The sequence below is a fragment of the Muscardinus avellanarius genome (genome assembly GCF_963383645.1).
Source record: "Muscardinus avellanarius genome assembly, chromosome: 4".
Lineage (NCBI taxonomy): Eukaryota > Metazoa > Chordata > Mammalia > Rodentia > Gliridae > Muscardinus > Muscardinus avellanarius.
In genome coordinates this window covers 122,382,242-122,454,330 of record NC_137789.1, presented here as the reverse complement: position 1 = coordinate 122,454,330, position 72,089 = coordinate 122,382,242, and the positions used below count along the sequence as shown (strand labels likewise).

The window sequence follows — 72,089 nt, the reverse complement described above, 5'->3', positions numbered from 1 at the left end:
TGGTGAATGTTTGAGGGGAGGAGATATTTAACATTGACCTAGTCTTTCTGATAAAGCTATGTTTTCAAGTCCTTTTTCTGTAGAGATCTCTCTTTGCTTAAAGACAGAAAAACTAGAGATAAGGAGAAGGCAGTGATATGTATCACCCAAATAGCTTACTATTCATAAAGTATACATTCAAAAAAGGAGCTGGTATATAAAAGACACAATACAATTCTACTTCTCATTACTTGACAATATTAGTTATTCAGCCAAAGAATCAGATCTACCTGGCTTGATTCTTGTAAAGGTATTAAATCCATTGACTAAATTTTTCATACTTTTATTGGTGTATAGTGATTATTTTATGATTATATTATCTATCCATTTTTCTTATCAGACTTTCCACTCTATAATCCCACCATCAGTCCATTCTGCTTTGTTTGATGTTGTTTGGAATTCTCTAGTGACTTACAGTATTCATCCACACTTCAGGATTCACTTTCTTTTCCAAATCCAAGAATTTAGCAGCATTTAAAGTCCCACAAGTCAGGTAAACTGTTGTTAAAAACAGCCACATCATAGGAATGCCTGGCATAAAAAATTTAATATCCAGAGACTAATATTATTCATCAATGTTGATTAGTGAAATAAAGTTAGTACCCTAACATAAACTTAAACAACACCCGCAAGAAAGCTGATAAAAGACGAAAAACAATAAATACAGTGAATTAACTTGGAGCACGAGTCATCTAATTTGCACAGGGAAACTCTTGACCTAGTACAGTACTTAAAATGGATTGAATTTAATCTAGTATTAAAACTTCTATTGATTTTATTTTAATTGAGGCACTTCAATTATTTTGAGTCTTTGCTCATCCATGAGTTGCCTGAATTCCTAAGGATTCAGAGGACACATTTTCACGCTGTGGCAAAGTGAAAGTGTGGCCCAGCATCCCACAAAGCAAACAAGAACAATGAGCAGATGAAGCTTTAGCCAAACAAAGCAGCTTGTATTCAGTTTCTAGTGACGTGACTGTTTCTCTCATGGACGCCCACAGGCAAATCGCGCACACTTTCTTGCCAGAATTTAAAAGTGGTTTCCCAGGCCTCATAGCCTGCTCAGCGTCTGCATGCTCCCGCAGTCCATTGGCCTGAATTGTGAAGTCCTGCCTGGCCACAAGAGATTTCTGACTGTGACCTAGTTACTTAGCAGCTTTTATATTTTTATGAGGGCATCATGATTATATTATCTATCATTCCCTATCAGATTTTCTGCTCTAATAGGACCTTTTATAGTTCCACCATCCTGCTTTGTTTGATGTTCTTTGACATCTCCCATGAATTTGTCATTTGGTTTCTTTACTAGTCACATTAGGATAATAATGTAATCTATCTTGTAGGGTTATAATGAGGACTAAGTGCCGTACCTAAGACACTCACTGAGTTGTAAAATCTAACTAAATGTTTACACTATTCTTCTTATTTAAGAAAGAGCACGAGTCTTTCAGAGACTCTTTAACATAACAAAATTATGGCTGACATCTAAAAACAATTTACTGCTGATCTACTTGAAGATGATGTTGTATCTGGAAATGTCATATAATAAGAAGTGTTACATTGACAATAGCTAACATCTACTGAGTGCTTACCTTCTTGTAGACATTGAGCTCCATGCTTCAGATATGATAGTTAAACCTAGGAAACCTCCACAAGTGATCACCATCATTACCCTAATTTTTTTCCATAAGAAAAGCAAAGGCTTAGAGAGACTTAAGGTATGTCCCAGATTACAGAAGCGACAGACAACAGGTACGGGATGTGCCATCCAGCAGCCTCACTGTGGAGCTTTTGCATCTGTTGACACTTCCATCCTGCCTCCAGGCCGTGCTAAATCTCAGTCTTACCTCCTCAGGTGAGCTTCACTTGTTTCCGAGGAGGACTTCTGTTGATTAGGAACACCTGAGCTTTTCCCCCCGGGACATCAGGTGTGACCTCAGGCTGGAGAGTGAGGTGTGGTTGTGGCGACAGTTAGAAACTAGAGAGAGGAGAAACAGGAAGCTTGTGGAAAAATGAGGAAACCCGGGGCGGCCGTGACACACCCCGGGCATCTTCCTGACACATCAGATGCCGAGATGCACTTGCAGGTTGGGACACCCTGGTCTACACCATGCCAAGTCACCGGAGTGACTGAATCATTCCTGTTTCCACTGAATGTCTGTCATTTGGGAAGAGTTCGGTGACATTTTCAAAGGAGTGCGTCCAACAGGGAAGGAGAATGTACTTAGGATCCTTTTCCAACCCCGTAGAATAACAATGAGGGTCAAAGTGATGGGTGTGAAGTACTGGTGTCAGCCATGTGTGCAGGGCTGTGTGTGACTGGAGCTCGGTAGAGAAGATGAGGCAAGAAGACGAGAGAAGTCAGGAGCCAGGAGTGTGGCCAAGGAAACTGACTCACATGTCAAAGGCATCTGGCCTGCTCCCAACTTTGGCAGCAACTGCTGGGGCTGCTGACCCAGAAACCATTTAACCACTGCCTTAAACAAGGCAGATATAGAGGCCTGAAAAGATAATGAAGACAGTTCAGCTTTAATTCCATGTGACATCACATACTGAAGGTACATGTGCCTCAAATTTCTGTTCCTTTGTACAGCGGTAGAGCTGAAGCATTCACCTGGTCTCTTTCATCCCAGAGTGCAGGAGAGGGAAAATTGCTGGCCAGCATGATACAGGAGTTTCAGATCTGTTTGTTGGGATTCATCCTCAAGTCCTTTTGGAAACAAAGGTATTATGCCTGTTTGTTCAGATCCTAAGATCTATTTTGGCTGAGTGTAAACTAAACAACAGTGGACTAAAAGGAAGATGCTGAAACAGGGAAGAGCTATGCACGACTCTAAACTCATCCAGTCTTCGTCGGATGACTCAGCCATGTTTTGCTTTGATTGAGGGTATCGTTGTCAAGGTGTGTGGGCTTGCTTAGAATTGCGTGTGGCCTTTCACTTTAAAATGATCCTTTCTGCCATAACTTAAAACTTTAATGAACTCTTCAGAAAATTCTAGAAAGCACGTTGTCGTCATCATCATCATTATCATTAATGTTGATTTGTGGCCACAACTTCATATAGAAATAACAAGTATAGAGTTCAACTTCTCAGGTGTTTAGACTGTAGACTTAGCTTAAACCTCAGAAAGAATTTCTATGTGTGACTTCTCATATTCTTCCCCCAACTTTGAGGGTTGTCTTAAAATCTAAGGAATTCTTGTAGTTCTTTTGCTTGTACAGAAATGAACCAAATAAATAAGGCTAACCTTTTTGATAATGTTCCATCACTCTTATGTAATCATGCTGCTTTACAAAATAGTCAGCATATTACTAAATACTCTATATATTATACATAATGTTACGGTTTGGACTGCAATACTGGTACACATAGCAATACTATATATCATGTAGATAATATATATATGTATAATATTCATATTATGCATAGTCTAGGGCTCAATATTAATCTTGATATTGATTAAAATAAGTTGGAACTTCCCTGGCCTTGTACAATGCAAAATGGTAGCCTGTACTCTCTAGAATCTCAAGTATATTCTTTTATTCCCTCAAAAAACCAGATGTTTTTAAAGCTGCAAAGTGATCATGAACAAAATATATGGTAAGGGACAATCTTTGAGAAGAACTTTAGTATTTCGGCTCTCTTGATGCAAGAATCCTGCCACAGCCTGAACAAATTGTTTAATGACCACCACTCATTCAATCATTGAGATGTCTGAGCAAGGATCTCTGACTGTGAAAATGCTTATTATTTTCTTTCCAGTGTTCTAATTCAAGATATATTTGCTAGAACTCTGTTTTGTTTTCTGATTGATTATTCTTTCTCCCCAAAGACTGTTTTTTTTCCCCTTAACACATGACATAGTTTTACTTTGAATATAACTCCAAGTTTAAGAGTAGGCCATAAATAAAATAGAAATTAATGAGAATTTTGTAAAAATAAGGAATTTGAAGGCTTACAACTTTGAGATAATTTTTTCTTAGACTATAAGACTTTGCATAAACAGCAGCCTTTAATTTGTTCCTTGTTCACTAAATAATTAATCCATTTGCATCCTGAAATTCAAATAAGGCTGAATACAACCATACATTTGTGTAAGTATGTGTATAAAATTATTAGCATGCTTTACCTTATGAAAAATACTTTAAATTTACATGTTTTTATTTCTTTACCTTTGTAAAGAAGCTGGAAATATTCAGGTTTTCTATAACAAGCTTGTTTTTTTAAGATTACATGTTAGAGGTTTCTTTAGTGCTGATGACAATGATTCTTTGTTTCAGGGCCCTAAACTATACCCATCTTCAAAAATGGTACTGTTCTGATAAAAAGGCAGAAGAGAGAAATGACCCCCCAAAAAAGTTGATTTGATCTTTGGTAACAAAAATATTAAATGTTTCTGAAGAGGTGATAACAAACTAGTTGAACTTACACACATCCCAATGCAAAATGGTCAAAGGAAAAATCACTTACATTTAAAGAGAAGTTATTTCCAGAAGTTCTGGCGGTGGTTGTCCTTGATGACACCCATGTTCCTAAGGCAGGACTAAGACTGTATTAGGGCAAAAGCCAAAGCCTTCTGAGAACAAAGAGGAAGGAACACACCACTAAATAGAAAGAAAATTATACCATCTGCTTCTCCAAGCAGGTTGATCTGCCTCCCCGCTTGCTTAATGTACACCACTTATGTGTGGCATTCTCTACAGCTCATTTTGTATTTGAATTCCTGTGGGAGGTAGATTCAAATGGAGATTCTTTTTTAAAAAATACACAGAATGCTGGGTGTGGTGGCACACTCTTGTAATCCCTGCGCTTGGGAGGCGGAGACAGGAGGATGGCGCAGGTTCATAGTCAGCCTCGCTGGTTTAAGAGACCCTGTTTCCAAATAATAAAAAATATAAAATAGGTCTGGGAGTGTAGCCCGGAGGTAATAGGGCTTCCAGGAACCCCAGTACCACCAAAAAAACCCCAAAACAAACAAACAAACAAAAAAAAACCACAGAACACTTAGCCAGGAATTCAAGTTGGGTCTAGTTTTAAATGCAGTCTCACCTAGTTTTGGTGGATAGATAAAATTATAAAGTGGAATATGCAAAGAGGTAACATCTATGTTGAAATATTCTTCTTTGTTCTTCATGACTTCAATTATCTATTTAGTGAAATTACTGTTAAATTACCTCCAAATCTTGCCAGCAGCCCTGAAAATAAATACCTAGTTTTTAGTGTTGGAGCATCTCGATCTTATCTCCCCCGTCACCATCACCATCAGAACTTTTTGCCAAGGAAGAATATGAATGAATGAATGAATGAATGAATGAATGAATGAATGAATCTAGAAGTGCAGAAAATGTAGGTTAGTGACTGAAGACTAGTAATCATGTTATTATTACTAATAAAAATGAATTTTAATTATCTAGTACTTACTGTGAGTCAGGTGCTCCACTCTGATATGCTACCAGATTGACTATACATTTTTCTGGATCGCTCTGTTCTTAAGTGTTTCAAAGAAAATTGTTCTTAACAGCTAGTAAATTTAAGAGAGAGGAAGTTTATAGGAAAAAAAAAACCCAGTCTTGCTGCATGTGAACTAAATTAAAGCAGGCACATTATATATGCTCATAAGCTGCACAGCATACTAGTATGATGAAATATGGCACTGTGATAAAAGGTTTTGTTTTCCTGTTCAGTCTCAAAAATTATCCTCAAACCTGGTGACTGTTACGGCACAACCCGATTCTCTATACAGTCAAGTACAGAATTATTCAAGTTTTTCTATAAGTAAGCAGCTATTTTCGGGGAGAATTACCTTACTTTTTTCTCTATACCAGTAGCATATTCAGTAGATATATAATGTGAATTATATATGTACTATAAATTTTCTAACAGCCACATTTTTAAAAAAATATAAAGGAATTAATGAAGGAAACACTCCCATTGATATTGTATACATGTGTGAAATTATCAATGCCAATCTCAATATCATGTATGAGGAAGAGAAGGGCATGGGGAGGGAGCTGGGGAAAAGCTCACCGAGTGCTGTGTGCGTGTACATCCCTATCACTCTGAACTACATTGTCAGGTGAGACTATAGTACACTAATAAAAGGATATTAGAAATCCAAAATAGAACTAGGTTGAAATAAATTTAATAATATATTCTGTTTAGCTCAATATAAAACACTATTATTTCAGCGCATAATAAATATTATCATTAATGATATGCTTCCCATTCTTTTATCATTCTCCATCTTCTAAATCTTGTGTGTGTTAGACTTTGCTCAACTCAGTCTGTAGCTGCATCTTAAGCGTTTGCTGGTCAATATAGCTCTGTATATCAGTCTTGTACTTCTCTGCATTTTTCCTAAAATTTTCTTCAACCAGGTTATTTATTTTTCATATAGTACTCCTCACCCAAATATATAACTTTGGATCATATATTTAACACGACTTAAATACCTGCCTACTGATCTTCCTACACTCTGAGTCATCAAACATGTCTTTTCAAGTGCTCAGCTCTGCTCCTCAGCTGAGATTTGAGTCTTAATGGCCAACAGAGAGACATATTTACACAAACTCTTAGCTATAATACTTTATCAAAAGTACAATGTCCACTTCTGTTCTTAAAGTCTGTAGATCTATAACGATAGCTTGCCATATTGGTCCTATTCAAGAACAAATCCTAAGTTTTACTTATTTGTTTGCTTGTTTATTTATTTGTACTAGGGACTGAGCCCAGAGCCACTCTGCCATTGAGCTCTGTACTCCAGCCCTTTTTAGTTTTTATTTTGAGACAGAGTCTAGCTAAGTTGCCTAGGCTGGTCTTGAACGTGAGATCCTCCTGTCTCCGACTCTAGAGTTCATGAGTTTACAGGAGAATGCTACCATGCCTAGTTCATTTAACAGTTGTTTTTAATGATTTTATATTTCCCATAAAGTATTACTAGAAGGATTATGCTGTTATTTGTTTGACAATTTTTCAGATCTGCCTCCTCTGAGAGTATTGGTTGAAGTATAAGAGTGGCTCTATGTACATGCACTTCAAAGTTTTCTCTGTGAGTCCATGGATTTCAGCACAAATTCACCTATTGTCCCTAAGGGAAAAAAAAGTCCCTAAAAGAGGACTAAGTCCCTGATAATAAAACTGAAAAAAAATGCTGTTCCTGAGCTGGTTTTGTGCTTTTAAGTAGCCATATTTTAGCCTGAACCACACCTCTCTTAGATCCATCAAAATTATAATCAAAGACTTAAGTATGTGAGTGAGCGCCTGCAGAGAATCTATCTGCCGTTGTTATTACTCTGCAAGTTCTACTTGAGCAGGGACTCTGTCTACCTTACTGTTCCTCTTGTTCTGAATGCCAAGCTAGTTCATGATAGAAACTTCCAAGACTAGAACATAAAGATTAAGACCTGGATATCTAAAGTCAAGGTTCTCAAATCATAATGTGGATCATGTTGGCAATGACATATATTCACACAGTACTTGGTGCCCCCTTTAACCCCCAACTCCCACATTTCCTTCCCTCCCAATACTGAGTGTCCAGGTTAACAATGTTATATTCACATGTATACACACAGTCACAGGTAGCATTTCCATTAAAGAACCTCAGCTTTCTTCCTCCCCTACCCTTCCTCCCTGGCTCCACGGAGGATCTCTTCCAATATTGGAGTAGTCTGTAATGCTCCAATATATATATTTATATAAAAATAAAAAATAAACTCAAGGTTCAGTTTCCTAATCTATACAGAATAAGATAATTTTAGTACCATTTTATAAGGTTATAATGAAGACTAAATGAGATAGTTCATGTAATATCTTCATCCAGTTATTTCCTATGGAAAAGACTCAGTGAACTTAAAGATTAAGGAGGTGATAGTTTTTATCAAACCATATACTTGCCCTGTTTGTTTATTTTCCATATATGCCAAGCAATGTATTCATAGATTCTGTATTTGTTTTATCATAGGAAAAAAATGCATTATTTTTTGCAAAATAAAAAGAGTGGTTTTTTTTGACAGTTGCAATTTTTGTCTAAATTATAAACTTGTGTTTTGGTTTATGCTCTGCAGCTTCTTCTAAATTTCAGTTGCATGACTCAGCATATGTAAAAGCAGTCATTTCTGGGACAAACATAAGATTGGGTATCAGAACGTGCTGGTCTGATATACCATAAACACCAAAGAGGTGTTTCTTTATGATCCTTTTGATACCTAGCCAACCAGCTTTCCTCAGATCTTATTTAATAAGATCATATCTATAGCCACTTTTTGTGCCAAGAAAATCTTGAGATATGAGTTTTAGCCAAAGTATATTAACTCCATGTTATAAATATACCCCAGTTTCTACAGGACCCAATTGAGTGCTTCATAACAAATAGGACAATCCCAGCCTTCACTGTTTACTGATCGCGGACTCTGCACCTGGATGATGGTGAACACAGTTATGATATTAGACATAGCCACTGCCTTCAGCATACTGGGCTCTCGCCCAAGTTTATTTGGGGACTACACAGCTGTCACACTCTTTGCTCTTTTATCTGTCTGCACATAACCAGGCACTTCCTTTATTACTTCCTTTTTTTCTTCTGGGGTGTCTCCTCCTGCCTTTCAGCCTTCCGTGATCTTCCTATACTTTGAGGATTAAAAATATCTCATGCCAAACCTTTCACAGGACATTTCATGTCTATTAAATAGGACATCCTGTTACCTTTCACACACATATATTATTCTAGATCAGACATGCCTAGATCACACCTCAAAAGCACGTGGAAAAGCTATTGGCAACTAGAAAAACCAGCTAGTGGACTTGGTGGATCAAGATGGCTGCAGCAGCAGTGGACAGTGTTCGGGAGAGTCAGACAGATCCAATTCAATCCACCTTGAATTTTTGAAAAAAATCTCCCAGAAAGTAGACTGCTCCTGCCGCACATGCTCAGGAATTCTGGACATCATGCTATGTAAGAAAAATGTTCGGGGCGTATAGGAGGGAGCCCCACATGGCTGGATGGGCTTGCTGCACCTCACTTCCAGGGGGACCTCGGCACTCATGGCCACTGTGCTCCTCTCCACCGCGCTGGGGGCCACAGTTGCATTCGGAGCAACAGAGCCCGCTCTCTGTGGTGAAGCTGTGTGCCTCCACTCTTGGTGGAGAGATAAAATCCATTGCTGCTATGTATTTGGGATCCCAACTTCTGCAAAAGACACATTCTGTCTTCTTTCATTTAAAAAAATTGAAAAACATTTTTAATAAAATTGAAGAAAAAATGGAAACCTCTGTAGACATCCTGCCCATGGTGATGGGGTCCGGGGCCTGCTCCACAGCAAGGCTGGACTGGAGCCTGCTACATAGTGAGGCTGTAACCAGAGCCAGGAGGCCGGGACCCTGGTCAGCTCCACAGCGAGACCGGGATCAGAGCATGCGCCACAGCAAAGGGCCAGTGGGTCGCTGCAACTGTGGTCAGAAAGCACTTGAAGCTGCCGCTGCTTCTCACCTCATCTCTCAGCAGAGTCCCAGATCCAAGTGACCTCTATTAAAAAAAAAATTGGTTGTGAGTGGATCATCTCGTCAAAGTTACCTTCTGGCTTTCAGGATTTCAGTAAGTGGGAATCAGTGTGTAAAATAAAAGAAGGGCTTCCAAGGAAGAAAGAAACTGTAAGTGATCAGATGTGGAGAAGTAGAAACTCTAATACAGTATTGGTGGGATTGCAAATTAGTGAAACCACTTTGGGAAACAGTAAGGAAGATCCTCAGATGAATGAAAACAAACTTACCGTATGATCCAGCAATACCAGTTCTGCGTATCTACCCAAAAGAATGAAAACCAAACTACCAAACTAATGCATGAGTGTCTATGTTCATAGCTGCACGATTCACCATAGTCAAACTATGGAACCAGCCAAGATGTCCTTCAACAGATGAGTGGATTACAAAACTATGGGATAAGTACACAAGGGAATTTTACCCAGCCATAAAGGAGAGCAAAATTATGGCATTTACAGGGCAATGTCACACAAAAAATAAGAAATCATATGTTTTCCCTAATATGCGAAAGCTAGGGAGAAATGGGTAATAGGAGGAACTCTAGATGAAGAAGGAGATCTTACAGAGGAGCAATTAAAGTGACCTATCTGAGGGGATGGGAGGGGGGAAGAGAAACTCTTTACAGCACATGATGTACTCAAACAAACATATCAAAGTCAATCATTAACCAAAGCATGGTAAAGAGGGAAGGGGAGGGAATGGGGTGGGAATCGGGTAAGTGCAAATTGGGTGATGTATGCATGTATATCTCTACACGTTTCTTATTCCATTAAGATGTATGTCTACAATGCACCAATAAAAATTTATTTTAAAAAGAAAAAACAGCTAGTTATTTGCTATTTGACTTTGAGAATTATCCTGTGTAACTTAGTTTTTTCACGTGTTAAAATGAAAATACTGATGACATCTAGATCATAAACTATCACAGGGAATGAATGAGATAATGTATGTCCTCTTTGAAACTTGGTCCTTGGCAGGAACTCAATAAATTTTGATTCCCTATCTCCTTTCACATACTCCATAACTCTGCCCCTCCCACTCCCACAGCAGACAGTACAACACTGGATCAAATATTAGAGGTTATATAATTGATTTTGTTAACAGATGCAGAGTATCTGATTCACAAATATGCCTCTACTGACACAGCTGTACTATGAGAGGCAGGATAGCATCACGGTTAATCAAGAGTGCTGGTGCCTACAGCAGGGCAACTTTGGGGATTCATAAGTTTCAAGACATTTAAGACATTTACACTGAGACATTTACTCCTTACTTGGAAAATGGGGAAAGTATAGGGTCTATTTGGGGGGCTATGTAAGAATCAAGTAAGAAAATGCACAGAGAGCACTTGACAAAGTACCTGGCAAATGTTAGGAGCTTAAAGATACTAATTAGAGATTGTTTCTGGTAATATTATTAAGATAACATATATAAAAGACTCAAAGCAAAGACATAGATTTTATAATTAAGTATGAGTTTACATATGTCACTCAATATTTTAGTATATTTAATTCCTTTTGTAAATGAAAAATTCTATTTCTCCATACAGGATTATTGTCATGGTAAATAAAATGTAAATTTGTTTTTTTACACAGTATTTTTAAGTAACAATATTTAGTAACTTCTTTACATATAGCTGTCATTATGCTGACTTCTTTTAATACATTATCTCACAGCAATCCAACAAGAATGATATTAAAATTTTTTCCATTTGGGAAAATATAGATTAGAGTGCTTAAATAATTTGTCTATGGATATAAAGACAACAATAGAACCAAGAATCAAAATGAAACAATTTGGTGCTAGGATTCGTGTTCAAGTGTCATGCTATATAAATATGGTTTATATTTTTTATCTTTATGACAGTGTACAAGGTAGGCAGAAATGTATGTCTCTATTTCTTAGAAAAGGACATTGCTAGAACCAAAAGCAAATAACTTTCAGGGTCACACAGCTTGTTGGGAGCCATTAAGGCCTTCCCCTAGATTGGTGTCTCTGACTCAGCTGACTGTCTTTCACCCAGAGTCAACAAGGTTTGGGGTTATGGAAAGTTCAAAGAGGTCTGAGAGAGGATCAGGTGGTGATGACACGAGGGTACTGATAGGCCTATCTGCAATGATGTGTTTTGTATTGGTCTGTATTGTATTCTGGTGGTGGTAGCACGAGAATGTTGATTGACTTGTAGCTGTGTATAAATACCTCTGGAAAAACAAGGTCGGCGTCGTCGGCGCAATAAAGACGAGATTGACCCAGAAGCTGCGTTGGCCAGGAGTGTCCGCGCGATAGAGAATACTGACCCAGGCATAGTCGTCGACCTGTAGGAAATATTGGCCCACGAACAGGGGTCGACCAGTAGAGATAGTAGGCTGGCGGCTCCCCCACGTTAGGGTTAAAAACTCTTTATCCTCATGCCTCACTTCAGAACCCCTACTCTTGCCGGCTGGCTCCGGCAGGTGGTGGCCCGTACGGGGACCAAATTCTGAAACTGAGGATTCCGTGAAGGACACCGCTGAATAAAAAAAGAGTGCGCTCAAAAGATTTTTGGTAGCGGTGAAACGTGGGAATTTTGTAACATATAATCGGTCACTAAAGTAAACTTTGAGCAAAAGAAACTAAGCCGGCAAATGAAGAAAGAAACTAGGATAGAAAATGAAGGCGCCTAATGTGTAAATAGTAATAAAGGATAGGTCAGAAGATTAGTTCATAACGTAAGAGTTGTAAAAATCCAATGGGTCAAAAAATATAATATACAATGGGTCAGAAGATTAGCTTTTTGTTTTTGTTACATAGGCTTTTTGTTAGAGAAACCAGGAGGGAACATGAGGGCGCTTTGCCTTCGCTTCCTGAAGAAGATACTTTAGATACTGAAAGAGAGGAACATTTTGAGGAAACTGCTGCTCAGTATCATAGAAATGAGTTGGGGGTTTATTCAGACATTCCAAAAACAGAGTCACCGGAGCCCGATTGTTGTATAAAGCAATTACAAATAGCCTTAGAGACTTTAATTAAACGAGTAGATCAGATAGCTCCTTCAAATAGTGAAAAGGGAGGATCTCAACAATATTCTACTATTATCAGCAATGCAAGCCTTCAAAATTCTCCCACTGTAGCATTTGCTAAACAAAACAGTGAAAAACACAGATCTTTATCTTTACTATCACCACTTCAAGCAGCTATAAATCACGCTGCAGAAAACGGAGAAGATAATAAAGGATTCAGAGCTTTTCCAGGAACTGAAGACCCTGATGGTCAAGGAAGTGTTATTAGGGGACACAGGCCTTTTCCTTTCAAACAATTAAAAGAATTAAAAATAACTTGTGTTCAATATGGACCAACAGCACCTTGTACTCAAGCCATGTTAGAATCTCTCTCCATGGAGGCTTTGTGTCCTTCTGATTGGAAACAGATAGCCCGAGCTTGTCTATCAGGGGGTGATTTTTATTATGGAAGTCTGAATTTGTAGAACAATGCCAATCCACAGCAGATTTAAACATAGCTCAGGGAATACCCATAAGCTTTGATATGTCAGCAGGAGAAGGGCAGTTTAGGGAGACTGCTCAGAAATTGAAATTTAGTCTAGCTTCTTATGCTCAGACCAAAAAAAAAAAAATGCTGCTGCGCGTCGAGCATGGAACAAGTTGCCTTCTTCAGGAAAACAAACAGAAGATCTTTCAAAAATAAGACAAGGACCAGATGAGCCATATCAGGAGTTTGTAGCCAGGTTATTACAAACTGCCAGTAGATTGATAGGTGACAGTGAAGCAGGGCTGTTGCTCGTAAATCAATTAGCCTTTGAGAATGCTAATGCTGTTTGTCAAGCTGCCTTACGCCCTTTTAGAAAGAAAGGAGACCTGTCTGATTATATTCGGCTGTGTTCCGATATAGGACCTGCATGTACACAGGGACTAGCTATGGCTGCAGCATTACAAGGGAAAACTGTACAAGAAATCCTTTTCCAACAACATAAAAAATTGAGAACTAAGAATAATATGGTTAAAAGCTATGGGTATAGACAAAATGGTCATTTAGTTAACTGTCCACAGAGGCAGAATGCTAGTAATAGACGAGAGCCAGGCTTATGCCCTTGATGTAAAAGAGGAAAGCATTGGGCTAAGGAATGTAAATCAAGGACTGATGAGCAAGGGAATCAGTTTCTGTCGGAAAACGGATGGAGGGGCCCGCCTCAGACGCTACAGCAACAATGTTATGGGGCACTTGAGACAGCTGTACCACAGCAGGACAACTTTCAACAAAACAAACCATTCAGGACTTATTCCGAGCAACCCCAGGCAGTGCAGGATTGGACCTCTGTGCCTCCACCTATACAGTATTAACTCCCGAAATGGGAATGCAAGCCCTTCCTACTGGATTTTATGGTCCGTTACCTAAAGGGACAGTAGGATTGTTGTTAGGACGGAGTAGTGTCACCATGAAGGGAATTATAGTGTACATTCCAGATCATCCCATACTTCATCCAGCTATATAGGAGCAGCAGGAGATCGCTGTCTTCAGTACCAACTCGCGATTACTGGGACTTCCTGCTTTGAATTTGCACCCATTGAGGAAACTTTTGGTTATGCTGAATGAAGAACTGTTAAAAATGTCAGGAATTTTGCACCCATTGAGGAAACTTTTGATTATGCTGAACAAAGGACTGGTAAAAATGTCAGGAAGATGGGATGTCTAGAGTTGATGCCTGTGATATTGCAGAAAAGTACAGAGACTGATATTTTGGACAGAGAATTGATTGTACAAACACTGGTAGTATTATTTTGGAGTTGGTACTTTAGATTATTTTGGACAAAGACTGATAAGTAATTGTGCTATTGAAGGTTTAGTTTTGTGGGGCCCTGGTTACCCAGGGAAAAAAGATAAAAATGTTAGCCCACTAATAACTTGTTTACTCTGTAAAACTGATTCAATATGTAACATAAAGCATTGTGTTAATTGGAAAAAATGTCTTACTGAAATACCTCTGTTACATAATACTCCCAATACCTTGTTTATTAGAGACTCGGGACAGAGTGTGGTCTCAGAACAAAGTGAGAACAGTCTTTCAGCAGAAGTGCACAATTTACCTTTGAAGGGTACCCCCATTTAAGAGGCTGGTAGTCAATGACGGGTAAGATTTCCTTGGGACAAGGAAACCTAAGACAGCTTAGCTCTGTATTATCCAAAGATGGGTAATCCTTGATACAAAAAGGAAACAACCTAAGACAGACACAGTCTTCTTAAAATATAGTAAAAAAGGGGGAATTGTTGGGAGCCATTAGGGCCTTCCCCTAGATTGGTGTCTCTGACTCAGCTGACTGTCCTTCACCCAGAGTCAACAAGGTTTGGGGTTATGGAAAGTTCAAAGAGGTCTGAGAGAGGATCAGGTGGTGATGACACGAGGGTACTGATAGACCTATCTGTAATGATGTGTTTTGTATTGGTCTTTATTGTATTCTGGTGGTGGTAGCACGAGAATGTTGATTGACTTGTAGCTGTGTATAAATACCTCTGGAAAAACAAGGTCGGCGTCGTCGGCGCAATAAAGACGAGATTGACCCAGAAGCTGTGTTGGCCAGGAGTGTCCGCGCGATAGAGAATACTGACCCAGGCATAGTCGTCGACCTGTAGGAAATATTGGCCCACGAACAGGGGTCGACCAGTAGAGATAGTAGGCTGGCGGCTCCCCCACGTTAGGGTTAAAAACTCTTTATCCTCATGCCTCACTTCAGAACCCGTACTCTTACCGGCTGGCTCCGGCAACAGCTAAAAAGGAATGGAGCTGCTTCTAGGATTCCCATTGTTTAAACACAGTAACAAACATTCATCCCACAGTGATTCCAAGTCACATCTCATTCAATAAAAGGAAAAGTAAGCCAGGTGTGGTGGCCCACACTTGTAATCCCAGCATTTGAGAGGCTGAGAGGGGAGGATCGTGGTTTGCAGACAGCCTCAGCTACTTAGTGAGGCCCTTTGAAACTCAGCCCCTGTTTCAAAATAAAAAGAATAAAAGTAGAGCTGGAAATTTAGCTCGGAGGTAGAATGCCCCTGGGTTCCACCCCCAGTACCACGAAACAAAACAAAAACAGGAAAGGTAATTATATGAAAGACTTTTGGAAAGAGCATGAAGTGCCACAGAAACAAGAGGTATTTTTGTTGTATTGATTGTTGTCATTACTGGTAAAGCCCACAATGTTCTGGGGAGAGAGTCTTCCCAGAGAACGGGTTTCCTTCACTGACCTAAGCGTATCTTTTGGACAGCATGTTGGTGACTAGGAGATAACCATGGAAGCCAACACTGAAAAGGCTGGGCCTGGAAGATAGAACCCAAAGGTGTGAAAATATCCAACGTCAGGTAAGAAGTCTTATCTGGGGTAGTGACCACTCAGAATTGCAGGTTCTGCTCTGTATAGAAAGAGGAGTGTGTTCTTTGAAGGGTTGCAGGGCAGCGCCTTACTGAGGAGCCATGCGTTGGGTAGAGTCAAGTGGATGACTTCTGGCTGCAATCTCAGGTGTTGTGTCTGTGAAAAAACCATCAGGACAAACCTGTTGACAGATTTGTCAGAGGAATACCAACCTGGCCTGTAGACCTAGCCCTGCTCTCGGCCAACCTGGTTTGACTCAGAACTTGCACAGCCTGTTTTACATATGAACACTCCTATTGTGTCCTGCTATTGCTCATTTCATTCCCAGTCTGCCATTGGTTCAGCCACTCCCTTTATGTCCCTAGCTTTGGTGACATTGATTTTGTTCTAGTCTCCCTATTCACTTTAAATGTACCCTGAATCCTGGTGCTCACTGTGTAGATCCCCCAGGAATTCTCTAAAAACCAGGTGCTCTGAACTTCCCTAATCAGAATACTATTTTGGGCTTCCTCATCTGTATCTTCAGAGACCACACAGGAAGTGTTAGAGCTGGGGATTTGGTTTTCAGCTAACTCTGGGTTCAAGATGCGGATTTCCTGCTGATTCTTAAATAGTCTAAATGACTTAACCGTGTTTTTGATACATTAGTGCTAAATGATTTTAGTTACTTTTATTACTACCTTCCTGTGGTCAATAATTCCCACCATATTTTAAATTCGGGGTAAATGATAAAGGTAAGAACGATGATTTTCTTGTTTCGTCTCATAATCTCCAGCCTGTCACACATAAGAAGTGCAATAAATTTTTAAATGAATGACATAATTTTTAGGAGTTGTTAGGCAACTTCTTTGCAGGGATTATAAAGACATTGTCACTAAAGAGACATCTGTTCAAAGTAGGGTTTTGTTAGGATTGAAAACTTGTTCATTCTTAAAATTTCTCTCCCTTCTAGAAGTTGCCAGTATTCAGATCCTGAACATATAATACAAAATCAAATAAAAAATATTAAATTGATATGCTTATTGGCAATAATGGTGATGTACCCTGAAGCTCCTATGAAAATAGTAGTCAAAAAAGAATTTCCCGCCAGGCGTGGTGGCACACACTTGTAATCCCCACACTTGGGAGGCAGAAACAGGAGGATTACACAGGTTCAAAGCCAGCCGCAGTGGCTTAAGAGACCCTGTTTCCAAATAAAATATAAAATAGGTCTGGGAGTGTAGCCCAGAGGTAGAAGGACCCTAGGTTCCATCCCCAGTACCACCAATAAATAAATAAATAAATAAATAAATAAATAAATAAATAAATAAATATTCTCTGTAATAACTATTTTAGAAATGAAGGCAAAAAAAGACTTTTATCAGACAAAATAACACTAACTCAATCATCATCAGATCTAAAAAAACAAATGCCAAAGAAATTAATTTGGCCAAAGGGAAAGTTTTCAACCAAAGAGACAAAAATAATAAGATATGACCGGGCGTGGTGGCACGTGCTTGTAATCCCCACGCTTGGGAGGTGGAGACAGGAGGATCGCACAGGTTCAAAGCCAGCCGCGCTGGCATAAGAGACCCTGTTTCCAAAAATAAAATAGGTCTGGGAGTGTAGCCCAGAGGTAGAAGGGCTTCCAGCAACCCCAGTACCAATAATAATAATAATAATAATAATAATAATAATAATAATAATAATAAATAAGAAGATATCTTGTATATTAAATAAATTATAACATGAGCATAATATGTGGTACATTATATGGTATTATAAAATTATACAATTATATAACACTGTTATATAGAATTCATTATATAGAATTAATATAGCACTAATTCAATTCATGGTACTCTCAAAAACAGTAAAATACCTAGCAATAAATCTAACCAATTAGATAAGAGACCTCTCTAATAAAAATTATAAAACACTAAGGAAAGAAATTGAAGGTCTTAGAAAATGAAAAGACATCTCATGTTCTTGGATAGGTAGAATAAATATCAAAATAGCTATTCTACCAAAAGTGATCTACAGATTCAATGCAGTCTTTATCAAAATGCCAATGTCATTCTTCATAGACCTAGAAAAAATCAGGTCTAAACTTTATATGAGGAAACAAAAGACCCAGAATAACCAAAGAAATTCTTAGTTAGTAAGAACCATGCAGAAAGTGTTACAAGTCTTGACTTTAAATTATACTAGAGAGCTATAGTAATAAAAAATCATGGTATTTGCACAAAAACAGCTGCACAGACCAATGAAACAGAATAGAAGATACAGAAACAAACCCACACACTTTTAGCCAATTGATTTTGACAAAGGTGCCAAAAACATAAATTGGAAAAATGATAGCCTTTTCAACAAATGGTGTTGGGAAAACTGGCTATCCATTTGTAGAAAAATGAAATTGAATCTCAACCTCTCACCCTGCCCAAGAATCAATTTCAGATAGATAAAAGACCTGGATATTAGGGCAGAGACTTTTATTTATTTTTTTGTTTGTTTTTGGTACTGGGAATGGAATCTAGGGGCTTTCTACCTCTGGGCTAAACTCCCCAGACCTATTTTGTATTTTATTTGTTTTTGTTTTTGTTGTTGTTGTTGTTTTTGTTTTGTTTTGTTGCGGGTCTGGGGATAGAACCCAGGGGCATTCGACCTCTGAGCTACACCTCCTGCCCTATTTTTTCTTCTTTATTTTGAAACTGGGTCTCACTGAGTTGCAGAGAGCCTCACTAAGTAGCTGAGGCTGTCCACGAACTGTGATCCTCTGGTCTCAGCCCCCCGAATGCTGGGATTACAAGCATGTGCCACCATGCCCGGCTTTATTTTGTATTTTATTTGGAAGCAGGGTCTCACTAAGTTGTTGAGTCCCTCACTAAGTAGCTAAGGCTGGCTTCGAACTTGCAGGATACTCCTATCAAAGTCTCCCAAGTACTGGGATTATGAACATGTGCCACCATGCCCGGCTAAGGGTGGAGACTTTTAAATAACTAGAGGAGGGCATAGGTCCAGCATTCCAAAATATAAGCACAGGTAGAAACTTACTTAAGACACCCAAAGCTCAGGAAATTAAAATAAGGATTAATAACTGCGAAAGCATTAAACTAAAAAGGTTTTGCTCATCAAAGGAAACCATGTAGCATCTAAAGAGAGAGCCTACAGAATGGAAGAAGATCTTTTCCAGCTATTCTTCTGATAGAGAACTAATATTTAGAATATACAAATCACTTAAAAGACTTAACACTAAAAAAATAACCCAATCAAGAAACAGGCAATTGAATTAATAGACACTTCACAAAAGAAGAAATCCAAATGAGGTGAGACACTAAATACATAAAAAAGTTTAATATCATGAGCAATCAGAAAGATGCAAGTCAAAAGTATACTGAGATTCCATCTAAACCCAATACAAATGGCAATCAAGAAATCAAACAATAAATGATGGCAAGGATGTGGGGAAATAGGAAATCTCCTATACTGTTAGTGGGATTGCAAATGAGTACAGATGCTATGGAGATCAGTGTGGAGATTCCCAAGAATATTTGAATGGATCCACCACATGATCCATCTATAACACTCCTAAGTATCTTTCTAAAGAAACTGAAATCAGAATGTTATGGTAATATATGCATATTCATGTTTATAGCAGCACAATTCAAAATACCCAAATTATAAAACCAACTAACGTGTCCATCAATCAATGAATGAATTACAAAATTACGGGAAATATCCACAATGGAATTCTATTCAGCAATAAAAAAGAACAAAATTATGTCATTTGGACCTTGAGAACATTATTTCAAGTGAGATTGGTCAGTCACAGAAAGTGAAAGGTCATATGTTTCCTCTCATATATACAAGCTAGGGAGTAACTGGGATACCAGAGAGACTTCAGATAATGGAGGAGAAACTCCAGTGGAGCCAGGGAGGTGATCTAGAGAAAGGAGGGGAGAGCGGGAAAATTAATGAAGGAAATACTTCCATTGACATAATGTCCATATGTGACAATACAATGTCAGTCTCAACATCCAGCATGGGGAATGTGCAAGTGGGGAGGAAGCTGGAGATAGCCCACCAAGTGCTATGTGCACATATGTCACTATTACTGTGAATTACATTATGACGTGAGACTATAGTGTACCAATAAAAGTATAAAAATATAGAACTAATATAGTTAAATATACTTGTGATATTATAAATTGTTGTATTTTATAAGTAATAGTTAGCAGTAGCAATAGAATACTATAGATGATAAAAAAAATTTACCACAAGATCATTAGTTTAGAACCACACATATTTAAATATTATTTCACTGGTCTGTGGGTCAGGAGTCTAGGCATGGGATAGCTGAGTCCCCTGCCCAGCGTCTTGGAGGCTACGGTTAATGTTGTTCTCTCAATGGGAGGCTTGACTATGCAAGAAAAGTTTGCATGTACAAGCAGATTATAGGCAGAATCCATTTTCTTGTGGCTCTTGGTGGTGGGTCCTGTTTTCTGCTGGTTATATCTGGCGGCCACCATCAGATTTTAGAAGCCACATGTGTTATTCCTTGCAGTGTGGGCTTTCTCTACACATCAATTCATTTCATCAAGCCAACAAGGAGAACCTTTTGCTCCCACCTGTCCAAATGGATTCTTATATAATGTAGTGTAATTAGAGAATGGCATCCCATCCTCATTGCCATATAGCTTAGCCTAACCAAGTATGTGGTCTCTATCACCTTTGGCAATTCTGTTAGCTAGATAGAAGCCCCATCCTATTCAGGCTCAAAGGGAGGGGACACTAGAAGATGAGAATCGCCTAGGGTCACTTTAGGGTCTTCTTGCTTCATTATTACCACAGAGATCCAATTATTTATTTTTTTTACAGAAATATGGTGTATTTAATTTTGTAAATATCCCTCCATCAACCAAATTAGGTATTGGTAAACTTCCTGAGGTGCATCTTTTCCAAGGTAAAAATCCACGTGATTGTAGTTTGGAATCTTCTTGTAATATATAAGGTTAGCAACTTTAGGAAGTAAAAGTTCAGTGTCCACGGGATCAGCCAGATAATCCTTTCCACCACTCCACATTGCTGTTGGAACTTCCATCTTAGTCACATTGTACAAAGGAGGCGTCAGCTAAGTATGATGAAAGAGATGGAGAGAGAGAGGAAAAAAAAACCTTACATTATAGAAGTAAGAAAAGCGTGTGATTTGGATACACTTAACAATAAACATTAAAATTTTAAAAACATTTGAAAACACTTTTGAGCAATAACATGCATGGTAAATAGAAAGACAACTATTATATTCCTGACTTGCACTTTTGGGGAAATGCAAAGAATCCTTCCTCTAGGGAAGGATCCCAGAGGAAGATTCTTCTTATTTCTATAGGGAACCACCTGTCTAGCAGCACTGGATTGGAAAATGCTTCCTTCATGAAGAAAATATGGAATAGAATGAAATATAAATATCCCTTCCCTTAGGGAGAAATCTGCGGGCTTAGTGGCATTATTGACACTTGGACATCAGCAGCTTCTTTGGGAAGCACTGATACCACTCATGAAAACAAACACTTGAGCCGGGCGTGGTGGCACACGCTTGTAATCCCCGCGCTTGGGAGGCGGAGACAGGAGGATCGCGCAGGTTCGAAGCCAGCCACGCTGGCGTAAGAGACACTGTTTCAAAAATATAAAATAGGGCTGGGAGTGTAGCCCAGAGGTAGAAGGGCTTTCAGGAATCCCAGTACCACCAAAAAGAAAAAAGAAAAAAGGACACCAGCCTCACGGCTGAGGACGCGGCAGCAGTGCCATACTGCTGGCGGCAGCAGCAAGTTCACCGGACGGCTACAGCAAGCCGAGGTGAGCCGCTGTGGAACAGCCAGGCGGGATTTCTCGGTGCAGGGAGCATCTAAAGCTCCCAGTGGCTGAGCTCAGCACACGCTGCAGGGATTCAAAGTGGAAATCAAAACCAAGAAGAAATACACCAGCCTCATGGCCGAGGGCGTAGCAGCGGTGCCATATTGCCACCGGCGGCAGCAGCAGCGAATTCGCCGAGTCCAGCACAGCTACATCTGCGTACTCAAGAACAGTGAGTCAAATTGCGGGCCCCAGAGGATAAATCCCAGTACTATACTCCCTGGGACTTGACCCAGTGGGGGAGTGGCGGTGGCAGAGATATCACACCATAGGAGAACGTGCAACCTGGCACACCCCACAGTCTAAAGCAGCCTCTATCGACTCTCTGGGTCGGAGACTCTGTGATACAACCCAGTAAAGGAGTAGTGGGGTCTGAGATACTACTGACTCGAGATCCAGAGCACCTTAAATGAAGTCATAGTGACCCAAGGGAAGAACCCAGAGAAGGCACAAACTTCTGAAATCATGGGAAAGAGGAATAATACTGGAGCAATGAATGCCCACAACCCCACAACATCAGAACCCAATAAAACAGAAAATCAGATATTTCTAGAGGATCAAATCAGGAAAATAACAGTAGAAATAATAGAGGTGCTTCGAAAAGAACTCAGAGAGAGCCAAAAAGAGATAAAGGATGCAATTAATGAAGTAAAGGCCTCAATTCAAAGCACAAACAACCGATTAGACCACATGGAGAACAGAATCTCGCTCTTAGAAGATGATCATTCCAAAAATGAACGCATAGTTTCTAACCTAGAAAAAAAATATCCGACAGCAGGAATCTGATATTGAAGAAATATGGGCCCATTTTAAGAGAGCTAACCTAAGAATAATTGGAATAGAGGAGGGAAAAGAAAGTGAAACCAAAGGGATCAACAATCTCTTCAAGGAAGTAATAGCAGAAAATTTTCCAAACATAGAGCAAGAGGTTGATACAAAGGTCCAGGAAACTTATAGAACTCCCTTTAGACAGGATCAGAGAAGAGGATCCCCATGCCACATAATTGTCAAAATGACCAATGTGGAAGCCAAGCAGAGAATCTTAAAGGCAACAAAAACAAAGGGCCAAGTGACATTCAGAGGCAAACCAATTAGAATCACTCCAGACTTCCCAAACCAAGTCATGAGAGCCAGAAGGGCTTGGAGTAACATATTCCAAACTCTGAAAGAAAACAACTTCCAGCCAAAAATTTCCTACCCAGCAAAACTTTCTATCAAATTAGATGGAGAAATAAGAAGCTTCCATGACAAACAGAAACTGAAGGAATTTATGTCTTCAAAACCAGCACTAGAGAAAATACTCAAAGAGATTAACTACAAAGAAGAAATAGGTAACACACACCAGAACCAGAGAAACAAGAGTTTCCATCCAACAGACAATTAAGATTGGTTATCTGTGGAGATTCATTATTTATGTTAGTCTTTTACCTATCTCTAAAGGGTATTGTTTGCCTTTATTGTTGTTAATTTTTAGGATTTCTAGTTGGAATATTAATATACCTTCAGATATAGCAATTGGAAATATTTTATCCCATTCTATTAGTAACTGTTAACTCTGTTTACATCGTCTTTGGATATACAATATTTTTTTATTTTTTAGGGAGTCTGTATACTCTTCTGTTGCCTGTGCCATTGAAATCATATCCAAAAAATCACTGCCAATTTCAATGTTGTGAGGTTTTATGACCCAGATTTTCTCCTAAAATTTTATAGTCTTAAGATTTATATTTAGGTCTTGTATCAATTTTGAGTTAATATTTGTATATGGGATTAGGCAAGGGTCCAATTTTATTCTTTTCCATGTAATTATTATTTTTCAACAATATTTAGTTAAAAGATTATTATTTCCACCACCAAATGTTCGTGGAAACCTTGTCAAAAATAACTTGACAATATAGGGAAGAATTTAGCTCTAGGCTTTTATTTAACTCCAATGGTTTATATGTCTGCCTTTAGAATAGTACTACACTGTTTCAATTATTGTAGCTTTATATGGTTTGAAATCAGAAAATATATATCTTCTAGCTTTGTTCTTTTTCAAGATCGTTTTGGGTATCTAGAGTCCATATTCCATAGTAGGATAGATTTTTTTCTGAAAAATAAATATATAAATATATGATAGTTTCACCTAAAAAAAATAGAAAAAAATTCTCTGGTAAGAAAGAAAGTAAAAAGAAATATTGAAATGTTATCTTTAAGTCATCAAAAGCTTGGTATCAGACAAATGAAACTGTTATGTGAGATTATCATTTTTAATTTTGGATAAATTGCTATAATACTAGATGTCAACCACTAAGCCAAGCATGGGAGGGAGGGGGGATGGGGAGAGAATGGGGTGGGGATCGGGTGGGGGCTGACTGGGCGATGTGTGCATGTATGTCTACAAAAGTTTGTATCCCACTATGATGTATGAATACAAGTGCACCAATAAAAAAAATAAGGGAAAAAAAGAAAAAAGAAAAAAGAAAACAAACACTTGAAATATTATATTCAAAAGGAGCCAGTCTGCTACAGAGAAATAAAGTGGCTAGAGTGTTAAACTCCCTGCAAGTTTTCTCTTATTCTTCTTTCTTGTGCAGAGAGGGGGACCTACCAGTTCATTATTACTTTTGTGTTCAGTAGGCAATACTTTCGTAAAACCTGAAATAGACTTGGTTCTGCTCCTTGAAACTAAAGAACTACTGCAAATAATTTATGATTATTATATGTCATAGACTGAATTTGTGTCTCTCCCCCAAGTTTATATATTGAAGCCCTAAACCCCAATGTGACCATATGTGGAGATAGAGCTTTTAGGAGGTGATTAAGGTTACATGGGGTCATAAGGGTGGGATCCTAATTCCATAGAACTGGTGGCCTTATAAAAATATAGATTCATATCCACTCTATGTGAGCATGTGCTAACAAGGCAGTCATCTGCAAGCCAGGGAAACAGCCCTCACTGAACCCCACCCATGCCGGCAACCTGATCCTGGATGCCCAGACTCCAGAACTGACAGAAAATTGTTGTTGTTTGCAGTACTGATGATTGAAACCAGGGGCATTCTACCTGTGAGCCCTATCTGATTTTTTATTTGAAAACAGAGTCTCCCTAAGTTGATGAGGCTGGCTTCAAAACTGTGATCCTCCTGTCTCAGCCTTCCAAGTACCAGGATTACAGATGTGTGCCACCATACCTGGTTAAATTTCTGTTTCTTAAGCCAAACACTCTAGCAATTTATTATATTAGCCTGAGTTGAATGATACACCATAGTTATTTGTGGCAGAAAGATTAGGAGGAAGAGGCAAGATGGAAAACGTTGTAGATCCTAAAGAATTGTAACAATGGCCTTGAGAGAAGCTTTCTTGGGCAACAGAAGAGTAGACCCTGACCGGGTGGCTGCACCTGCCATTCTCTTAGCAGAGTGATGTTCAGGCAGAGTCCAGTGATACAGTCATGCTGGATGTTGCTTTCAGTTGATGGGTTGGTACCTGGGTCTTTGCATTAGTAAATAGTCTAGGTACATCACTCCTTCCCTATAGTAACAGGAGGTCTTGGATCTGGGTTTTAAGAACTAGTAATAAATGACAACATGTAGCTTTGAGAAGGCAGCCAGAGGGCAGAGGAAGAAGTGTATGCAGATTAGCACTGATGGGTGATATGAGCTCAAAGGAGAGATTGGCACCAGAGGACTTGACACAGGGCCCCCAGTGCAAAGCGCAATGAAAAAAGAAGAGGCATGCTTGTCCTGACCATAGTTTTCTTGGCAGCAGAATGCAAAGCAAAAATATATATTTTATATTCTCTCACTCATGGTACTAGGTATTGAACCCAGGGGCATTCTATCTCCGAGTCACACCTCCAGCCCCATTTTTATTTTTGTTTTTTTGAGACAGGGTCTCACTAAGTTGTTGAGGACCTAGCCAAGTCCTCAAGGCCGCCCACAAACCTGTGATCTTCCTGTCTCAGCCTCCCAAGTACTGGTTACAAGCGTGCACCATCATGCCTGACACAAAGCATAAATATATCTAAGTCAAAAATGGAGGGAATGATGAAGAATAGAAAAACAATGCAACTCAAGGGCATCAATAAACACCAGCAAGTTTTGAAGCACAAAGTGGGTCTGAGAGTCCGTTAAATTAGAATCTCTTCACTCCGGTGATTTAATTATTTTCCTAAGGATAAAAGAAGGAATGTCTAGAAAATGACAAAACAAAAATGAGCATCAAGATTTAGATTCAAATGATATCTGGTATCTTTTGGACAGCAATTTTTAAAGTGTATTTTCAAGCTGACAATGCAACTAAGCATTGTCTATATTTATCTGGAAAATGAATTATCTTCTTAAGAATAAAGGATGACTGGTGATTACACTGTTAACACACCTGTCTAATTTATGGTGTTATTATTTATGGTTATGACTAAGGTTATTATCTGTAAACATCTATGTAGATCATTTTCTATTATGAGTTTTTCTTCCTTCCCCCAAATTCTAAGGCAAATGACCCATAACTAAACCCGAGTCACCAAGGAGTTATGATTTTGATGGAATCTATAGGCACAATGATAAAGCTAATACATGTTCCCCAACTGTCATCCAAGCAGGTTTTATAAGTGAGGTCATCTTCTAAAATGCTTTCCTCAAAAAACCAGACACTCTTGCTAGGATAAGAAACTCATATGGAAAAGAGCATTCTGATATAATGTATGTATAGTACTCCCTCTCCCCAGTCCCATATTCTAACTATAGCAGTTAAGAAGAAAAATCAGATTTTTCACATGGGTTGGAGTTAATGCATTTTCATTATTGTAGTTATTGTGGTACAGAAAATTATCATTTAAAAAACTTGCCCAAGTTTCCACATCACAGATTTAAAAAAACACGTATGTACACTTGATGACTACTTGTTCAGTTTGATCTGAATCTATTAACAAGAAGCTAAAATAAAGATTAGATTCACCTATATACTATGAATAAAAAATAACAGTAACAACATACAGTTTTTTTAAATATAGCTGTTTGCTTTAAAAGTTTTCATAGAAAATATAAAGAAATACCTTGAGACAGTATTCCCTGGCAGATAGAGTCAATTCTTCTTAAAGGTGATATTTCTTGTTGATATATTTAAGTGAGCCATATATTGATTTTGAAAAAGTAGTTAGTAAATAACATCACAAAAAACTCACAGAGCAATGTTAGTTTATCTTATTACAGATGGCTACAAAATTAAAGAATATGCTTTAAAAGCAAACATTGCATATTTTAACTTTTTGAAAAATATAGTGTTAACTAAATGTTGAAATTTTGGGTAGTTTTGCTTTTTGTTTTTTAGAAAGAATAAGTGTTGTGAAAAAAATGTACTTCAGATTCAGGAATCCTTAGGTCACATTCTGGTTGAATGACTGGTAATTTTTCTAACTGCTTTGAGCCTCTGGAAAAATAGAGATAATAATATTTAAATTACTGGGTCATTGAAAGAATAAGAAATTATAATCTGTCTCATGGTAAGACCCAAGAAGTGGCATGGGGATGGTGGTGCCTCTGTAGGTCACATTTGATAGCATGGCCATTTTCATAATATTTATTCTGCCTATCCAAGATCATGGGAGATCTTTCTAAGGTCTGTTTTTTCTTTGGTGTTTTAAAATTTTTATTATAGAGGTCTTTTATCACATTAATTTTGATAGGCATTTTATTGTTTTTGAGGTTACTGTGAGTGAAATTAGAACTATACTAATTCTATATCATGAATTCTATATAATATAGTATTATGCATTCATATAATCATTGTATTGCATACTATGCTTATGATATAATTTATTTAATATACAACATATCTTATTATTTGCCCTCTTTGGTTGAAAACCTGATAGGTCTTATTTCTTATTTCATTTATTTCTCTTTCTTATTTCATTTATTTCTCTTTGGCTTTTTTGAGCATTTGTCTTATAAATCTTCTGGTGATTGGGTTACTCAGTGTTATTTTATCTGATAAAAGAATAAGTGGAAAAAAATGTACTTCAGATCCACTAATATTTGGATCATATTCTGGCTAGAAAACTGGCAATTTTTGCCGGGTGTGGTGGTGCACGCTTGTAATCCCAGCATTTGGGAGGCTGAGACCTGGAGGATCGCGGTTCGCGGACAGCCTCAGCTACTTAGTGAGGCCCTCTGCAACTCAGCGAGACCCGGTTTCAAAATAAAGAATAAAAAATAGGGCTGGGGATGTATCTCGGAGGTCAAATGCCCCTGGTTTCCATCCCCAGACCCACGGGGAAAAAAAAAAGAGAGAGAGAGAGAGAGAGAGAGAGAGAGAGAGAGAGAGAGAGAGAGAGAGAAAAGGAAACTGGCAATTTTTCTAACTGCTTTGAACTTCTGGAAAAATGAGAATAAAAATATAATCCTTACCAGGTCATTGTGAGGATGAGAAATTACAATATGGTAAGACCCAAGAAGTGGCACGTGATAGCATCAATAGGCAATATCCATTGTAGTGAGTGGGAATGGGAGGAGGTTAACAAGCAGAGATTATCAGTTCATTTGTACCATGCAACTGCCTCCGACTGTTATTATTGTACCTGATGAAAGTGCAGCATGTTCTGCTCAGGCTGTCCCCAGTCAAATGCTTGGAGTTGACCAGAATTAAAAATCTAAGGTAAAAAAAACAGTAATAAACACATTAAAGTGATATAAGAAAACGGCACATTTAAAATTAACAAGCAAAGATATATACAAAGAAGACAGATAATATGCCTCGTTTTTTAGGCACATAAGGTAAATTTCTATAGAAGTTAGTTGGTCAAATAATAAAAAATATAAAAATTGATATTAAGAGAGATGACTAACACAAACTTCTTTCCTCTGTCCCTTTCCAGTGAAAATCTTTAATATATATGGAGATATGATTTTTGTTACCTGCCATTCTGAGTTATATTTTCTATTTGATTCAGCATTAGTTCTCCTTTATCTAGCTGATCGTCTAATGGAATTCATCCCTTATCTGGGTCTGGAGCTTATTTTTTATTTTTCTTTCTGTGTATTATACACATAAGAAAAACACTTCTTTAAGGGTTTTCTCTATTGATGGCTCAGTAGTCATGAATTCTTTTAGTTTCTATTTATTGTGGAAGATTTTATATAAATTAATGGTACCAGCTATACATTTCCAATCTTAAAAATTACTACTACTGTTTTTAAACAACTTTATACCTTACTATCTTCATCAAGTGGTTTAGAATATTATGGCTATTTTTTTTATCCATAAACATTTTGGCCAAATCTATCCATGGGCTGAATGTTTGAGATGCTGGGAATGACTATTTTTGCATGTTTAATATTTATACTTCAAATATTAGAATATCAACACCCATACACTTAGGGTTTTTGCCACCCACATTGGATGAAGGAGGCCGATAATTTTCACACACATTTACCTTAAGCATTTTCATTGAATGATTCTGAGACTATGCTGAGGTTTTTTTTTTTTTTTTTTTTTTTTTAGCTTTAGTCTCAGATTTTTTTCCTGCTCATTAATGTGATTCTGGTTTTCAGTTTAAAATTTTTTCAGTCATAGCTTGTATTTACAGAGGCTGAAGCCTTTTGCTGCTGTCGGTATCTACAAGCTTTGAGCAGTGAGACACAATAGAACGCACTGGTGGGATCTAACAGCAAATAAACCTGGTCTGTATCCAGGCTTAATAGATGACTAACCCTGTTAGCCAGAACAAGTTACTTATTTATTCATTTTTTGGTAAAGTCTTTACTGGAGCATTATAATTGCACATACAAGGATGTATGAAATGAGAATGATAATAACATTCTTCACATGGGAACTACCTGGGCCCAGTGCAGCATATTCTGAACTGACGTTCCAGAGGTGCTGTGTGCCAAGTAAACATCCAGACGACTCTGCAAAGAGATGATCTCTCATTTAGAGACTAATTGTGTAAGATGAATATATAGGTGATCATTCATTTACTTTAGAGGAATTTAAGTGATTTCTTTTTTTTTTGTTTGTGTTATGCTTTTTTTTTTTTTTTTTTTTTTTTTTTTTGGTGGTACTGGGGTTCCTGGAAGCCCTTCTACCTCCGGTGTATACTCCCAGACCTATTTTATATTTTTGAAACAGGGTCTCTTACGCCAGCGTGGCTGGCTTCGAACCTGCGCGATCCTCCTGTCTCCGCCTCCCAAGCGCGGGGATTACAAGCGTGCGCCACCACGCCCGGCCTGTGTTATGCTTTTTTTTTAAAGAAAAAATGTAACATGTCCTATGAGGACATATTAAACAAAGAAGCCTATATTGGGGAACTTTGTCCTTCCCAGCTGTTTTCTGTTAGGGGCAGTGACTTCTCATGGCTCACAGAGGGCATTCCACTGTTTGAAGGTGGAAAGTAAGATACCTTTTCTTTCCAGACTCCTCTCACCTAGATCCGAGAGTGTAGAAGGTTAAGGTCTTAAAATTTCAGTAATATTAGTACTTGAGAAGCTGAGACAGAAGGATTTCAGGTATAAGACCAGGCTCAGCAACTTAGCAAGTATCAAGAAATAAATAAAATCTTACTATGAAAATTGGTGGACTTATAAACATACTAATTGCATTCCAAGAGACAATGGGGAGACCCTGAAATGTTTTTCATGCCATCCAGAGTGATCTCTAATCCCCACTATGTTAAAAAAAAAAAGTCATTGTTTTCCAGGACTCAACTACTTATACATACCATGTTTAAGTTTTTTGGGTCAAATCCAGTCATAACAAACATGAAGTGGCTGCATATCTGGTGGAATATCTTCCGGTTGCACACTTTGGTGGCAATGAATTGGTCAAAGAATGTATGAGAGGAGAACATTTTGTCACCAAAGAATACCTGCAAGGTGGGTTTAAGGCATTGTCAAATCTCATGGAAATGGATATCAAAGTGGAGAGTAAGTGGTAATTCAGAAAAAGACTGGACAGGACATAACATCTGCTCAGGAATAGTCCTCAATGATCCTGTGAGGTTAAATTAAAGTCTTTGGGATCTTTCCGACATGCTTCCTGATGCCTATTTATTTATTTATTCATTCATTCATTCATTCATTCATTCATTCATTTTGCGGTACCGGGTAAAAACCAAAGAGCATTCTACTTCCGAACTACACCCTCAGCCCTATTTTTTATTATTTACTTTGAAACAGGGTCTCACTGAGTTGCAAAGGGCCTAAGTAGTAGCTGGGGCTGTCCATGAACCGTGATCCTTCTGTCTCAGCCTCCCAAATGCTGAGTTTATAAGTATGCGCAACCATGCCTGGCTTCCTAATGCCTTTTTAAAGACTGTGTGTGTGTGTGTGTGTGTGTGTGTGTGTGTGTGCATGCTGGGGGTGGCATTCTGCCTCCAAGCTACACCCCCAAGCCTATTTTTTTTATTTAATTTTTATTTGGAACAGGTTTTTGGCTTGCTTAGTTACTAACGTTTTCACTAAGCTGTTGAAGCTTGCTTCGAACCTGTGATTCTTCTTTCTCAGACTCCCAAGTCCTGGAATTAGAGGTGTGCAGTATCGCACGGGGCAAGATTCTTTAACTGGGGTATTTTATTTTATTGAGGAGCATACTCCCTGAGAGACCAGTCGCCAGAGGAGATTGTTAAGGCTTTGGAGTCAGGCATATCTATGTTTGATTCTGGTTCTCTCTCTTACATCTTAGGAAAAGTATTTTACTTTCTCTTTATCCTGAATTTTTGCAAGTATAAAATGGCAAAACTGTTATCAATGGGTGATATTTAATGACACCTTGTACAAAAATCCCTAGCACCTAGTAAGCATCCTCCAAACAAAAACTATTATTATAATTAGTGACTGATAAGGGCTCAATGAGCCATTTCAACCAGAATCTTTGATGGTACTCTCTAGATGGAGTAACTAAAAGCTTAACCCAAAGAAACAAATCTCTATTAATGATGTTTCAGGCAAGGTTGCAAGTGAGTTGAATGTATCTTTTGAACTTTAGAAATCTTTCATAGCATAACATAAATCAATATCTCATCCCTGTGCACAGTAGCTACTTTTCTAATCTTAGAATAATAAACTAGATATTAGGAGAAAAGACATTTTTTAGTTGTTAAAACTTTTAGAAGTACTCATTTACAATAAACACTGGCATGCTTTTCTCCTAGAATTCTTTACTAAGTGGCAATTACAACTAAAAGCCAGGAATAGCTACCATTTATTTTTATTGTACTAACATACTATCAGAACTTATACTATCTTTGGTAAACTAGATCCAGTGAATCTCTAGTAAATGTAACTTGCTGAATTCTGAATTTGCAAAGTGAATATGTTTTAGGGTTGAAGGAAATGCTTATTTAATAGAATATTTCATATCTTATGAATTTTTAGTGGAATTTATAAAATATTGGGACCTAATTAATATTCTGTCCTTTTAAAAAACAGAGGAGGATGGAAGGGAGAGAAGTAGAGAGAGAAATAAAAGAATAGAAAAACAGAATAAAGGAGAAAAGGAAAAGGAAGAAGAGAACAGGGAGGGAGAAAGAGAAGAAGGAAGGGAAAGGAAGGCATGAACTACAATATATTTAACTAGTTCATATTTCTCAGTTCTCTAGGTCTGGAAAATGATAATAGGCCATTGCATATATTATCTAATTCATTCTAGCCTTTACTTCATTTTGGCATAGTTACTAGGACCTTTGTATAATGTGCTAGAAAATTAGCTTACCAAATTGTAATTCTTATATAACTGTTCCCATGATAATTAAATGTAATAGTAGCAACATACATTCATAGTGTACAATTATCTTAAAAGAAAGTTGACATTTGCTCAATGGTCTCAAATGTTACAACCCAAATAAACCACCACATGAATAAATAATTGAACTAAAAAGAAGGAATCCACTGGGTGTGGTGGTGCAAGCCTGTAATCCCAGTACTTGGGAGGCTGAGACTAGAGGATTAAAGGTTCAAGACCAGCTTCAGCAATTTAGCAGGCCCTGATTCAAAACATAAAGTAAAATAAGGCTGGGAATTGTAGCTTGAAGGTACAATGCCTCTAGATTCAATCCCCTGAAACGCACACATACACACAAAAAGAAAGAAAAAAGAAAGGAATAAAGAAAAGAAGGAATCTGTTCAAACAATCCTGTCTACATTCTTAAAGCTATCAATGCCAATTTCAAGTTTATGAATAGGAAGGGGAAAGGGGAAGGAGGGGGCAGTGGAGAGAAATGTACCAGTGCAATGTACATGTATGTTTTTTTATCACACCAAGCCTCAATATGAGGCATGGCTATGATGCACCAAAGAAAGTACATTTTGAAAAAGTAGGATCTAATTTTAATCACTGAAAAATTTTTATTTTTCATCACTTTCTTCATTCATGCTCTCGGAAAAAAAACAAATAAAAGGCAACAGCAGCTGGGCTTGGTGGTGCACACTTGTAATCTCAGTACTTGGGAGGCTGAGACAGGAGGATCACACAGATTTGAAGCCCGCCTCAGCTACTAAGTGAGGCTGTCAGCAACTGAGACCCTGTTTCAAAATAAAATATAAAATAGGTCGAGAGTGTAGAGCAGAGGTAGAATCCCCTGGGTTCCATCTGCAGGACTACAAAAAAAAAAAAAAAAGATAACAGCTAGTTCATAGAAGTAACCAATCATGAAAATATGATGTGAAGAGGGAGGTAATGTCTACCCTAATGGGTCATTGTTCTGTGTTCTCATAGTCAGCTTTCACAAGGTGAATAGCAGGAATCAGCTTTTCCAGGGTGAAAAAGTCTCTGGCTTGACTCCCCTACCATGTATTTGCCCAAAGAGGAATGATGACACCTTCACCCTGACCTAAAAGAGAGGACGGTGTGATTCAGGCTAGCCAGGAGTGCAGCTTGCTTACTAAGCAGCAAACATGCTACCTTACGGATGTAATTCCAACTTGACTCTACAGGGGGCATGCTTGTCACATAATACATAGCAGGGAGCCAGCCAGGCTTCCTCCAGTAGTTTTTTCAAAACTTTTGTTAAGTACTGGGAAAGGCCTGTCTCTTCTGGAGACATGGCCCATGCAAGGATACATGGCTTGCCAAGCAGAACGTGGGCTGGATTTAGCATTCAATGGCCTCCTGAACTATGCACACTTCTGTAAGGGTATATAAAGAACTAGCACTGACTTCAAGTTGACATTGAAAAAAAATGGAGAAATCATCTTATATAAACAAAACCATTGACCCTGAGTTGCCTAATCAGATCCAAGTTCAAATTCTAGCTCTGCTATCCATTAGCTGGGTGATTTGAGATAGGTTGCCTAGCTTCTCTGAACTTCAGGTTCTTACTTTAAGAAGTGAAGACAAGTCGGACATAGTTATACATGCCTGTAATCTCATTACTGGAGAAGCTGAGACAGGAGGATTGGAAGTTCAAGGCTAGCCTCAGCAACTTAGCAAGATACTGTTTCGTAATAAAAAAAAAAATTCAAAAGCCTGGGGGTGTGGCTTGGAGGTAAAATCCTGAGTTTAATCCTTAATACCCCAAAAAAGTTAAAGATGGTACTAGTAATCCTTAGTATCATAGAGAAAGTATAAAGAGCAAAGAATCAAAGCAAACTGTAGATCAAAAAGAAGGGAGGGAGGGAGGGAGGAAACGAGGGAGGGAGGGAGGGAAGGAGAGAGAGAGAGAGAGAGAGAGAGAGAGAGAGAGAGAGAGACAGAGAGAGAGAGAGAGAGAGAGAGAGAGAGAGAGAGAGAGAGAGAGAGGAAGAAGCATAAAGCCATGAACACCCAGAGGTAGAACAGGAAGTGAAGAGCAAGAAAAAGATGAAGCAAAAAAAAGTGCTATGGCTTTGATTCTAAAGTAACCTCAGTTTTGTTTTTTTTATGGCGGCTGTATGGATTCTCTCATAAGTGGAAGCTAGAGAGAAAATGGGAAACTAAAGGGACTTCAGTTAAATGAGGAGGAAGACCTGTAGGATAGTATAAGGGGATTGAGGAAGGAAGATGAAGAGGAGAAAAAGGAGTATTGAGGGAGGAAAGAATTCAAATAACTTTATGACTTTATGTGCGTATATGAAGGTGTCATGATCAACGGCTACTAACATGTACAGAGAGGGAGGAGAGGGCAGCATGATGGGGTACAGAGGGAAATATGCCAAGGGACCCATGCATGTGTGTTTGCGTCACTTCAAACCTCACTAGTATTTGTAATTATGATGCACCAATAAAAGTAAAATAATCTCCAGTAATATAATTAACAATACTAGCTAATAGTTAATGAGCACCACTGTAAGCTTGGTATGATGCTTCAACATAATATTATTTCAATGAATACCCCAATTTGACAAATTCTACCCATTTTGTAAATGTAAAAACTGAAGCTTAGAATGGCTAAGTAACTGGCCCACAGAATTCAAAGGTGGAATGTGAGCCAGGTTCTTCTGACTCAAGTCCTGATGCTTGTGCCTTAAGTGAATTAAGATGGATTTAATAGAAACCAAGGAGCAATCAAAATAACCAACAGTATCAATGAGAAGAAATATAGTTCATGGAATATTTTCCAGGATAGATCAAATGGTAGGTCATAAAATATATCTCAACAAATTAAAAAAAATTAAAATCATATTAAGTACCTTGTCTAGCCATAATACAATAAAAACAGATATCAGTAACAAGAAAAACATTGAAATTTCACAAATACATGGAAATTAGACAGTGTATTCTTGAGTAATCAAAGGGAGTGAGAAATAAATTAAGAAAAATTATAAAAATTCTTGAAACAAAGCATGATAGAAGTCCAACAAATCAAAACCTATAGGCTGGGCACGATGGTGCATGTTTAAAATCCCAGCATTTGGGAGGCTGAAACAGGAGTGTTGTAGTTCGTGGACAGCCTCGGCTATTTAGTGAGGCCTTCTGCAACAGAGTGAAACTCTGTTTAAAAATAAAGAATGAAAAAATAGGGCTGGGGTTGTAGCTTAGAGGTAGAATTCCCCTGGGTTCCATCCCCAGTATCCCCACACACTCACACACACACAACTATAGGCTACATTGGACATAATAGAGGCTCATAAAGACTCAGGCTCTGCATCAGTGGAAAGTATGGGGGGAGACCTATGCTTCACACTAGATCCAATGAGCAGAGTCTCTGGGATCACCAAAACCACCCAATCGTGGTGAATGGGGAGAAGTCAGAGACCAGCAGAGCCCTACCTTTGGAGAACAAAGACTCTTACATTGAGTTTGATCTCAGAGGCATCTGCCACCTATGGAGGCAGGGAGACACTGAGGCTCCACATCTGTGGAAAACATGGAGAGTGACCTATGCTTAACACTAGAATCAACCCCATTGATACCAGCCACCTCCATAGACTGAGAAAGACTCAGAACCAGGCTTGCAGCAGGAAAGGTGCCAGTGACACTCAGTATCTACACAGAGAAAGACTTCAGAGGCCCAGTCTACTAAATATAGACTATATTCAATATATTTGTTGGGTTGAATTAATTTCTTGTTGTTTTTTTGTTTTGTTTTTTTTTTTGTTTCTTGTTTTTGTGTGTGAGTGTATGCTTGTTTGTTTGCTCTCTTCCCAACCCCTATCTCAAGCTTCTTCGCTCGTACATACCTACCCTCTTCTCTTTATTCCTTTTCTTTTTTCACTCTTCTTTGGTATTAAATCCACTTCACATCACTATATTAAAAACTCTACATTGGTTACTAGAATACTACTACATATTCATTATCTCTAATCTCTACTATCTACTACCTTATCAAACTCATATTCTCATTCTATTCAATTTTATCTGTAACTTTACCTTATTTTTGCATTTACAACTTCACTTTCCTCCTCATTTAATTTTCACTGTTGAATAGAACAAAACTTGTGCTTGGATATACCATCTGACACCTAGAGACTGAGAAAAATCTACCAAAAGCAACAGATACAAACTTTTTAAATCATAAGAAAGAGTAATAATAAAGAAGTAATGAGCTACCACAACTTCACAATAACAGAACCTGACAAAACAGAATTGCAGAGATCTCCAGAAGGTAAATCAGGAATCTGAAAAGCATTTAGAGAGAGTCTGAAAGAAATAAAGGATAAAATAATTGAAGTGAAGGCATCAATTCAAACTCTAAACAATTGATTAGACCACATGGAGAATAGAATCTCTCTCCTAGAAGATGATCATTCCAAAAACAAACACAGAGTATATGGCTTAGAAAAAACAATTCAACAGCATAAATTGGACACTAAAGAAATATAGGCCCATTTTAAAAGAGCTAACCTAAGAATAATTTGCATAGAAGAGGGAATAGAAGATGAAACCAAAAGGATCAACAACCTTTTCAAAGAAGTGATATCAGAAAATTCTCCAAACATAAAACAAGAGGTCGATGCACAGGTATAGGAAACTTATAAAACCCTCTTTACACAAGATCAGAGAAAAGATTCCCATTGGCACATAATAGTCAACTGACCAATGTAGAAGCCAAGGAGAGAATCTTAAAGGCAACAAAAACAAAAGACCAAGTGACATGCAGAGGCAAACCAACTAGAATCACTCCAGACTTCCCACAACAAGTCATGAAAGCCAGAAGGGCCTGGAGTAGGCCCATATTCCAAACTCTGAAAGAAAACAACTTGCAGCCAAAAATTTCCTACCCAGCAAACTATCTCTCAAATTAGACAGAGAAATAAAAATCTTCCATGACAAACAGAAGCTGAAGGAATTTGTCTTCCAAATCAGCAACTAGAGGAAATACTCAAAGAGATTAGCTGCACAGAAGAAATAAGTAATACACGCCAGAACCAGAGAAACAAGAATTTCCATCCAGCAAACAACTAAGCAAAAAGAACAAAAACTACCTCAAAAACCATCTCTCAATAATCACACTGAACATAAATGGCCTCAACTCCCTAATAAAAAAGACATAAAGTGGCAAAATGGATTAAAAGCCAGAATCCATCTATCTTCTGCCTGCAAGAAACACACCTTACAAGCAAAGATAGTAACAAACTAAAGGTAAAGAGCTGGAGAAAGTTAATCCATGCCAACAGAACTTGAAGATAAGGAAGAGTAGCAACTATGATATCAGACAAGTTAAACTTCAAGCCCAAGCTTATTACAAGAGACAAAGAAGGTCATTTTTTACTGGTAAAAGGAACAATAGAGCAAGAGGAAATAATAGTCAACATTTATGCCCCAAACATAGGTTCACATACAGTCATAAATTCTTTGTGACTTTAAGTCACACATAAATCCCAATACAATAATACTGGAAGACTTCAACACCACTCTCACACCATTAGGCTTATCTTCTAGACAAAAGGTCAGTAAAGATGCCTCAGACCTAAAGAAAACCATCAATCAAATGGACCTGTTAGACACATATAGAATATTCCACCCAACTACAGCAGATTTCACATTTTTTTCAGCTGCTCACAGAAACTTCTCCGAAATAGATCATATCCTGGGCCACAAAGTGAGCACTATAAAAATTTTAAAATGTGATATACTTCCCTGTCTTTTCAGACCATGATGAAATGAAACTAGAAATAAACTATAAGAAAGTCCAAAGAAACCACATAAACATGTTGAGACGGAATACTACACTGCTAAATGGAGAATGGGTTATAGAAGAAAAGGTGAAATTAAGAAATTTCTAGAAATAAACAAAATATCAAAACCTCTTGGACACTTTAAAAGCAGTATTAAGCAGAAAATTCAAAGCACTGAGTGCCCACATAAGAACAGAAAATCACCAAATAAATAACCTAATGACACACCTCAAAGCACTTGAAAAATAAGAACAATCTAATCCCAAAGCCAACAGAAGACAGGAAATAATTAAAATCAGAGCAGAAATCAATGAAGTCGAGAATAAAAAAATATATAGAAAATCAACAAAACCAAAAGCTGGTTTCTTGCAAAAAAAATTAACAAAATAGATAAGCTACTAGCCAACCTAACCAAAAAAGAGATAATCAACCAAAATTATGAAGATAAAAGATGAAAAAGGAGATTATACCACTGACAGTGTAGAAATCCAAAGGATTATCAGAAACTACTTTGAAAAACTATACGACAAAAAATGGAAAATTTGGAGGAAATTGACAACTTTCTAAATAAATACAAACTTCCTAAACTGAGTCAAGAAGACATAGAAAATTTAAACTAACCAATGGCAATCAAAGAGATTGAAACAGCAATAAAAGGCCTACCATCAAAGAAAAGCCCAGGACCAGATGGTTTCCCAAGTGAATTTTATAAAATCTTTATAGGCCCGGGCGTGGTGGCTCACACTTGTAATCCCCGTGTTTGGGAGGCTGAGACAGGAGGATCATACAGGTTCAAAGCCAGCCTCAGCTACTTAGTGAGGCTCTCAGCAACTTAGTGAGACCCTGTTTCCAAATAAAATATAAAATAGGTCTGGGAGTATAGTCCGGAGGTAGAAAGCCTCTGAGTTCCACCCCCAGTACCACAAAAAAATAAAATAAAATAAAATCTTTATAGGAGAGCTAATCCCCATACTCCTCAATTTATTTTTTGAAATAGAAAAAAAACCGAGACTCTCCCAAATACATTCTATGAAGCCAACATCACATTAATACCAAAACCAAATAAAGAAAGCTCAATGAGGAAAAACTACAGACGTATATCTTTGATGAACTTGGATGCAAAGCTGCTAAACAAAATACTAACAATATGCATTCAAAACCACATCAAGAAAATCATATACCAGGACCAGGTAGGGTTCATTCCAGGAATGCAAGGCTGGTTCAACATACAAAAATTAATCCATATAATTCATCACTTAAACAGAACCAAAGACAAAAATCATATGATCATTTCAATAGACACTGAAAAATAATTTGACAAAATCCAACATCCATTTATGCTAAAAAGCACTGCAGAGATTCATAATAGGAGGAACATATCTCAACATCATAAAGGCAATCTACAATAAGCCCACAGCCAACATCATATTAAATGGGAAAGAACTTCAAGAATTTCCCCTATAAACAGGAACAAGACAAGGTTGTTGCATTATCACCATGTCTTTTCAATATTGTACTTGAGACTCTAGTCAGAGGAATAAGGCAAGGAAATGAAATCAAATGAGTACAAATAGGAAAAGAAGAACTCAAACTTTCATTATTTTCAGATGATATAAGGAATTAAACTTAGTAGCAAAGCAAGCAACAAACTAATCCAACTGAAACAAGCTCAATAGACTTAAATAGAAAATTCTTAAAAGAAAAATTCTTAAAAGAAGACATACAAATGGCCAATAGATATGTGGAAAAAATGCTCATTATCACTAGTCATTAGGGAAATGTAAATCAAAATGACAAGATATTACTTCACTACAGCTAGAATAATTATTTTTTATTTCGTTTTTTGTTTTGCAATACTGAGGATTGACCCCAAGGGCATTCTACCTCTGAGATATACCACCAACCTTATTTTTTTATTCTTCATCTTGAAACAGAGTCTAACTAAGTTGCAAAGGGCCTCATTAAGTAGCTGAGGCTCTCCGTAAGTCCACAGTTCTACTGTGTCAGCTTCCCAAGTACTGAGATTATAGGTGTGCACCATCACACCTAGCTCTAGAATAACTCTTATTAAAAAGGCAAAAGATAATAAGTTCTGGTAAGGATGTGAGTAAACGGATACCCTTAAACACTGTTGGTGGGAATGTAAATTAATAAAGCCATTATGGAGAATATAATGTCTCAAAAAAAGCAAACAATGTAGTCAAATCAACTCACTTTAGCTGTGATTGAGGGATAACCCAGGAGAACATCTTCTAGAAAGATGAAGATATTAAGGTAAAATGGCATAAGAATGAGCTCCCTGAAGCCTGCTAATAACATTGTACATCATCAGTATACCTTAACACCTATTATGTTCTCAGATATTTGTAAAATGTCATTTGTCTTCACTATAAATCACTGGATATAAAGATACTCAGAATTACTATGCATTTAAACTGAAGGAAATCACATACCTTGATTGTTTTTCTGGAAAGAGTTGCTAGTTTTCTTAGAGGACTTTTGGTATAGCTTACTGTGGCCACTGGGGCCAGAGCAAAAAATACTTTAATCTTTTTAGCCAGTTCTGGATTTGTAGAGAAAGCTATAAACGCTGAAAATGAAGGAGACACAGTTCACTGATTCATTTTTTTTTTCATTCTAACTGATATTAATGGTAGCCACATTGAAACAAAGCAAATTTTTAAAAAACTCAGAATAAATACCTTTTATGGGAGAAATTTCTAAATAATCAAAGGGTAAGAATGACTAATTCAGAATAAAGTGAGTTTCTTATTTCTGGTGCATGCAAGTCTACTTCTGAATAAAATATTAAAGAGAGGATTAAAACATCTTCTGTGTAATTCATGTGGTTAAACTCCAAGAACAATTCCAACTGGACCACAGTCTGAAGTCAGACAAAACTGAGCTACAATCATGGCTTCCCATTCACCAGCTGTGTGAAAATTATCTATCTTGTATGAGTCTCAGTTTTCTTAATCTTTAAATGAGGATAACAGAATCTTTAGAGGGTGGTTCTTTCATATATAATACACATCTGTATCAGATGTGTGTGTATATATACACATATAACCCTTATTTTTATATATACACAAAACTTAAGGTAGTATTTGACTCTATAATCATGAGGAAGAAAATCCTAAATTCCACCATTTGTGAAATATGGATGACAATGTCCTCAAATGTCTGTAGTTCCACCACCTAATACTGATAACTTAGTTTTTTTCTTGTTTCAATATAGTCTGCCTGCTGTTAAAAGCACTGTGTAATTCTACTCTTAAAGATGCAGCAAAAATGGCAAAAAAAAAAAATGTCTGTATTTTCCAATGAGAGAAACAGAGAGTGGTGAGAAAATTTAGGTGCCTTGTGGAACTACTTGCACTGTCCTACCCACTTCTGTCCTGACCCAGTGCTTCCCTGGTTAGCAGAAGTCATACTGACTTCTGACTGTAGACTCATGCTGTAGTAATACTGACTGTAGCATATAACCACAGTTTTGTAATTCTCTGCTTTCTTTCTGGTGTTCCTCTCTCAACTTTGAGATCTTTAAGGTGAAGACGGATGCCATATTTACTTCTGCTTCCCCAGAAAATGATTACTTGATGTCTCACAATTGTTTGTTGAGTACACCAAGAAATACATGAATAATTATTTCTCTTTCAAGCTTATCTATCAATCTCAAAATTCAGTGTTGGAGAACAGTTTTCTATTATCATTCTTGCTTTATTTATTCACTGGAAACCAGCCATAGAAAAGTTTTCCCCAGTTGAAGTCCCCAAACTAGAGACTCCTCAGGGAGGTCCTGACTCCTTTCATAAATATGGAAGAAGAGCCTCTGATACCTTCTAATCACATCTGCCCCAAACACACCTATAGTGGTGCCCTGGGAGTGGCCCACATAGTAGAGTCGCTCCTGTCCAGTTTTCTCTATGATTAAGTTTATTGTAGCTGGAAGATCATATTTTGCCATCTCATCCAAACTGCCAAAAAAAGAAAATAATAAAATTGAAAAAAGATTCCAGGAAACAATTTTATTCATGATAACGTCAAAAGATGAATCTAGGTATAAATCTAACCAAGGAGGTAAAAGTTATGATGAAAATTAAAAAACACTAAAAAAAAGAAGTTGAAGATTTTAGAAGATGGGAAGATTTCCCATATTCATAGATAAGTAGAATACATATTATCAAAATGGCCATTCCACCAAAACTGATCTACAGATTCAGTGAAATCCCCATTAAAATATCAATGTCTTTCTTAGAAAAATTAGTCCTAAATTTCATATAAAAAAAGACCCAGAATTTCCAAAGTCGTTCTCAACAATAAGAATCATACAGGAAGCATCACAGTATCTGATTTCAAATTATACTACAGAGATAAAATAATAAAAATAGCATGGTATTGACACAAAACAGGCACATAGACCAATACAACATACAGAAACAAAAACACACACTTATATCAAACTGATTTTTGACAAAGGTGCCAAACACGTACTTTGGAGAAAAGACAGCCTTTTCAACAAATGGTGTTGGGAAACCTGGTTATCCATGAATAGAAAAATTGAATTAAATCTCAACCTTTCACCATGCACAAGCATCAACTCAAGATGGATCAAAGACCTGGAAATTAGACCAGAGACTAAATTTTCTAGAGGAGGTATAAGACCAACTCTCTAACATATAGGCACAAGTAGACATTTCCTCAATAAGACTCCCAAGGCATGAGAAATTAAAATGAGGGTTAATAAGTGGTATTGCATTAAAGAGCTTTTGTGTAGCAAAAGAAACCATCAAAAACTTTAATAGAAGCCAGGTGTGGTGGCACACGCTTGTAATCCCAGCATTTGGGAGGCTGAGAACTGGAGGATCACGGTTCGCGGGCAACCTCAGCTACTTAATGAGGCCCTCTGCAACTCAGTGAGACCTGGTTTCAAAATAAAGAAGAAAAAATAGGGCAGGAGCTGCCAGGCGTGGTGGTGCACGCTTGTAATCCCCGTGCTTGGGAGGCAGAGACAGGAGGATCATGCAGGTTCGAAGCCAGCCACGCTGGCTTAAGAGACCCTGTTTCCAAATAAAAAGTATAAAACAAAAAATAGGTCTGGGAGTGTAGCTCAAAGGTAGAAGGGTTTCCAGGAATACCAGTACCACCAAAAAAAAAAATAGGGCAGGAGGTGTAGCTCAGAGGTTGAATACCCCTGGGTTCCATCCCCAGACCTGCAAACAAAACAAAACAAAAACTTTAATAGAGAGACTACAGAATGAAAGAAGGTCCTTGCCAGATACCCCTTAATAGAGGACTAATATCTAGAATATACAAAGAAATTACAAAACTTACTGCTTAAAAAACCATAAAACATGGGCAAGTGAACTAAATAGACATTTCACAGAAGAAATTCAAATGGCCAACAGATTTATGAAAGAAGTGTTCAACATCATTGGCAATCATGGAGATGCAAATCAAAACTTCACTGAGATTCCATTCCATTTAACCCCAATCAGAATGATAATCATCAAGAAGTCAAAAAACAACAAATGCTGGTGAGGATGTGGAGAAATTGGAACTACACTATTGGTGGAATTGCAAATTAGTTCAACCACCATGGAGATTAGTGTGAAGATCCCTCAGAAAATTGGGGATGGATCCACCATATGATCTAGCTCATGCCTGTGAATTTTCCCAAAGGGAATGAAATCAGAAAATTATAGTAATATATGCATATCCATGCCCATAGCAACACAATTCAAAATGGACAAATTCTGGAACCAACCTGGGTGTCCATCTACAGATGAATGGATTGCAGAATTATGGGATATCCCCACAATGGAATTCTATTCCACAGTAAAGAAAAAAATTATGTTATTTGTGGGAAAACGGAGTGACCTGGAGAACATTATGTTAAGTGACATTAGCTAGTCACAGAAGTGAAGGATCATATATTTTCTCCCATATGCAGAAGCTAGAGAGTAATCAGTATACAAGAGAAACCCCAGTGGAGCCAGGTGTGTGGCGGTGGTGAGAGGAATAATTAACTAAGAAAACACATTCACTGACAGTATGTGTATATGTGAGAATACCAATGTCAACCTCAAAAATTATTTTTAAAGATCTCACTGTTAAGCTGGGCGTGGTGGCGCACGCTTGTAATCCCTGAGCTTTGGAGGCTGAGACAGGAGGATCACACGGGTTCGAAGCCTCAGCTACTTAGTGAGGCTTTCAGCAACTTAGTGAGACACTGTTTCCAAATAAAATATAAAACAGATCTGGGAGTATAGCCCGGAGGTAGAAAGCCTCTGGGTTCCACCCCCAGTACCACCAAAAAAAAAAAAAAAAAAAGTCACTGTTAGGCCTGCAATATTTAAAAACACTCAGTGCACACATGGATACTCTGCTTTTGTAAAATATGGTCGTATATATACATCTGAGCACCTCTGCAGGATATCACTTCAGCCCTGAGCCCAGATTCTGCGGAGTCAGAGCTCCTAGGGAAGCTTTCTGGTAACATGCCTACTTACCAATGGCTTTGGGTGCTGCACTTCTGATCCTGTGTACAGTTAGGGAAACACCTCGGGAATCACCTTGTCACTTTCAATAGTGTAATGCCACAAACGCATTGGAGTATGGAATTAGAAAATGGCAACTGGCTTCCAGGAAGGAGGCCAAGGAACAAGTGGCCTTGGTGACCGCCAAGGCAGGGCTCTCAGCTCCCGTGCAAGTGAGTGGGTTTGTCCCTGTCATCAAGCAGGTCAGGCTGCTGAAGCCGACAGCAGGCCCTGGGCACTGCTGCTGGCAACACTCCATCTTTAACCATCCTGTGATCAGGACACACACACACACACCAGGAAGGAAGCAGAGGGGCAGGTGGTGGAAGCAACAATACAATAATAAGGGCATTTCTGGATAGAGGACAAAAGGTTTGTTTCCCTCTTGTGGAATGCATCGGGTGCATTTAGACAGAAGGGCAAAAAGAAATAGGAGGTCATGCATGCAAATGAGCGCAGTGCATACGTTATTCGTTTGCCTGTTTCTGCCTACCCGAAAGCCCAGTATTCTGCTGACTTGGGTGACAATTTCAGGTGTTTCCTGGACCAGATGTTTCCTCGGCTGTTCCCCATCCACACATCATAGCCATTGTCTGCCAGAAGGAAAGCCAGGCTGCTGTTGGGCAGGTTGCAGATCCAGTCGCCGGCAGATGTAACTAAGCCATGCTGCAAATACACCACAGGCCTCGGGGCTGCAAACACAGGCAACAAGAATTTCCTGCTTGAACTTCCTCTTTCCCACTTCCTATAGTGCTGAAGAAGGTTAAGAGATGTATTTTTGTACCCAGCAACCCAACAATCTACTCTTTCCTTGCCTATCTACCAGGGAAAGTAGTGTATCTGTTCTATGTCTTATTTTCTCATTTATAAATTGAAATTATGTGAAATGTATTATGTTATGTATGTGTGCTTGTAATCCCCGTACTTGGGAGGCTGATACAGGAGGATCGCAGGTTCAAGGTCAGTCTCAGATACTTAGTGAGGTCCTCCACAACTTAGTGAGACCCTGTTTCAAAATAAAGAATACAAATAGGGCTGGGGATGTAGCTCAGAGGTAGAATGCCTCTGGGTTCAATCTCCAGTCCCACACACAAAAAACTATTTGCTACGTATCAACCCCTCCTGGGCTCAGCCAATTTATTGTATAATGAGAAGTGATAATAAATGCTATCTCACAGGGTAATTATAAGAATTTAATAATAATTAGAATACATTGAAATCAGCACAACAAATATTAATCCTATTGCTATAATTCCTATGAATAGCATTTTATTTTTAAACAAATATCTTATTACAAAGTTTTAAGAGTTTCTCAAAATAAGGAAAGCAAAAATAAAAATGCCATTTGTAGGGTTTACTGAATGCCAGGCACTGTGCTAGGTTTTATAGGTACTGCTTTCCGTCCATTGGAGTTGTTAGAAAACAAAAATGCCAGGCTGTGAGTAAAACCTTACACAATGTCAAGTTGTTCATTTGTTCTAAAAATTCTATTGCCAATGTAGAATTACAGCATTTTAACTAAGAAAGAGAAATGATACCTGCAATTACAGCTACTTTGAAAGGCTAAGGCAAGAGGATGGCAAGTTTAAGGTCAGTCTGGACAACTTAGGTAGACTCTGTATCAAAATAAAAGAATAAAAGGGGCTGGAGGTGCAGCTCAGTAATGGAGTGCCCCTGAATTCAATCCTCTGTAGGAGAAAGGGGGAAGAGGAGAGGAGAGAGGAGGGGGAGGAGAGGAGAAGAGAGAGAGAGAGAGAGAGAGAGAGAGAGAGAGAGAGAGAGAGAGAGAGAGAGAGAGAGAGAGAGGAGAAAATGACTAGGTTTTTCTTTACTAATGGTTTGTGACGTAAAAATCTAAATTTTTCTCATTACCTTCTGATATTGAGAAGTTTTGTGCCACGACATGCTAAAGAAAAGTAGTGCAGAAAGAGAGAATAAAATTAAACTCTTTCTGCCCAAAGGATCACTTTTTCTCCCTATAGATATGACAACCTGCTTTGGGCAGCTAGAAAAGGCTCTTTAATGAACCTTAAGCACAGAACCATTAGGGCCATACTGACTTTGAAAAATAAAATCACACTGAAATGGGTAAAGAAGTGATTACAAGTGGGTTAATGTCAGGAGAAGGTATTGTAGAAGTTGCTGAGATCGTGTTCAGCCTGGGTTTGAGTGCTACTGCAGCTAAGAGAATTTGTCAAATTAGAAGTTTAGAAGGCAGAATTGATTGTTATCTGGTTTTGTTTTTGTTTTTTGCAGGTCTGGGGATGGAACCCAGGGGCATTCGACCTCTGAGCTACAGCCCCGGCCCTATTTTGTATTCTTTTATTTTGAAATCGGGTCTCACTGAGTTGCAGAGGGTCTCACTAAGTAACGGAGGCTGTCCGTGAACCGCAATCCTCCGGTCTCAGCCTCCTGAATGCTGGGATTACAAGTGTGCGCCACCATGCCCGACTAGAATTGATTGTTTTTGGTGACTGGCTGTACAATAGGAGGTGAGAGAAAAGGTGCTGCCAGTAGGGACTTCTGCATGTCTGATTTCTAAAACATACCCTGGTGTCACTAGAGTAAGATATGTATTTTGTTTTGTGTTTGTCTGGAAGGACAAAGATGGAGAAAAAAGGAGAGGGCAAATAAACAGTGCATACAAAGAATTATACAAATTAGAGAGTTGGGTCATGGTTTCCCTCCTTGAATGGAAGAGACTGTGACCTATTTCAGAACAAAAACTTCCTTCTGCTCCAGGACATCCAGGCATCTCTGTTGTAGGTATTTTTTCCTTTCATAATAAAATAAATCATACCAGTTTTCCTTGGGCATTCTCTTCCATAAGGAATCCTGTAAGTTCCGAGGATATAGCCATCCTTTGTCACAACATCATACTTTTCACAAGGATAACCCCAATAAGAAATAATCTCACTCTAAAAAGGGGAGAGAAAAAATATATATCTTTATGGTGCAATCTCTTACTTTTTCCGCATGCATTGCACCATAGCACTTTATGCTGCAACCTACCGTTCATTAATCTTTTTATTGAGACAGCATAGAGTGGGAAAAAATTAGGATAGTTTGAGAAGGATTTCTGAAAAGGGTTGCATGCAAAGGCATAGGTAAGGCAGGGTGGGGTAACTCTCCATACCAGTTTCTACATCCCACTTTGCTCAGGACAATCTCTGGTTATGCCTGTTGGCCTGGTATTACTATGGCTCACTAGTTCATTCTCAAAATGTTTTGACCAAAACTTGCATGGGCATCTAAGGAGGGAGACCAGAGGGAATTGTCACTTAGTGCTGAGAATGAGCTGTTACCCACTTGGACCGGAATGGGAGGTGGAAGGAAGCAATTGTCAGAATCAAGAAATAGAAAGTGAAGCAGAGGGCCACACAAGTGCGAGACAGCTTGGCTAACTTGACTTCACAATGACGGAACCAGGGCGATAAAAATACCTAACTTCATTCTCCTTCTTTCTTTCCTCTCATACTCAAGATTTTCACTGGCTAAACAGATCTTAAAACTAAAGATTAAAAGAGCTTCTTGACCTAGTCTTTATAGGTTATCTCTTGGGCAGAGAGAATGGTATCAAAGAGCAGAGAGGCCCAGTGGCACACACAGATTTAGCCACTGGTGGAACTGCTGAAAACCAGACAGGTATACCAAGTATATCTAAAGTCATGACTAACTAACCCTTATCTTAGTTTTGTAATCCCAGTAGTTGAGAGGCTGAGATAGAAGGATTGCAGGTTCAAGGCCAACATCAGCAACTTAGACCCTGTTTCAAAATAAATATAAAAATATATTTAAAAGGGCTGTGGGTGTAGCTTGAAGACAGAATTCCCTTGGATTCCATCCTCAATACCAAAACAAAGGATATCCTATAGGAATCATCAGTATTAACACATAAACCCTTTTCTCCAGGAAGCCACCATTAGAGGGTAGCTCAAGCCACCAGAAGATGTGATATTGCTGCTTCAAATTAGGTCAGATCTTCCCATTCTTGGATTAGTTAGTTTTGCCAAGGACTGGGGGAGGAAGCACGGATTTAGTTATCAGTGGAATTGCTGAAAACCATATAGGTACACCAAGTGTATCTAAAGTCATAAGTAACTATAACCCTTATCTTAGTTTTTTTAAAATGAACAACTTACAATATTCATATTAGCTTCAGGATTTGTGATGCTTCCTGTATTACAACCATATATAGGCCCAAGAAGGAGCATCCAGCATGCTGCTGCTAAAAGCTGCCACATTTGAAGTCTTCCTGAGAAAGGAAATGGTAATGTAGTTGTCATCAAAGAGGAATTCTGCAAAAAGAAATTTGGTGTAATCTTTTTATAATACTGTTGTGGAAGAGAGCAGAAACATCTACTTCTACATCACACTTTTATAAGTAACATACTCAATGACTCAGGACTCATTCCATGAAAAATCTTAAATGATAACTTTTAGGGAAAGAAGAAAGAAAAGAAGGAAAGAAAGAAGGAAAAGCAAGCAAGCAAGCAAGCAAGTCAATCAAGTCCTGAAAAGATAGTTGGATGAAAAAGGAAATAGATAATTTCAGAAAAGAAATATAATGGCCAATATATTAATGACCACATTTACTATCTCTAGTTATCAGATAAATTTTTGGTTTGTTTGTTTATTTTGTGGTGCAAAGGGACTGAACTCAGGCCCTTGTATACGGTAGACAAGCAGGCTACCTCTGAGATGCACCCTGACCCTATCAGATAAATTGGCTTTTTTTTCTGAAGGTAAGAGTAAGCATTGGCAAAATCTTTGTAGAAATAAATTTATTAACATATCTTGCAAATTCAAAAATATTTAAATCTTTTATTCAGTAATTTTATACAGAATTACTGTATAAAAATACATAAAAGAAAAAGAATACATAAAAATATACTTTATATTTACATCTTAACATAGTAAAATTTTACAAAATGCCAGATTGGTAAAATAAATTATGGGTGAGGGAAAATGGGTTTATTCATCCATTAGATATTATGCTCATTTGTAATATGTGAAAAGCCCTACTATATAGTATTACAAGAAAGGCAGAATGTGAATTGTACATTTATTTTGTGCTCAATAATAAAACAAATTATAAACACATAAAAAGCTTAATGCCCACTATAATCATGATAATATCTAGATTGTGACTCTTTGGATGATCATTTTCTAATTTTTAAAGTATTTTTCATGCTTTCTATAATCTTTTTCTATTCAGTCTTACTTTTATTATAAGAAAAATAGTTACTGTTATAGCAGAAAAATCTTAAACATGTGAAAATTGTGGGAGAAAGAGATTATGCACATTCCCCATTTGGTTTTGAAACTGTTTAAGTTTTCTTTTCTTTTCTGGTTCTGGGGGATCAGACTCAGGGCTTGCACACCAAAACTACTTAAGTGTAAAAGCAAACAACAAATGACCAGCCCAACCACTCTGAGAAAATAATAAAGGGAATATTTTTCAGGACAGTCTTCATTCTTTACTGTATTTATAAAAGATGCAGATCTTCGAATTATATTAAAAATAGATTCTATCTGCCAATCTGTCTTTTTTCAATATGAGATGGTAAATCTAATCATGTAGAAAAAAGAATAACTTTTCACACAATGCTTTCATTCTTTTTTGATATTCTTTTTCATTAGAATATACTTATATACTAATATAGTACATGTATATTAATTAATATAATATAGTAGATTAATATAGCCAAACTCTGCTGCATCACTATGACAGTGATAATCATAACACTTTAGCCAAACTCCACTGTCTCACTATGGCAGTGATAATCATACCACTACTAACAATAAGAGTAATTAACACCATCATAACTACGTTTTATGTGCTAAGTAATGCACATAATTTATAATGCATGGTCCAAATATTCATTATCTAGTTTTATTTTCAAATTAACCCCCAGAGATAAAAATATTACCATTATTTTATTTTAAATGAGTATGGGTCTTACAGAAGTCAAATAATTTATCCAGAGTTAAATGGATAGTCATGGGGGCTGAATCTGAACTTGGGTTGCTTTACTCTAAAGAAAATGCTTTAAGAATTATACTTAAAATTTAATTACAATTTTTAATTTCATTTAATTTTTAATCCATTTCCAAATAGATTTACTAGGGTACTCTGGCTACTATGTGCTTGAATAGTGTTTTTCTCCATATGTCCAATAGACCACAGGCAAGATAATGATCATAAACAATGAAAATTCTTAGACTCCACTGCAGCTCAACTGAGTAAAAATCTACTGTGGGGTCCAGGGAGCTGGCCCAGAGATATGCATTTGAACCATGATGACAGATGACTCATATGCTTTCCAAAGTTTGGGAAATAGCTAGCTTGGATTCTATAAGAAGGACTGTCTTATTTTTATTCCTCTCTCTCCAGGACCTAGCATGAATGTTTTTAATAAACATTTTTCAAATGAATAGATGAATTAAAAATAAATGAATATTCAATATTGCATCAAAATGACTCACTTGTTTATATCTTATCTTGCTTGCTTAGTTTCATTTCAAGCAACCTCTTTAGCTCGTCTTTGACAGTAGGCTTTAAGAGTTGATTATGTCTTTTATTTAGGGCTGTATCTTAGGACAAAGTAGCCCAGAAATTTGCAAGTTTCTTGTTTCTCACAGGATGTTGACAATTTAGATGCTAATTACTACTGATTGGTGATTTGAGGCTTTGGAATCCCCAAACTGGCAGGTGAACCTGGGGATTCTGGGTTAGAGTTAGGTGAAGCTGGAGTAAAGCTGATCCAGCTCTTTTCTGAAATGGCAGAGGGGGAGTTGTCACGGCACAGGGGAAGAGGGATAAGTGTCTAACCCAGTGTGCTGTTTGTAGGGAGAAGGTGAAATCTAGCTCCAAGGGATGGCACAAGAATGTGCAAGTCATGTCAGATTGCCTATTGTAGCCAGAACACAGCCCATCAGCTACTTTTGTTTTAATCTTCTGTTTAATCTTCTGTGTAATGGATCTGGGTATAAAAAAGTGGCACACCCATGCAAGAGTAGTCTGTGTGCATCCCATTTTGTAAGGAGTGGCAGATCCAATCCAAAGAACGTCTTTTGGGCACACCTCTCACCAGGGGTGTGCTTACCTGTTTGGCACTGTCTAAGGATCGTGCTATTAAACATAATTGTTGGATAAGCCTGCCTAATTGAGGTTCTTTCCTTAATGATACTCCAAGAGTCCTCATTTCTTTGGCCTGTTTCTATGGCAGTTCTTTGATGAATATTGTCTTATGTATTCATAATAGTGGTTCAAATTAATGTCTATAAAGATATTACACTAAGGAAAGAGCACATATTATAATATCCAGGAGATTTTCAGTTTTCAAATATTAGACACTTGGTCTCAGGTACACAGCTTAAATCAATATAGATTATTATATATATAATCAATTATGATATATATTGATTATAATCAATTATGATATATATATATAATCAATTATGATATATATTGATATATCACTTTAGTTATATTTTTTGTGTGGTACTGGGGTTCCTGGAAACCCTTCTACCTCTGGGCTACACTCCCAGACCCATTTTTATATTTTTTATTTGGAAAAGGTCTCTTAAGCCCGTGAGGCTGGCTTCAAACCTGCATGATCCTCCTGTCTCCGCCTCCCAAGCACGGGGATTACAAGCATGTGCCACCATGCCCAGCGATATGTCACTTTAAATCATTATTTTATACCACTGTCCTGCAAAATTCCCTGTGTATAAATATATATTCAACTATATGCATGTGTACCTATATATACACAGATATATACAAACATACATGTATTGCACATATAACTTGACAAGAGACCCATATATGAATGCTCCAAATATGACTTGGAGAGTCTTAACTAATAATATCATAGTTAAAGTTTGATAAAGGTTTTCAATCATAGATTATCTTAATTTTCTTTTCTTGCCTTATTGCTCTGGCTAGAGTCTCAAGTTCTATATTGAAAAAAATGATAATGCACAGCCTTGTCTTGTTCCTGTTTTTAGGGGAAGTTCTCAAAGCTTTTTTCCCCATTTAATATGATGTTGGCTGTGGGCCTATTGCAGATTGCCTTTATGATGTTGAAATATGTTCCTTCTATTCCAATTCTCTGCAATGCTTTTAGCATAAATGGATGTTGGATTTTGTCAAATGCTTTTTCAGCGTCTATTGAAGTGATCATGTGATTTTTGTCTTTGGTTCTGTTTATGTGATGAATTATATGAATTGATTTTTATATGTTGACCCAGCCTTGTATCCTTGGGATGAACCCTACCTGGTCATGGTGTATGATTTTCTTGATGTGGTTTTGAATGCATGTTGCTAGTATTTTGTTTAGCAGTTTTGCATCCAAGTTCATCAAAGATATAGGCCGGTAGTTTTTCATCATTGAGCTATCTTTATTTGGTTTTGGTATTAATGTGATGTTGGCTTCATAGAATGTATTTAGGAGAGTTTCAGGTTTTTTCTATTTTATGAAATAGATTAAGGAGTATTGAGATTAGCTTTTCTATAAAGGTTTTATAAAATTCACTTGGGAAACCATCTGTAACTCGTCTTTTCTTTGTTGGTAGGCTCTTTATTGCTGTTTCAATCTCTTTGATTGCTATTGCTTGATTTAAATTTCCTATTTCTTCTTGACTCCATTTAGGAAGATTGTATTTATCTTAAAAGTTGCCAATTTCCTCCAGATTTTCCTCTTATTTGTAGTATAGTTTTTCAAAGTAGGTTCTAATAATCCTTTGGATTTATACACTATCAGTGGTAATATCTCCTTTTTCATCTCTTATCTTTATAATTTGGGTTGATATTCCTTCTCTCTCTCTCTCTCTCTCTCTCTCTCTCTCTCTCTCTCTCTCTCTCTCATTAAGTTAGCTAGTTGTTTATCTATTTGTTAATTTTTTCAAGAAACCAGCTTTGGTTTTGGCTTTGTTGATTTTCTGTATTTTTTTTATTCTCTACTTAATTGATTTCTGCTCTGATTTTAATTATTTCCTGTTTTCCACTGGCTTTGGGGCTAGATTGTTCCTGATTTTCAAGGGTTTTGAAGTGTGTCATTAGGTTATTTATTTGGTATTTTCTGTTCTTCTTATGTGAGCACTCAGTGCTATGAATTTTCCTCTTAATACTGCCTTTAAAGTGTAAAAGAGATTTTTATATGTTGTATCTCTATTTTTGTTTGTTTCTAGAACTTTCTTGATTTCACCCCTTACTTCTATGACACATTCTTCATTCACCAGTGTGGTGTTCAGTCTCAAAATGTTTATGTGATTTCTCTGAGTCTTCTTATAGTTGATTTATAGTTTCATTCCATTCTGGTCTGAAAAGACACAGGGAAATATATCATATTTTTTGAATTTTCTAGTGCTCACTTTGTGGCCCAGGATGTGATTAATTTTGGAGAAGGTTGTGTGAGCAGCTGAGAAAAATATAAAATCTGCTGTAGTTGGGTGGAATATTCTACATGTATCTAACAAGTCTATTTGGTTGATGGTGTTCTTTAGGTCTGAGGCATCTTTACTAACCTTTTGTCTAGAAGAAAAGTCTAATGGTGTGAGAAGGGTGTTGAAGTCTTCCAGTATTATTGTATTGGGATTTATGTTTGACTTAATGTCACGAAGAGTTTGATTTATGACAGTATGTGAACCTATGTTTGGGGCATAAATGTTGACTAAAAATATTTCCTCTTGCTCTATTGTTCCTTTTACCAATAAAAAAAAAATGACTACTTTCTCTCTTCTAATAAGCTTGGGCTTGAAGTCTAACTTGTCTTATATCACAGTTGCTATATCTGTTTGTCTTCGAGTTATGTTGGCATGGATTACCTTGCTCCAGCCCTTTACCTTTAGTTTGTTACTATATTTGCCTGTAAGGTGTGTTTCTTAAGGCAGCAGATAGATGGATTCTGGCTTTTAAGCCATTTTGTCACTTTATGTCTTTTTATTGGGGAGTTGAGGCCATTTATGTTCAGTGTGATTATTGAGAGATGATTTTTAATTCCTAACATATTGAGATTGAATTTCTGTTTGAGGTAGTTTTTGTTCTTCTTTGCTTAGTTTTTTGCTAGATGGAAATTCTTGTTGCTCTGGTTCTGGTGTATATTACTTATTTCTTCTTTGCAGTTAATCTCTTTGAGTATTTCCTCTAGTGCTGGTTTGGAAGACATAAATTCCTTCAGCTTCTGTTTGTCATGGAAGATTTTTATTTCTCTGTCTAATTTGAGAGATAGTTTTGCTGGGTAGGAAATTTTTGGCTGCAAGTTGTTTTCTTTCAGAGTTTGGAATATGGGCCTACTCCAGGCCCTTCTGGCTTTCATGACTTGGTTTGGGAAGTCTGGAGTGATTCTAATTGTTTTGCCTCTGCATATTATCTGGTCTTTTGTTTTTGTTGCCTTTAAGATTCTCTCCTTGGCTTCTACATTGGTCAGTTTAACTATTATGTGCCAATGGGAATCTTTTCTCTGATCTTGTGTAAAGAGGGTTCTGTAAGTTTCCTATACCTGTGTATTGACCTCTTGTTTTATGTTTGGAAAATTTTCTGATATTACTTATTTGAAAAGATTGTTGATCCCTTTGGTTTCACCTTCTTTTACTTCTTGTATGCCAATTATTCCTAGGTTAGCTCTTTTATAATGGCCCCATATAAGCCGGGCATGGTTACATTTGGGAGGCTGACACAGGAGGATTGCAGTTCAAAGACAGCCTCAGCTACTAGTGAGGCTCTTTGCAACTCAGTGAGACCCTGTTTCAAAATAAAAATTTCAAAATAGGGCTGGAGGGGTATCTTGGAGGTGGAGTGTCCCTGGGTTCCACCCTCAGTACCTCAAAAAAAATTAAAATGGGACCATATTTCTTCCATGTCCAATTCAGTGTGAATATCTAGAATATACAGTGAACTCAGGAAACTCAGCACTAAGAAAACTAATAGCCTAATCAAAAAAGTGGCAAGGGAACTAAATAGACCTTCACGAAGAAAGAAATTCAAATGGCCAATAAATGCATGAAAAAATGTTCAACATCATTAGCAATCAGAGAGATACAAATCAGAACTATCTCGAGATTTCGCCTAACTCCACCTATAATGGCAATCCTTCAAAACACAAACAACAAATGCTGGTGAGGATGTGGAGAAATGGAAACTCTAATACATTGTTGGTAGGATTGCAAATTAGTGCAACCACTTTGGAAAACAGTAGGGAGGACCCTCGGAAGAATGGGAATGAACTTACCTTATGATCCAGCAATACCACTTCTGAGTATCTACTCAAAGGAAAGGAAACCAAACTACCAAACTAATGCATGCATATCTATGTTCATAGCTGCACAATTCACCAAACTATGGAACCAGCCAAAATGTTCATCAATAGATGAATGGATTACAAAACTATGGGATATGTGCACAATGAAATTTTACTCAGCTATAAAGAAAAACACAATTATGTCATTTACAGGGAAATAGATGGAACTGGAGGACACTATGCTAAGTGAAATTAGTCAGTCACAAAAAATACAAAATTGGATATTCTCCCTAATATGTGCAAGCTAGGGAGAAAATGGGTCATAAGAGGAACTCTAGACAAAGAAAGAGATACCATAGATGAGAAAATAAGGTGAGCTAACTGAGGGAATAGAGGGGGGAAGAGGGAAATTCTCCAATGTACACGATGTACTTTAACAAACATATCAATGTCCATCACCAAGCCAAACATGAGAAGGAGGGAGAGGGAGGAAATGGAGTAGAATTGGGTAAGGGCTACTTGGGTGCTATGTGCATGTATTTCTCCACCATCTTGTATCCCATTAAGATGTATGACTAGAATGCACCAATAAAAAAAAGTTTTAAAAAAGAAGTGATCTTAAGCCAGGCATGGTGGCACACACTTGTAATCCCAGCATTTGTTTGTGGACAGCCTCAGCTATTAGTGAGGCCCTTTGCAGCTCAATGAGATCCCGTTCTAAAATAAAAAGAATAAAAAATAGGGATAGGGGTGTAGCTCAGAGGTAGAATGTTCCTGAGTTCCATTCCCAGTATGAAGAAAAAGAAGTGATCCTATTTAACTTTGTTTAGTCTACTTTTCTACAGTTTTATTAGCCTTTATAATTTTATTGTTTAAATAACACTAATTAGATACACTATGCCCCAGACTTTTTAAAGAAATACAGTTGAGAAATACTGCTTTGATATTTTTTCTATTCATTATAACATACACACACACACACACACACACACACACACACACACAATCTGTATAATGCAAAGGAGAATAAAAAGATGCAAATAGCCCCAAATTACAACTATTATTACAAATTTCAAATATTTCTTCAGGAAGTTACTTTCCATGACTATGGACACAGCTGCTACAGTCTTACTCAAATCCCATTGTAAAATGATAGGAATATAGTTACTTATAAGTTCTTCCTATTGCTCAAAAATCTCTCTTCCCAGCTAGGTGCAGTGGATCACATCTGAAGTCCTTGGAAGGCTGAGGCAGGAGGAACACAGGTTCAAGGCCAACCTTAGCAAATTAGTGAGGTCCCTCAGCAACTTAATGAAACTCTGTTTCAATAAAAGAAGTAAAATAGGAGCTGGGTGTGGTGGTGCAGGCTTGTAATCCCAGAATTTGGGAGGCTGAGACAGGAGGATCATGGTTTGCAGACAGCCTCAGCTACTTAGTGAGGCCCTTTGCAACTTAGTGAAACCCTGTTTCAAAATAAAGAATAAAACATAAGGTTGGGTGTTTAGCTCGGAGATAGAATGCCCCTGGGTTTCATCCCCAGTATCCTGCCAAAAAGAAGTAAAACAGAGCTGGAGATGTAGCTCAAAGGTAGAATGCCTCTGAGCTCAACCTCCAGTAGCTGACCATCCCCGCAGAAAACAAAACCTCCCTTCTCCAATAATCCCTCTCTGTTTCTTCCCTGTAGCTCCTATAGCCAGAGAGAGTGGCGAAACTTTCAAAAGAATATTACCTTACTGCATTTTTTTGTTTCAAATTGAGTTTAGATATTTTACATCAGATACATATGGATTATATATAGGCAGATCTCATAAGCAGTACATTTTGCAGATGGACACTGATGATGAAATCAAGGATACCAATTTCTCAACCAAAGACTATCAGAAGTAATATAGATGGTCATTATTCCACACTTGTCATATCCCATAGCAGGAACCAATGAAGACCCTAATTTTATTGGCCATCACTATTACTATTATTAGCTGAGTGACTCTTGCTACTCAATTTAGCTTTCCTGAAACTAGTTTTCTTATCTGTAATTACTGGGATAACAATGCCTCCCTGTAGGGTTAACTTAAGATGATAAATAGTGGTGTAATAAATAACAATATCTATACAACATCTATCAATATATGGCTCTTAATAAATGGTAGCTATTACTACAACATATCTTCTATTACTCACTTGTACATGTCTTGACTTTCCAACTAGTCTATACGATTCTTTTTTTTTTTTTTTTTTTTTTTTGGTGGTACTAGGGGTGGAACCCAGGGGCTTTTCTACCTCCAGGCTATAATCCCAGACCTATATTATACTTTATTTAGAAACAGAGTCTCACTAAGTTGCTGAGAGCCTCACTAAGTAGCTGAGGCTGGCTTTGAACCTGTGCAACCCTCCTGTCTCAGCCTCCCAAGCGCAGGGATTACAAGTGTGCGCTACCATGTCCGGCTAGTCCATAGGATTCTTAAAGACAACAAGGACCTTTTATACTTTACCTGTATTTATAGTGTGTGTGTGTGTGTGTGTGTGTGTGTGTGTGTGTGTGTGTGTTGTGGTACCAGGGATGGAATTTAGGAGTATTCTACTTCTGAGCTACACCAAAGGGTCTTACTAAATTGTGAGGAACTCACTAAGTAACTGAGGCTATATAACGTTCTATCGTTTATGTCTCTACCCTTCTTCGTACTAGATACAGCAAAATTCTTTCAATCAAATTATGAAAAATGACAACACATTTTGTACCAATAATTCTTCTCTAATAGGATCACATATGAGCAGTTAAGAACTTTTTCTTATTACATTTACCAATAATTTTCATTTTTTACTATATAGAGAGCCCTAACTGCTTAATCTATATTTTTATGCCATGGATTGAGCATCTATATGCTTAATCATTGCATTTATTATTATTTTTCCACAACTAGTAAATTTCAATATAAGATTTTGGCAAGATCCATTATATTTTTATTCCTACTGAGTCTTAATTCCCCTTATAAAATTATTCTTAAATATTAACTAATATAAAACTCAAAATATTAATAGACATTAGAAAGTTTTTGAACAGTAAAACTCATTTAAAGATTAGAATAGAGGAGCAATTTTGTCTTAATAGATTTGATTATTAAAGTCTTTTTTTTGCTTTATCTTTTCTTGACTAATGATCTCAAAAAGATAGAGATAATATATCTCTATATTTAGGAAAACAGAGAATGTGAAAGGTAGGACACAATGACATATTAGATAATTGTTTGGACAAAAGGATGAAAGATTCAAATTTATAATGAATTGATATTACCTGTATGCCTTTACCAGGATAAATAACAAACTGAAAGACACTCCAGACATGAAAGAGAGAAAAATTGAAAAATGGTAGAGAGAGAGAGAGAGAAAGAGAGAGAGGGGGAGAGAGAGAGAGAAGGAGAAGAAAGAAGAGGAGCAGGAGGAGGAGGAAGAGAAGAGGAAGGAGAAGGAGGAGCAAGAGGAATAAGAAGGGGAGGGGGAGGAGGATGTAGCTTAGTTAGTGGTAAGGTGATTGCCAGGTAAGGCCCTGGGTTCAATCCCCAGTGTTGCCAAAACATAAAAACAAAACAAAACAAAAAATTTTGCACTCTGTACTCCAATATGATATAAAATTACAATGCAAAAAAAATGAAGAAGGAGGAGGAGGGAAGGGAAAGAGGAAGGCAAGAAGGGAGGAAGGAAGGCAAGAAGGGAGGAAGGAAGGAAAGAAGGAAGGAAGGAAGGATTACATATTAAACAACACAAGATTAAGCAAGCCAATCCCAGTGCTGTGTTTTCACTTCTGGACATAACTGACTATCTTTGAGCAATTTCCCAGATCTGGCACATGGGATTTCGCCATGTCTGTTTGGTGCACAATGCTCCCAGTAGACACAAAAGAATTTTGAACTATGTATTTCTCTATATTTTCCTGAGATATTAGAGGCATTATTGGAAAGGTAATGGGCAATATGCATTCTGCAAACTGGTTCACAAATTTTTTTAACTATGCACAAAGCAAGGAAAATTTATTATCCTCTTTTCCATCAAGGTAGCATTAGAAGACATACTGGGGATTAGTGGAAGCTCCAGAGTGGGAAGACAGAAGACCTAAAGTTTGGTGCTTTTTTTTTGTTGTTGTTCCTATCAGGGAAATCACATGGGACTAAAATGCACAGCCCAGCAGGGCGTGGTGGCACACGCTTGTACTCCCGTACTTAGGAGGCCGAGACAGGAGGATCACATAGGTTTGAAGCCAGCCTCAGCTACTCAGTGAGGCTCTCAGCAACTTTGTGAGATCCGGTTTCAAATAAAGTATAAAGCAGGTCTGGGAGTATAGCCCGGAGGTAGAAAAGCCCCTGGGTTCCACCTCCAGTACCATAAATAATAAATAAATAAATTAATTAATATAAATAAATAAAATGCACAGCCCACCTCATAAGGCTGTTGCAAGGTTCCAAAGAGCTAATAACAGGCAGCATTTTTAGCTAGGTATGGTAACACATGCCTGTAATCCTAGTACTTGGGAGACTGAGATAGGAGAATCAAATTGCAGGTTTACAACCAGCCTTACCAACTTAGTGAGACCCTGTTTCAAAATTTAAAAAATGTACAATAGGGCTGGGAGTGTAGCTTAGAGGTAGAATGCCCCTGGGCTCAACCCCTAGTACCCCCCCCCACAAAGATAGCATTTTAAAAATATAAAGAATTATAAAATCCAGGAATATAAGGCAGAATGCATCTTCCCTTTTAGAAAGACCTAAGAGCAGATGAACCCCTTTGTTGTGTTCCTAACTTCATTTAAATGGAGTTAAAAACCAAGCCCAACCTCTCCTTCATATCCTTTGAATGAAAATATCTGGAAGTGGGTAGAGGGGCATGCACAGAGAGCTTGACCCTGAGCTGGCTCTTTCAATAAACTAGCTGACAAAACATCCTCAAATCACACAGGTGGGGTCTCTTCCTCTGGTCTCCTGGTGATCCCCCCTCTACTTTCTGTATTTGATCCCTAGTTCCACCATTAATCTTCAACGTGTGCAGGTCTGCATTCCCGTGCTCCCCATTCCAGTAGCCTCGTGTGTCCTGTCCGCTGCTCAGTCATTTTCCCCACACTCATCTGCCCAGGGAGTTCTCACTAACCACATGCTCTTATATTGCCTCGTTGAAAAAGGAATACAAAGCCAAAGATCCTACCCTGACCCATCAGCTGAGCACTAGTCCCAGTATTCAGGCATATCCTCTTTGATTTCTTTTTTAAACCTTTAATACATGTCCCCCAATAAAATTACCTTATCTTCTCTCAATTTTACCTTTATCTTTTATCTTCTCTCAATTTTACCTTTATCTTTTTTGTTTTTGTTTTTTGGTGATACTGGGGATGGAACCCTTCTACCTCTGGACTACACTCCCAGACACATTTTAAATTTTTTATTTGGAAGCAGGGTCTCTTATGCCAGTGAGGCTGGCTTCAAACCTGCAAGATCCTCCTGTCTCTGCCTCCCAAGCACGGGGATTACAAGTGTGCGCCACCACGCCCAGCGTTAGACTCTTCTTTCTTTTCAATCATGAGAATTAGAACTTAAAATTTTTCTTATAGACTCTGATTTCCTCAAACCTTCTTGCCACTACATTACTAATAATGGTCTTCTTTAAATATTTTTCAAACTCTTTTTCAAAATTGTACTCACATTTTATCTTTTTTCTTTCAATTTTTAAACAATGTTTTCAATTACTGCTACTACCTATCCAATCTCTAATACTGGTATGATTATATTGGACTCTTGGCTAGTCTTTCTTTCTTTATGACTCAAATCATTACAGATGTTGCTAACAGACTAATTTTTATAAAAGCATTTAACTTGTCAAATACTCATTTGAGAAAACAATGAAAACTTTCACTTCCGATTATGATGACACAAATAATATAAGATCAGCTCTCTCACTGATAAAATATACAACTCAATTTTTTCAGAGTTCAAGCAGCAGGGTACAATATTTCAATTCTGAGGTAGGCATATTATAAAAATCCATTAGAGGAGTCAAGACAGAGTGCGAAAAAATGTTTCATCATCCTAAAAGAAGACAGAAAAAGAGTTTATGACAATAAGAAAAAAGAGAAAGAAAATGGAAAAAAGAGAAAAAGGAGAGAAGGGAGAAAGAAAGAGACCAAGATAATGAAAAAGAAGGAAAATGGGAAAGCAAATAGTAAGAAGTCAAGATGACATATTTAAACCAAATTGTATAAAAACGCATTAAATATTCATATACAAAATATTCTATTTAAAAGACAGGAAGCTTCAGACAATAAAAAGCAAAGCCCAACTACAAGTTTTTAACAATCAACACACTAAGTATAAAGAGAAACAGGCTGCAAGACAAAAAGGCTATTATAGATAGAAGATATTTCACAGTGTTAATTCATCTAGAAGACAAGTCAATTCATTAGGAAGACGAAACAATAATCATTAGGCAGCTAATAATAAAACTTCAGGATACCTGGAGAAAAAAACTGACAAGATTAAAGGGAATTTAGTTACACAGTTGGAGACTTTGACATATTTCTTTCAAAATTGACAGTATTCGGGATCAGAACAAAATGTCTGAAAAGTATGAAATTCTGACATGATGAGTATTTTGATCTAAAGGAGCTTGGAAGGAAGCAAAGTTAGTGTCTGTGTCTCTTTTCCTCGCTCTTCTTTCCTCCTGAATAAGTCATGAAAATCATAATTATTCTTTCCCAAAGCAGGACATACAAACTTGAGCCTCTTCTGCAAATCAAGCCATAAAATCTAGACGAATACTCTCTCCCAGTTCCTTTCTTTCTTGAAGACTCTCATTCCAGAGGAATTCTGTCATATACCTGGTATAAAATAATGCTACACAGAGGGGCCATGAAGAATCTGAATAGATCATATTGCATTTTCCCTCCTCAGTCTATTGCCATTACTTTATACCCTTTTGTCCAATCACACACACACACACACACACACACACACACACACACACACACACACACACACATTCATCATCAAATTCATGCATAAAAATAGTTTTTTCTGGGTCTTGTTTTCTTTCTCTTTCTCTTTCTTCCCTTCCCTTTTCTTCCTTTTTTTTCCTTCTTTCATTATTTCTGTACTGGGGATTAAACTCAGGAGCATTCTACCTCCAAGATACAATCCTAGCCCAATTTTATATCTATACCCATATCTATATTTATATCTGCATATTGAAACAGTCACTAAGTTTCAGAGGGCCTCATTAAGTTGCTGAAGCTGGCCTAAAACCTGTGATAATCCTGTCTCAGCATCCCAAGTTCTAAGATTTTGAGTTAGACCACCTTGCCCAGATGGAGTCTTCATTTCTGAAGGCTCCCATGTCACATAAAAATTGATTAAATAAATTCATTAATTTTTTTCTTGTTAAACTTTCTGTTATTATAGATGTGTTGTCATGGTACTTATGATGGATGAGAAAGGTATGATACTTCTGCAACCAGATGTGTGCTTTAAAAATATTGAAAAGGGATCTACTTGACTGATTAGCAGGCAGATCATATAGTAATTCTTCTTGCTGTATTATGTGATTCATGACAGAGTTTCTGAGTTCAATAAACTGAATGGCATTGTGCAAACATGGTTTATCAGCACTTATATCTACTCAAAAATAGAAAAAATGGATGAAGAATTTTGTCTCTTTATGTCAATAAATAATCAGTGATTACATGATGAAAAGAAAAGGTCTATTCATATTATTAAGAGATAATTGCTAATAAAGCTTTAATTTCAGTGCTTAACCACTACTTATCACACTTTTAATGTGATTATAACTCTTTGGTTAATTATATATTAATAAAATTAAAATTAAAATCTTTTCAAATTAAAAGAAAATGCAACTTTATAGCCATAGTAAATGAAAAAGTTAAAATTTCAATTCATAGGCATGTTTTAATTGTAAAGAAAATCATGATGACCAATAAAAGACTTGTAAGCATATAAATACACTAACACATATATTTCCAAGAATATTTAAACACATGTAAAAGAAAGTGGAATGAAAATATAAATTCATGGGCAAAAGTAAAACATAAAAATTCAATCCATTAAACAAGAGAAATTTTTCACCCGGGCGTGGTGGTGCGCACTTGTACTCACCGTGCTTGGGAGGTGGAGACAGGAGGATCACACAGGTTCGAAGCCAGCCATGCTGGCTTAAGAGACCCTGTTTCCAAAAAAAATTTTTTTAAGTATAAAATAGGTCTGGGAGTGTAGCCTGGAGGTAAAAGGGCTTCCAGGAACCCCAGTACCACCAAAAATAAATAAATAAATAAATAAATAAATAAATAAATAAATAAATAAATAAATAAATATTTTCAATGGATGATATTAGTTATCAAGTTACTATTCTATTAGATTAACTGGAAAAGATGTGTGGCAATTTTATTTTAAACTTCCAATAATTGCAATGTGCCATACATCATTAGCTGCTATTTGAAATTAAGACAAAAATTTTATATGTTAACCTAAAAACTGGCAAATACAGAGTTCTGTAAATTTTATTTGGGGTTAGAAAAGCAGAAGTTATTTTTAAGAAATGGTTAGATATATGTTATTAAGATTTTATGTTTTAAATTCTAAAACAAAAAAGTATGATTGTCAATGAGACTGGAAGGATTCTTCCAAAATTCTAACAGTTATATTTGGTTATTGGGAATAAAATACCTTTCCTCTTCCACTCATTTACTTATTGGTTATATATTTTTCTCAATGACTTTAGTAGTCTGAATTATTTTATAACAAAGTAGAGAATTCAGACATCTATCTGGCCCAGCTTGTAATCCCAGTACTTGGGAGGCTGAGATAGGAGGATCGCAGGTTCACGACCAGCTCAGCTACTTCATGAGGCCTTCTGCAACTTAGTGAGACCCTGTTTCAAAATAAAAATAAGGCTGGGGGTATAGTTTGGAGGTAGAATGCCCCTGGGTTCGATCTCCAGGTCTTCTGAATATATATATATATATATATATATATATATATATATATATATATATATATTCTTATGACACATAGAAATGATTAGGTATAAATATAAGCTAAGCAACCTCTGGGTAAAGATTCTAGGGTGTCTTGTGGAACAAAGTCCATAAGTTTTAGTATTTCCACTTATAATAATCATTTCAGCAGTTCCTCATAGTTTTTGTTTATTATAGAATTTTTTGACAGTGTAGAAATGCCTGTTTTGCCAGAAAATTGTTGTCTTTTAGTTAGAATGTTTTGGTACCTGCCATATATTTTTAATAATAACACATTGAAAATAGTAAAATTTTAATCTAAAACCAATTGGACATACATAAATTTAGATACTGTGTTACCCCTACCTCAATGTCTCAAAAAGCTCCAATAATCTCAGTCTTTTAACAAAAAAGCAGAAACTCACATTTTATACAAGTATGAGTAGTAAGGTTAACCAGAAACTTTATCTAAATTGTATCTTTGTTTTCCTATGCCCAGCAAGTAAAACACTTAATGAATCAGGAATTGAGCAAGATATTAACAAAGAAATAAAAGATACTCTTTATACAATAGGATATCCAAGCCTACAAATTTCAGATTTGAGGATTAAGCACCTTTGCATCAAAGGAAGGATAGGCAACTTTGATAATATCTCCTAATAAGTTGAGAGACTAATGGTTCTGTGTGCTAAGCCCAGAGGGAACAAAAAAGAGTTGTATAATGAATGGGAAATAAAATTCCCAGTGGAGAAAAGAAACATAGCAAACATTTAGAAGGTAATATGTTTCACAGGGTCTATAATATAAGGGTGAGTCTCTTGTTCTCCTGGCAAAATAGGCCCTGAGAAATTATACCCTCACACATTCAATAATGTGCAAATAAAAAAGTGCAAAGAGGGGCCAGTGGAGAAAGTAATGGTTCCCTCAATTTCTTTACAAAGTAAACGAAAGATAGGATAGGCCAGTAAATTAATAGTAAAGCAAATCATATTAGACTAAAATGACAGCTTTAGTACCATATTTCTATCTCTAAAATTGAGCTCCATACTATGATATTGTGAATCTAATACACCAAGTGGCTAGAGTGACTATATATTTTAATTAGCTTAGTTTTTCAGAGATAAAAATATGTGGTAAGAGATGCTCTATTATTTCTAGGAACAGAAAATAAAAAATATATATTTTATAAAAACAAAACCTATAAGTGTTTGGAATATATATATATATATATATATATATATATATATATATATATATATAACTAAAATACAATTCTTTAATCTCTTTATGTCTAGAAGGGATATTAGTCCTCATCTCCATAGCTTCTAATGCAGGGATGCAATTAAGAGGGTCAGAAGAGCCTGTTGCTCTTAAATATCATCTACATTTACTTGAAACATTTTTTTACTCCTCACCTAATATGACTATTTTTTTAAAAAAAAGCAGAAAATAAGAACAGCACATCCCTCCTAAGTTACCAGAAGAATGTCATAATTTTCATGAACAGGGAGATTCTTTCACCAATCACAAGGTCCAACACTCCCTAGCAGGTGATTCTGGTCATACGAAAGAATGTTCATAGTTAAGATCACTGAATAAGATAAGAAAGAGCTTTTTTCAGAACGTCTTTAAGACATTATTTTCTAAATCCCTACATGCACAACCCAAAATAAAAAGCCATAAAATATCTATTGCTGGTTTTGCCAGGTATAGGCTTGTGATACCACCCCTTATTGTGAATCAGAAATATTTACATCTGCTTTCTAAATGCTACAGATTTCTGTAAGGGAGAGCTCACCAAAAATGCCTAGAAAACTCTGCAATGTAAGGTCATACTCCCCCCTGGTCATAGTATAGTCTTTCTATCTCTTGCTTAACTCGATAGACTCAAAACACGGCCTTCCTTTTGTATAATACAAACACATTCTGTAACACATTCTGTACCTTCAGCGACTTCCAGGGTCTCACTGATACACCATAATCCAGCACCTGCAAATGGATCAATAGTTATTATCAGATCCCTAACTCCCTGGGGGTCTGTCTTCAAGTCCTGAGAGCTCCAGCCTGATTCCAGCTCCTTCCAGAGGTAGCTATCAGTGGAACATGCTCTGTTCTAATGAGCTCGGAAGATGTTGCAATGAGAAATTTCTCAACAGGAGACAGATTAATTATGGCTTTGAATATGATGAATGATGTCAGGGCAGTCTTGTTAGGTGAGTTCTTAGCCTCTGATGAAAAAGAGTGATAATGAAACCAAAATCCCTGCCCTGGCCAAGCCACTTTTTGAGTTCTGTGCCTCAAGCATCAGATAGATTGAAAGCTTCTCTTAAGAATACAGATTCTCCGCCTAGGAAATAACTTTCACCCAAGGGTACCTGTGATGAACCCAGCCTAAGCATCTCTACAAAATGCCTAACCCTGTGGCCCATTCAATCACAACACCTCTAAACTCTACTAACATTCCTTGGTGTGTAAATGGGCTATTAGAACTGGCAGCAAATGCAGAAATTTTGGTCTTCAATTTTGTCTTTCTTAGAGAGACAGTGTCTCATTGAAGATCTCCTGCTGGCTATAGGTCAAAGAACCCCAGGTTTTTTACTACTCTCAAACCAGTCTCTTTCTTGCCACATACGCAGTTGTTTTATCTGCAGCTGGTGGAGTATTGGTATTGGAAAATCTGTAAAGAATTTTAGAAGCTGGGCGTGGTGGCACACACTTGTAATTCCAGCATTCCAGAGGATGAGACAGGAGGATCACAGTTCACAGCCAGCCTTAGCTACTTAGTGAGGCCCTTTGTAACTCAGTGAGACTATGTTTCAAAATATAGAATAAAAACTAGGGCTAGGGGTGTCACTCAGAGGTAGAATGCCCCTCGGTTCCATCCATAGTACCGCAAAAAAAAAAAAAAAAGAATTTTAGAAATGCATAGATTTCTATTTTCAGTAGAGGTCTCTTCTATTATGAAAATTTACAAGAGTACAAATGTAATTCAGTTAAATTGAAACAAGAGACTTTGAAAATGATTCCACAACTATACTTTACATGTGTAAAAGTCTTCTGCAGAGCCAGAAAACTCCTGATTGAAGTCCTTAATATTCATGATTGGTTCAGACATGGACTCAACGCACAGGAGGGGGCTGTAAACGTTCTTGATTCACAACCTGTATTTTATCCAGGCAGTCAGGACTTAGTGGCAGGAGACTGGTTTAAATATTATCAAGTTTCTTTGGATTGTGTCAGTTAGTCATTAAATTGGAATCAATCTGATTGGAAATTGGAATTGGCATTGATTTTGTATTGGTTACCATAATAGTTTCAGTCATTTAATTAGATTGGTTCATATTTAAAAATTTTTTATTGGTGCCTCGTAATCATACATCTACAAGATGGTAGAGGCGTATATGCATACATCACTCAACTAGCCTTTACCCAATTCCCACACCATTCCATCCTCCCTCCCTTCATCTCATTTTTGGATTAGTGATTGATTTTGATATGTTTGTGAATGTGCATCATGTACATTATGAAATTTCCCTCTTCATCCCTTCCGTCCCTCTCAGCTAGGTCATCTTATTTGCTCATTTATAAATCTCTTTCTTTGTCTATAGTTCCTCTTATGACCCACATATTAGGGAGAACATCTGATTTCTTATTTTTTTTTATTGGTGCACTTATATTCATACATCATAGTGGGATACAAACTTTTGTAGACATACATGCACACATCGCCCAGTCAGCCCCCACCCGATCCCCACCCCATTCTCTCCCCATCCCTCCCTCCCATGCTTGGCTTAGTGGTTGACATCTAGTATTATAGCAATTTATCCAAAATTAAAAATGATAATCTCACATAACAGTTTCATTTGTCTGATACCAAGCTTTTGATGACTTAAAGATAACATTTCGATATTTCTTTTTACTTTCTTTCTTACCAGAGAATTTTTTTCTATTTTTTTTAGGTGAAACTATCATATATTTATATATTTATTTTTCAGAAAAAAAATCTATCCTACTATGGACTCTAGATACCCAAAACGATCTTGAAAAAGAACAAAGCTAGAAGATATATATTTTCTGATTTCAAACCATATAAAGCTACAATAATTGGAACAGTGTAGTACTATTCTAAAGGCAGATATATAAACCATTGGAGTTAAATAAAAGCCTAGAGCTAAATTCTTCCCTATATTGTCAAGTTATTAACAACAATAAAGGCAAACAATACCATTTAGAGATAGGTAAAAGATTAACATAAGTAATGAATCTCCTCAGATAACCAATCTTAGTTGACTGTTGGATGGAAACTCTTGTTTCTCTGGTTCTGGTGTGTGTTACCTATTTCTTCTTTGTAGTTAATCTCTTTGAGTATTTTCTCTAGTGCTGGTTTTGAAGACATAAATTCCTTCAGTTTCTGTTTGTCATGGAAGCTTCTTATTTCTCCATCTAATTTGATAGAAAGTTTTGCTGGGTAGGAAATTTTTGGCTGGAAGTTGTTTTCTTTCAGAGTTTGGAATATGTTACTCTAAGCCCTTCTGGCTCTCATGACTTGGTTTGGGAAGTCTGGAGTGATTCTAATTGGTTTGCCTCTGAATGTCACTTGGCCCTTTGTTTTTGTTGCCTTTAAAATTCTCTGCTTGGCTTCCACATTGGTCATTTTGACAATTATGTGGCGTGGGGATCCTCTTCTCCAATCCTGTCTAAAGGGAGTTCTATAAGTTTCCTGGACCTGTGTATCAACCTCTTGCTCTATGTTTGTAAAATTTTCTGCTATTACTTCCTTGAAGAGATTGTTGATCCCTTTGGTTTCACTTTCTTTCCCCTCCTCTATTCCAATTATTCTTAGGTTAGCTCTCTTAAAATGGGCCCATATTTCTTCAATATCAGATTCCTGCTGTCGGATATTTTTTTCTAGATTAGAAACTACGCGTTCATTTTTGGAATGATCATCTTCTAACAGCGAGATTCTGTTCTCCATGTGGTCTAATCGGTTGTTTGTGCTTTGAATTGAGGCCTTTACTTCATTAATTGCATCCTTTATCTCCTTTTGGCTCTCTCTGAGTTCTTTTTGAAGCACCTCTATTATTTCTACAGTTATTTTCCTGATTTGATCTTCTAGAAATCTCTGATTTTCTGTTTTATCAGGTTCTGATGTTGTGGGGTTGTGGGCATTCATTGCTCCAGTATTATCCCTCTTTCCCATGATTTCAGAAGTTTGTGCCTTCTCTGGGTTCTTCCCTTGGGTCACTATGACTTCCCTTAAGGTGTTCTGGATCTCGAGTCAGTAGTATCTCAGACCCCACTACTCCTTTACTGGGTTGTATCACAGAGTCTCCGACCCAGAGAGTCGATAGAGGCTGCTTTAGACTATGGGGGGTGCCAGGTTGCACGTTCTCCTATGGTGTGATACCTCTGCCACCGCCCCTCCCCCACTGGGTCAAGTCCCAGGAAGTATAGTACTGGGATTTTTCCTCTGTGGCCCGCAATTTGACTCACTGTTCTTGAGTACGCAGATGTAGCTGTACTGGATTCGGTGAATTCTCTGCTGCTGCCGCCGGTGGCAATATGGTGCCACTGCTACGCCCTCGGCTGTGAGGCTGGCATATTTCTCCCTGGTTTTGATTTCCACTTTGAATCCCTGCAGCATGTGCTGAGCTCAGCCACTGGGAGCTTTAGATTTTACCTGCGGTGAGAAATCCTGCCTGGCTCTTCCGCAGCGGCTCACCTCGGCTTGCTGTAGCCATCAGGTGAATTTGCCACTGCCGCCGGCAGTATGGCGCTGCTGCCGCGTCCTCAGGCGTGAGGCCCGTGTATCTCCTCTGTGGCTCTGAGCTCTGTTCTCAGTCCGCTTTCACTCTGGAGCCTGGTGATTTTTTTATTTCTCTGGTGATGGTGTTTTCTGGCTATGAAAAGCGCTGATTTTATGGTAATGGAGATTGGTTGTTAGCGGGGCTCTTAAGCCCCGCTTTTCTCGGTCGCCATCTTCCCGGAAGTGTTGATTTCTTATTTTTTGTGACTGACTAATCTCACTTAGTACAATGTTCTCCAGTTCCATTCATTTCACTGTAAATGATTTAATTTTGTTCTTTATGGCTGAGTAAAATTTCATTGTGTACTTATCTCATAATTTTGTAATCCATTCATCTGTTGATGGACATCTTGGCTGGTTTCATAGTTTGGCAATGGTAAATTGTGCAGCTATGAACATAGATATACATGTATTAGTTTGGTAGTTTGGTTTCTTTTCTTTTGGATAGATACCCAGATGTGGGATTGCTGAGTCATGTGATAGGTTTGTTCCCATTCTTCTGAGAACCCTCCATACTGTTTTCCAAAGTGGTTGCACTAATTTGCAATCCCACCAACAATGTATTAGAGTTCCTACTTCTCCACATCCTCACCAGCATTTGTTGTTTGTGTTTTTAATGACTGCCACTCTAATTAGAGTTAGGTGAAATCTCAGGGTAATTTTATTTGCATCTCTCTGATTGCTAATAATGTTGAGCATTTTTTCATGCATTTATTGTCCATTTGAATTTCTTCTTTTGTAAAGTGCCTATTTAGTTCACTTGCCCATTTTTTCAACTATAAGAAGACCCAGAGAAAACAAGTAAACATGTGGAGACTGAACACCACAGTGCTAAATGAAGAATGGGTCATAGAAGAAGTAAGGGGTGAAGTAAAAAAATTTCTAGAAAGAAACAAAAATAGCAATACAACATAACCAAACCTCTGGAACATCTTGAAGGCAGTATTAAGAGGAAAATTTATAGCACTATGTGCCCACATAAGAAGAACAGAAAATCACCAAATAACCTAATGACATACCTCAAAGCCCTCGAAAAACAAGACAGTCTAACCCCAAAGCCAGTAGAAGACAGGAAATTTTTAAAATCAGAGCAGAAATCAATTAAGTAGACAATAAAAAACAATACAGTAAATCAACAAAGCCAAAAGCTGGTTTCTCAAGAG

General features: G+C 37.4%; 2 protein-coding genes across 3 annotated transcripts in view; both read right to left on the bottom strand.

The window, feature by feature from the left end:
• LIPN (lipase family member N) overlaps positions 1-562 on the bottom strand; it is a gene marked incomplete at both ends in the record, with an annotated part of 15,598 nt that extends 15,036 nt beyond the window's left edge. Inside the window, one exon of the mRNA XM_080695378.1 lies at positions 455-562. Coding sequence (XP_080551504.1) covers positions 455-562 — 108 coding nt within the window. The remainder of the gene's footprint in view (positions 1-454) is intronic.
• Positions 563-20,801: 20,239 nt separating this feature from the next.
• LIPK (lipase family member K) lies at positions 20,802-49,114 on the bottom strand (the record flags this gene model as incomplete). 2 transcript variants are annotated; one of them, XM_080694367.1, is made up of 9 exons in its annotated part: positions 20,802-21,041; positions 28,380-28,451; positions 29,638-29,709; positions 30,519-30,665; positions 40,785-40,921; positions 42,199-42,308; positions 45,364-45,562; positions 47,671-47,788; positions 49,013-49,114. In XM_080694367.1, the coding sequence occupies 9 exons, from the start codon at positions 49,112-49,114 to the stop codon at positions 20,802-20,804; spliced, it is 1,197 nt and encodes a 398-aa protein (XP_080550493.1). The 2 variants fall into 2 exon arrangements, with proteins under 2 accessions (XP_080550493.1, XP_080550494.1); XM_080694368.1 differs by having other exon boundaries at positions 45,364-45,463.
• Positions 49,115-72,089: the final 22,975 nt, after the last annotated feature.